Source organism: Culex quinquefasciatus, chromosome 2 (genome assembly GCF_015732765.1).
Source record: "Culex quinquefasciatus strain JHB chromosome 2, VPISU_Cqui_1.0_pri_paternal, whole genome shotgun sequence".
In the NCBI taxonomy this organism is placed as follows: Eukaryota; Metazoa; Arthropoda; class Insecta; order Diptera; family Culicidae; genus Culex; species Culex quinquefasciatus.
In genome coordinates, this window is record NC_051862.1 from 11,987,721 (window position 1) to 12,052,768 (window position 65,048).

General features: G+C 39.0%; 2 protein-coding genes across 4 annotated transcripts; both read right to left on the bottom strand.

The window, feature by feature from the left end:
* Positions 1-10,269: 10,269 nt before the first annotated feature.
* On the bottom strand, positions 10,270-13,007 carry LOC119767757. The gene is made up of 2 exons (XM_038257184.1): positions 11,975-13,007; positions 10,270-10,280 (listed from the first exon to the last, which is right to left on the bottom strand). The coding sequence occupies exons 1-2, from the start codon at positions 13,005-13,007 to the stop codon at positions 10,270-10,272; spliced, it is 1,044 nt and encodes a 347-aa protein (XP_038113112.1).
* Positions 13,008-20,497: 7,490 nt separating this feature from the next.
* LOC6038361 (DNA-binding protein D-ETS-4) lies at positions 20,498-59,872 on the bottom strand. 3 transcript variants are annotated; one of them, XM_038253291.1, is made up of 5 exons: positions 59,138-59,872; positions 33,739-34,570; positions 33,509-33,669; positions 32,954-33,146; positions 20,498-22,586 (listed from the first exon to the last, which is right to left on the bottom strand). In XM_038253291.1, exons 1-5 carry the CDS (start codon positions 59,171-59,173, stop codon positions 22,198-22,200), a joined length of 1,611 nt encoding a protein of 536 aa, XP_038109219.1. In that variant the 5' UTR covers positions 59,174-59,872; the 3' UTR covers positions 20,498-22,197. The 3 variants fall into 3 exon arrangements, with proteins under 3 accessions (XP_038109219.1, XP_038109218.1, XP_038109220.1); XM_038253290.1 differs by lacking the exon at positions 59,138-59,872 and adding an exon at positions 35,355-35,696; XM_038253292.1 differs by lacking the exons at positions 20,498-22,586; positions 59,138-59,872 and adding exons at positions 27,975-28,200; positions 35,355-35,700.
* Positions 59,873-65,048: the final 5,176 nt, after the last annotated feature.

A 65,048-nucleotide genomic window follows, 5' to 3' on the forward strand; every position in this document is an offset into this window, starting at 1 on the left:
TACATTGCGATGCAAAATGAATTATTCGGCAGTACAGTCGGTTTCAATCATGAGATTCAAATTATATTTTTTTCTTGCAGAAATTTTTGTTTTGCGGTATTGTACAACAAAAAATGAATAATATCAAAATATTTATGAAATAAATATTACAAACATTTTTTTTTTTCAAAGTTTGTGTATCCCTTGTCAAAAACGGTCCAAAAATCAGGAGGCAACAAATATTTTCTCAGAAAATTTAAATATTTTTAAGTTATAAGTGCAATCAGCTAAAAACAATGTAAAGTGCATTTAGAATAAAAATATTAAAAGCTTTGAATATTTTTCAAAGAAATAAAATTTATTTCCTGACAGAATTACTACACCCAAAGTAAAAGAACGAGAGGATAGTCCTCAAGAAAAGAAACGTGAGGAAAGTTCTATTTTGCGAGAGTATAGTCCTCTCGCGTATTCATTCGTTCATTGGAACTGTTCATCCTATTGAGTGGCTTATATGGACACATGACCGCCACTTTGTCACCGAACCGCGGTGGCCCAGTACTCTCGGTAATTTCGGGATTTATCCTCTCAGTCCGCACACAGTACCATTTTACTACCGAATCGTGCTCTTTATTCTCTCGTATGCCGATGCCCAGTTCTGGGTGTACTTAATAATGAATAAAATGCCAAAAATGCATAGTACAAAACTAAGGCTTTGGTAATTAAATTTATTCCATTTTCCGTTTTTAATGTTGAACATAAAACATAGCCCATACATTTTTTATGTAAAAAAATCGTGTTGAATATTTCTTATTAAAATTAAAGCCCAATTAAATAAAAGCAAAAAGTATCTTTTTTGCTTTTTACAGCATAACAGTATTACCTCTGTCACTGATTTGCAAAATATCAATAAATACTTGAAAAAATTCCTATTTGAGACGTGAAGTTAGACGTGAATCAGCAGTCCCAAAAATCAAAATTCGTGAAAAGCTTTAAAGTGCTCTATTTGATAAAAAAAATATGCAGAATTATTCGTTATTAAATTATCTTACATAGTTTACAACTAGAGTGTCTAATTTCCCGTCCCAGGGAAAAAAATCCCGGGATTTTCCGAAAAAATATATTTCCCGTTTCGCGAGAAATTTGTAAATTTCCCGGGAATCCCAAAATTCAATCGGAAATATACATTTTGAAAACTTTTTGGAACCATTTTTTAAAATGCTTGGAAAATAATTATAATTGGAGAGACTCAACATGATTTTTTCAATTAAATTTGATGTTTAGTTCATAAAGAATTAGTCAGATGTTCAGAAGTTTTGGTATCACGTTTTATTTCTGATAATATTAGATTCTGAATCAACTGGAAACAGATCTTGCTCAATGAAAAAAAAACTATTACAATTTAGGTAAGCTTTTTAAAGAATGATTGATGTTATTTCAGTAAAAAAATATTACCCTCTTACCGCCATTGAGGTTTTTTTACGCTTTTATTTAGCATGATCAGATGAGATGGTATCGTTAAATATTTCAAACAGGTTTGAATCAAAAGAATTATGGAGCACTGGTGCAAAAATTGATTTTACATAATTAAATAGAAAAAAATGCAAAACTGATTGTGCAATGCCCAAAAATGCAAAAATATTTTAAAACTTTCTCCAAATGTTGAAAAACATTGAGAAACAATAAAGAGAAGTCAAAAGTAAGAAACTTTGTCGTTTTGTTCAAGAGCTGAAACCAGTGTGACTTGTTGCAAAATATTAACATTTTTCCCGGGATTTCCAAGAAAATTGGATGAAAATTTCCCGTTTCCCGGGAAATTTGTATCCGCGGGAAATTGAACGCACTATTTACAACTGATTGTTCAAGGTTTTTTCAACGTGAATTTAAATTTTATGTATCATTTGCCCCTGAAAAAAAAATAAAGAAGGAACGTCAAAATTTTGCGATCTAAAAGATTTTTATCAAATCTTGATAGAATGCAGCGTTTTCGATTGAGAACATTTTTTGGTGAAATAATGCCCATTTCAAACTCTAAATCTGAAAGTCCCTCTCTGATAAACGTATTTTGGGCAACTTCATAGATATCACAAAGATATAAATTTTTACAATGTTGCAGAAAGCAATTAAAAAAAAAGTTTTTTTGAAGGATTTTTCTCTCTTTTAATCAAAGATATTTTGAAACCAACAAACGAGTTTTAATAAAAAAAAATGTCGTTACTTTTTTATTATATATTTTAACTGATTTAAAAATATCAACAATCAAGAAGTGTTACCCTTCCAAAATATAGGGCAGTACTTTGAATTCTGAAATATATTTATTAATATTTTTGCTTGCAGCACATTCAAATTGTTGATGCATGTCTAAAAGAATCAAATTTGCATTGAATACAACAATTTGCATTAAATGCAACAATTAATTATAAATCGAATATCTGAAAACAAATGATAAATAATAAAACTAAAATATATTTTTAAAAGATTAAAAATGTTGACTAAAACGTCGATTTCCGTGATCGAGAAGTGTCATGATGTTCACCTAGCATAGATTTTCAACCTTTGAAAATATATAGCATTTTTTTTAAATTTATTGATATTGGAATCGATTTTTTTTTAAATAATTCGTTATTTGAAAATGATTATTTGACGAAACATCTATCGACTTTCCAAAAATAAGGTCCTATTTTAAGACACTAAAATCATCATTTTGAAAGATATTGAAATTTTATTAGAACTAATTATTTTATTTTGTCCATCCGCTTTTGTCGACGAGAGAGGGAAGGAGCAAAAAAACTAAATTTCCAATTTCATACATGATTTTTTGGTTTTTTAACAATCTGTGGTACAACATTTGTAAAAAGATTTAAAATGCATAAATAAGAGTTATACGATTAAACATGTATTCCAATATTAACGAAAAAAAAAGTCAATTTTTTCTGAAATCTGATGGGCAAGGAGGGGAGGAGAGTGTGGCAAAATCTTGAAATGAAATTTGTAATGGCCTTTTTGAGATGGTTAACAGTAAAAGAAGCAGAAAGATACATTTTCTTCTAACATAAACTGCTTTGAAAAGCGATGTTTTTTTTGCTAATTTCCAATGGTCTTTATTGAAAAATTGGTGAAATATTCTTAGATTATTGAAAAGCCACAAACAAATAATTACAATAATAATAACATAAGTATTGCAGCGATTCCCAGGACTCGTGGTGTAGGGGTAAGCGTGGTTGCCTCTCACCCAGTCGGCCTGGGTTCGATCCCAGAAGGTCCCGGTGGCAATTTTCGAGACGAGATTTGTCTGATCACGCCTTCCGTCGAACAGGGAAGTAAATGTTGGCCCCGTTAGGTCGTTAGCTCAATTCAGGTGTAGGAGTCGTCTCCTTGGGTCCTGCCTCGGTGGAGTCGCTGGTAGGCAGTTGGACTAACAATCCAATTATCGTCAGTTCGAATCCTGGAGTGAATGGAAACTAAGGTGTAAACAGAGGTTTGCAATTGCCTCAACAATCAAGCCTTCGGACACTTAGTTTCGAGTAGGAATCTCGCAATCTAGAACGCCATGGCAATGCTGTACAGCGAATAATTTGATTTTTTTTTTCAATATTGCAGCGATTGGAAACTTTTTAGAAAATATATGTATTTTTTTCTTTCCTAAGTTTCATAAAACTAGTAATAAAAGCTATATTTTGATGATAGAAAAAAATAACTAAGTAACGAAAGCTTGTTAAAACTTCGATCTTACAACAACAAGTTTACCACAAAATACAGTCAGAAACTGATCCTTCCAGCAATAAAACCAAATTGAATTTTCCATATCACGCAACACAACTTCGTTCTCCACCCTCAAAAGTTTGCATACAACACGCCACAAATACAAAGGCTCGTGCGCTATTTTCCCTTTTGAAAATAAGAATTAACTAGCTCGCAACCAACTTAAGGAAATTCCCTTCCCTTTCCACCACCACACGCTCATCTCATCACAAAACTCAGCAAAAGCTCACGCGGAAACGTAAAAAACTTCTTCCTTCTCAAATGCTCATTCCGACTGACTGCAGCAGCAGCTTATCCTTTTTTTTCGTGATGTAGCTATCTTCATATTTCGCATTTTTTCTTCTTTTTTTCCACCCAGCCACAGCCACAATCACATTCCAGTGGTTTTTCATCTTCTGAAAGAACCTTTTTCCGCCACAGCACTCACGCACAAGCACAATACAAAATTTATGAAAAATTTACTCCTCCACCCCTTAAGTGATGTGCCAGCGAGATGAGCCGCGACGACGCACTCAGCAACTCCTCACTCCCCGTTGGACGGCGTTTCCGGCATCCGGTTCCGGCCACTTTGACGCCGCCACACACACACACACACGCGCCTAACGAATCATTCAAAACATTCGCGCCAACTTTACCCGCGACTTCGCGGGGAAGAGAACTCTTTTCGAGAATTCTGTACACAAATCGTGTCACCCACCCCTCACGAACCTCCTCAGAGCTTTTCCACCGAGCTTTTCCACTGTGATTTTCCAGCAAACGAATGTTGCGAAAGCGACTCACGCGACCGACGTGTAATCACGGAATGCCAGGCCACCGAAAGAGAGAGGCTGCGTTAAGGGGTTTCCACTTCCAAGGCAGTGTTGCCAGAGAAAAGCCGAAGAGATGGTGCCGAAGAGCTGAGCGATGATTGTGGTGATGATGGCGATGATGTTTATGTGGATGATGGAGAATGCCGGCTTTTTCCGATTCGCTTGGGAAAGGAGTTTGTGTTAGGGTAGGTTTTTCATGGAAAATGGGCACCAGTTGCTTGCCGGTGTGTGGGGAAGTTTATTGATGAGACCAAGGTTAGTTTTTCTAGTCATTCTATTCTTTTATATATATAAATCTCATGTTCTAAGCATGCAGATATCTCTTGAAGTTTTTTGTCCTTCTGGTCCAAGTGATGAGTTTTAATAATTATTTGCAACGACATAAATTTAACTCATTTTAAATGATTTCCTTTTTATTCAGATTATTACCAACTTGCCAACCTTACAAAACCAGTAAGTTGAGTGTATTCAATTTTCCCCCAACCTTTGAAGAAAAAATAAAAAAAGACTTGATGTAAAAAACTGTTGTTTTGTTAAAAATATTAATTTTGCAAAAAGTAACAAAATGATGATTTTTTCAACACAAGTCGCACATACACAAATAAATACGCCAAGTGCTCAAAAAATACTTTTTTTATTATTTTCGCTCAAACTTTTCCATACAACGGAACTTGAAGGAATTTTTTGATCGGTTTGATAAATTCGGCAAAATTTTAGCAATGGATAAGGACTGCACTAAAAAATAATAATACACGGAAAAGTATGTTTGTTGAATTTTAAAGTTGCTTAAAATTAATTTGAAAAAAAAATATTTTTTTAATCCTTTTAAGCCTTATGGGTCATACACGGAGAAAAAAGAGTTCCTAAAATCTTGAACAAGCGTTCATGAAAATGGGAACCTTGTTCGTGGCTCAAATTTAAATTTCATGGTACGTTTTTCAAAATCGTACCATGGGATTTGAACACTTTGTTCGAGGTTCCCATTTTCATGAACGCTTGTTCAAGATTTTGGAATCTCTTTTTTCACCGTGTATAGACCCAAAAATCAAAATTTTCGTCAGCAGCCTGTAATTTTCGGGATCATTTTCACATCGTAAATTAAAAAAATAAAAAATATTTTTTTGAATTCAAGCCTAAAACAAATAACATATTTTCATAAAACTCCAGAAAGTGCAAAAAAATCCTTGACCAAGCTATGATTTAAAAAAAACCTGACTTAATCCACCCTTTTTTTTTGTTGGCGCCTTCCTCACATTTAAAAGGTGCTATCCAATATCCAAAAAGTGCGTAAATAACACTTAAGTGCTTATAACTTTTGATAGGGTTGTCAGATCTTCAATGTCTTGGACGTCTTTTAAATACTTTTCTGAAAATGTATAGCATGACAGGTTTTCTTACAAAAACCACCCTTTTTACAATCTTCCGGTCTTTTGCAAAAATCGTTTTTTTTAGCATAACTTTTGAAGTACTTAACTAAACTACATAATTTTTAATAGCGACTTATGAGGCCTCAAGGCAGATCGAATGACGCCAAAACGGACAAAATCGGTTTAGCCAATGTCGAGATAGTCGAGTGACAATTTTTTGATCAACATCCCAACACACACACAGACATTTACTCAGAATTTGATTCTGAGTCGATAGGTATACATGAAGGTGGGTGTAGGAGGTCTAATTGAGAAGTTCATTTTTCGAGTGATTTTATAGCCTTCCTCAGTAACGTGAGGAAGGCAAAACGTTACTTAATCCACCTTTAGGTGGTTGGTGCCTTCCTCTCATTTATGAGTGATGAGTAAAAAAACAGACTACCTACAGACTTTTTGTCAAGATCATACAGACACCGCCTTTGAGGAAAATGGCATATGCCTCTCTCTTCGTGGCGATCAGACCCGACCATTTGAGGTTATGTAAATTCAGACCATTTTTTTAAACTGCTTGTAAGTTTTGATAGGTAAGTCAGATCTTGAAAACTCTTAATCCATAAGAAAGGTCATATCAGAACCATTCTAAAAACTAACTTAATCCACCTATGTGGTTGGAGCCTTCCTCACAACAATGGCTGTACACAAGTTTCATCTATTTTTTATATCCGGCTTCCAAAAAGTACATCGCTATCACTTAAGTGGCCATGTCTCGAGACAGGGTTGCCAGATCTTCGATGTTTTGCACTCGTTGGAAAGGTCTTTTGATAACCTAACCAACAATAGGTCGGATAGTGGATCCGGACATAGTTTACATACATTTAAGTGAGATCCGGCTTAAAAAAAGTACATCAATATCACTTAAGGGGCCATATCTCGAGACAGGGTTGCCAGATCTTCAATGTTTTAGACTCGTTGGAATGGTCTTTTGATAACCTAACCAACGATGGGTCGGATGATGGACCCGGACATAGTTTACATACAGTTAAGTGAGATCCAAATATGTGTGAAAACACATTTTTATACATAACTTTTGAACTACTTATCGAAACTTCAATCTGTATAAAACTCGATCTATGGTACCCTAAACCAAGTCGAATGCATCAAGTTCGGGTCAAATCGGTTCAGCCAGTGCCGAGAAACATGAGCTAGTTTGTTGGTCACATACATACATACACACACACATACACACACACATACACACACACATACACACAGACATTTGTTCAGTTTTCGATTCTGAGTCGATATGTATACATGAAGGTGGGTCTACGACGTTTTTATACGAAGTTCATTTTTAGAGCAGGATTATAGCCTTACCTCAGTGAGGAAGGCAAAATATATAATATGACAGGTTTTCATGCAAAAACCACCCTTTTTGCGAATTGTGAAATTTATATGCAGCAGTTTTTTAAGCATAACTTTTGATGTACTTTACGAAATCTTATAAATTTCAATAGGGGCTTATGGGACCCCAAAACGAATCGAATGAGGCCAATTCGGTCAAAATCGGCTCATTCAGTGACGAGTTGTTCCAGTGACATTGATTCGGTACACATGTCTACATACAGCCAAACACACAGACATTTGCTCAGCTGGTGATTCTGAGTCGATATGTAAAAATGACGGTAGGTCTAGGAGGTCTAATTAAAAAGTTCATTTTTCGAGCAATTTTATAGCCTTTCCTCAGTAAGGTAAGGAAGGCAAAAAAGGTGAAAATCTAAAAAAAAATATAATATAAATTTGTGACTTCATTAAAATATCTTGAGAACTACTAATCCAATTTTAAACTTGAAAAAATGAAACCTAAAAGAAATTTTCTGCTACGTGAACTCTCTGGCTGTCGATCTTCTCGATATTGCTCCAGTTATCAATACATTTTTCAATCCCTTCAAAAGATTGCTTGGATTTTTTTTCTATTTGATAACGAGAACAGGAGAGTCCATTGATAATAAAATAAAAAAATATTTGGAAATTTTAGCATGTAGAATATTTTTTTTAAAGAGCTACACGCAGTTTTGAAATTGTCAAATGTTGGGCTGGATTTCAAAAGTTTGAACAAATATGGAAAAAGAAGAAAATATAATAAAACTATATTTTCCATGAATTAAAAAAATCGAACCATGAATTCCCGAGATATCGGTGATCAAAAAACAAGAACGAATTGGGCAACAATGAAAAAATCCTTTTATCCTGTTTTTTTGTTTAAAAACAAAATGTAGGGAATTTTCTCAGCTCCAGTCTCTTTTTTTTTTGAAGAATGGGCATACATGAATTTTGAAAACATTTTTAGTGTTTTTTTCGATGAAAAATACGTTTTTTCGGAATTCTGAGTACGCCATGAAATCGGGCGTCTAATTTTACATAAAAGTCCCTTTGACACCAAATTTCTATCTCATCACCGTTTCAGATGTTGAAAAACATCTCTTTTTTGGCATGTTCAAAAATGGAAGGGGTCGTACCGCCCCTCCGTCACGAGATATCACAAAACAGACCTCGGATTCGTGATCAGGGACAAAAGTAACCCCTTAGGACAAAGTTTCACGCAAATCGAAGAGGGGTCGGGGCAACTGCTGTGATAGTGAATAATAGTGATTTAAAGATGGTTATGTGAGCTTAAACAATATTTTCCAAACCGAAATATTGAATTCAATGAAATCACTTAAATAACTATTTTGAACTTTGAAATTCAAAATTGTTTCACAATTCAACCATTTTTTACAGTAAAATTACAAAAAAAGCTGACAAAAATTTTAAAATCGAAATAAAACTCTTTAATATGGAATTTTTGAAAAAAAAAAAAAAACAAATTTCTTTAAGTTTTAATTTTAAGAGAAAACGAACCAAATAACGCTTGACAAATAAATGAAAACGAAAAAAATCATTTTCCGAAAAGCGTACTTTATCATCAAAATCATTCATGTAAGTATAAATAGTAGTTTAAAATGTTTGATTTGAATACAAACACTTTCTCTTGCAAGATTAGAATCAAAATTAAAAACAAAGTCCTTGCTTTAAAATTCTATTTCAGGGAAATCCTTTGAATTCCAGAGAAAAAGAATGCTCTCTGATTGATTCAATAATGTAGCTTTAAAATATTTTTTGATGAAGGTTGATTTTCGTCAAAAATATAATTATGTTCTAATTCTAGAAATATCAAACCATTAAAGGAAAAAATAAAAAAAACGTCTTAATTCTAATCGATATCTTTGGAAGGTATTTCAAATTTTCCTTTTTAATTTGAAGCACTCTTTAAGGACATAACATAATTCATAGCAAAGACTTGATTTCTTAAATTTTATTTCAGGTTGCTTATTTCACTACACACAATTAGTTATGAAAAACAGGGATCGCGGCCTTTCTTGACAGAAATTAACATGCTTGGGCAACTAGTTCCAAGGGGACTATTTTATTTTCATTTCAAAATGTCGACTATTTTAATTTTAGAGCAAGATCCGAAATGGTTCTCTGGCATGCCTTTTATCGTTGAATGTTTAAAGTAACAAACCTTTATGTTGTTAATACACCTGCCCGGCATATTAATATTATTCTGTATTCTCAAAAACTATATTCTCAACTGAGAATAATTCTAATATTTGGTATCTGGAAATATTAAAATATAATACAAACTTCATATGATTGACTTAAAGAGATAACAATGAAATTATGTAAGACTTGAATACACACTCAAATTGATAACCATTTTCTCGTTAAAAACCATTCAACCATGAAAACTCATAACATCCCTATATTTGCATACAAATAGTGAGAACAAGTGAACACATCCCCATAATCGCAAATCTTCAGAAGAGAAGATTACTTGGAAGCAGAACACGCGGGAAAACGAATCCCGCCTCATCAGTATTCCGAACACGTGCTCCCAAAACAGCACTAAATGGTGCACATTTTCCCAGAATGATTATCGCTATTAAAATTCCTTAAAAGCCTGCCTTTTGAAGAGAGCTAGAAAGCCATCGCCCGGAGGAGGAAGAATAAGGCAAAAGCTCCAATGATTTTCTAATATATGCCGCCATGGGACCACTTCTTTTCCGGTGCTAATAATGATGATTGCTTGCGATGACGACTACTGAACACAGTTCGGGAAATTCGCGAAAAGCTCTCGCGCATGAGCCCGCTTTTCGGTGCTTCGTGACTGATAACATGAGAGTGGAGAGAAGTTGGAAAATGAGAGAATTTCCCGACGTGCTTTTGTTGTTATTATGTTCGGGGGTGCTGTCTGCGTGATGCTGCCTGCCGCTGACGGGTCCGTTTCTCTGTTGTTGACATTTTTTCCCCCTTCTTCATGCGGCGTCTGGGAGGCAAGGGGAGGGGGAGGGAAATGGGCCGGTTTTTCGTTTAGAAGCCGGTAGCCGGAATTGTTGCGCCTTTATTTTGGCGCCGGGAAATGGAAACATTGGGCCGGTGGGAGGGGATGGCATAAGATTTTCATGACCGTAACCATTACAGGATGGGATTTGTTAGGGGGTGGGTGGAAATGGGCAATTTCAAGATGATTTTAATTAAGATAATTTAATAATCAGGAAATATTCTGTCGAATTTAAAATGAGATCAGCAAAACCAATTAACTGCCGGACGGATCAAAATATGTTCTCAGGTTTGTTATCCAGACATCAATTTAACAAGGGAATTTAATTTAATTTTCTCAGGCAGTTTTGGCAAACAACGTAGATGAATCATCATGTTTTTCTGTGTAGTTATAATTGGTAATATGGTTTGCATTTATAAGATTTATTTTTGAACTGATTTGGTAGTAAAACGCTGGAAAAAAAATTGTACCAAACATTCAAGAAAGAAATTGAACAATTCTTTAAGACGTTAATAAAATGAAAATTTTACAGGTATACCAAACATGGTATTAATTGTATCTGTTCATTAAAGACCTAAATGAAACTTTAAATTCGCGGGACAAAATTCCCGGGATTTTTCCAAAACCGGTGAATTCCGGGTTTTTTATAATTTGTCCCGAGAATTCAGATTTGATTGTGGAAATAGATGACTAGTTTAATACTAAATCAATAAGGATTTAAAGCATTAACATTTGCATTCGGCATATATTAGCATTAATTTGGTTTATTAGGAAAATATTTATGATTTTAAATTATCTTTCAAATTTAAAATATATTATTAAATTATTATTTAAAATTAAAAAAATATCATACTTACTTACTTTATCAGCAACAGGTCTATCGACCCAACGCTGAACTAATCGAAGATTTCCAGGATGCTCGATCTTGGGCCGCTCGTCTCCAGTCGCCCACAATGTTGGCCGCTCTTGCATCTTCGTCGACTGCACACAGCCAACGTGTACGAGGCCTTCCACGAAGCCGACGACCCCGTCCAGGTTCGCTGCTGAATATCGTTTTAGCCGCCCGCTCGTCCGACATTCTGGCTACATGTCCAGCCCACTTTAGCCTGTCGTGCTTGATGACTTTTACGATATCAGCATGTTTGTAGTCTTGGTACAGCTCGAAGTTCATGCGCCTGCGCCACCGGTCTCCTACTTGCTTGCCGCCGAAGATAGAACGCAGGATTCTCCGCTCGAAGACCCCAAGTGCTCTCTGCACGGAGAAAAAAGAGTTCCCAAAATCGTGAACAAGCGTTCATGAAAATGGGAACCTCGAACAAAGTGTTCAAATCTCATGGTACGATTTTGAAAAACGTACCATGAAATTTGAACACTTTGTTCGTGGTTCCCATTTTCATGAACGCTTGTTCATGATTTTAGGAACTCTTTTTTCTCCGTGTGGTCAGCCTCCTTTAGCGTCCACGACTCGTGACCGTAAAGAGCTACAGGGAGTATCAAGGTCCTGTACAGCGTGATTTTCGTAGGCGTCCTTAGGCTGCGGGACCTTAGCTGGCTACGAAGACCGTAGAAGGCCCTGTTTGCAGCACTAATCCGCCGTTTCACTTCGCAGCTCGCAGCTACAATTTCATCCACCACCTCATATCTTTCTCCATCTATTTCCACCTCCGAAACACCATCACCTGCACTGCCACGCGCTCTGCCAGCGACCAGATACTTGGTCTTGGCAGTGTTGATGGTCAGTCCGATCTTCGCAGCTTCCCGCTTGAAAGGGGCGAACGCCTCCTCCACTGAACGACGGTCGATACCAATGATGTCGATGTCGTCAGCGTATCCAAGCAGCATGTGCGATTTAGTGATGAGTGTTCCGTTTCTTTGCACGCCTGCCCTTCGCGCAGCACCCTCCAACGCTATGATGAACAGTAAGTTCGAGAGAGCATCGCCCTGCTTCAATCCATCCAACGTAACGAAAGCTTCAGATGTCTCGTTGGCTATTCGCACGCTTGATTTTGCTCCGTCGAGCGTTGCACGAATCAGTCTTATAAGCTTCGCCGGAAAGCCGTGTTCTACCATAATCTTCCAAAGTTCGTTTCTTTTGACCGAATCGTACGCCGCCTTGAAGTCGATGAACAAATGGTGTGTTTGCAGGTTGTACTCCCGGAACTTGTCGAGGATTTGTCGCAGAGTGAACATCTGATCCGTCGTTGACCGACCCGCTCGAAAACCGCACTGGTATTCGCCGACAAAGGTCTCGGTCATCGGTCTCAGCTTGCTCCACAGGATGCGGGAGAGTACTTTGTACGTTGCGTTGAGGATTGTGATGCCTCGATAGTTGGCACAATCGAGTCTTTGCCCTTTCTTGTAGATTGGGGTGACGAGCCCGTCTAACCAGTCGGTCGGAAGCTGTTCTTCGCACCAAATGCGTAGGATGATTTGGTGCAGAATCTCGGTCATCCGCGTACCCCCGTGCTTGAAAAGTTCGGCCGGAAGTCCGTCCTTTCCCGCGGATTTCCCGTTCTTGAGCTCTTTAACAGCCTTAGCTACTTCCTCCAACGTAGGCGGGTCCACAGCTTTTCCATCTTCCTCAACGTGTATCCTGTCCTCGACGATTCCCTCTCGTGCCTCACCGTTCAACAGCTGCTGGAAGTGCTCCTTCCACCTAGCCGCCACCGCAGTCTTGTCTGTCAACAGGTTGCCTTCCGTGTCGTTGCACATCACAGGGAAGGCGTGGTTTTCCTTCTTACACCGTTGACAGTCGCGTAAAACCTCCGCTTATCGTTCGCGTTGTACTGTGCTTCCGCTTCGGCAAGTACCGTTTCGTCGTACTCCCGTTCTTTTCGGCGGTGGATTCGTTTCTCTGCTCTTCGCAACTCACTGTATCGCTCACAGTTTCGGCGCGTACCCTTAACGAGCATACGCTTCCTGGCCTCGTTCTTCTCGTCCGTCACTCGCTGGCACTCCGCATCGAACCACCCTTTGGGTTTGCGTCCTCTGGTCGTGCCGATCACTTCGGTAGCCGTTGTGTTGACGATGCTCTGGAGGGCTCCCCATTGCTCGTCCAGGTTACCCGTAGGCGCGTCCTCGTTGATCCGCTCGTCGAGCTTCCGACTGTACTCTGCAGCAACGTCGCTGCTCGCGAGGCGCTGGACGTTCAACCGCGCTATCCTCGCAGTCCGCGGGGTCAGCACGTTCGACAGCCTAGCTCGGATTTTACACGCTACCAGGAAGTGATCAGAGTCGATGTTCGGTCCTCTGTACGATCGGACGTCCATCACGTCCGAGAAGTGTCGACCATCCACCAAAACGTGATCGATTTGTGTGCACGATTCGCCATTCGGGTGTCGCCAGGTGTGCTTCCGAATGTTCATGCGCGCAAAGAAGGTGCTACAGATAGCCATTCCTCTGGCTGCGGCGAAATTGACCAAACGTAGGCCGTTGTCATTCGTGCGAGGATAAAGGCTCTCCTTGCCGGTGACAGGATGGAAGAAGGCTTCCCTTCCGACCTGCGCGTTTGCGTCTCCGATGACTATCTTCACGTCGTGTCTTGGGCACTCTCCATAGGTCTTGTCAAGACACTCGTAGAAAGCGTCTTTCTCGTCTAAATAATTTTTCATCAATCATCGGAATCTAGGGCAAATCACGATAAATGTTACGATTTAAGACAGCTGATTAACAGTCTGGACCCGACTTACTGATTTTCCCCAGTTCGCGGTAGTAACTTAAAGATAAGGTGCACAATGCACAATAAAGAACACAAAAAAACATATTTAATTTCTTTTCAGCTGTTTAAAACCAGTCGTCCATGTTTAGATTGAAGTGTAGATTATCCTCAATTAATATTATTGAGCTAATTCTATGCTTCAAAGTTTAAACAGCTTAACCAATTGAATGAAAACATAGATTTTTGGACTGTTTCAAAAAAAATCTGGAATCCCGGGAATTCCCGGGATTTTAAAAATATGTTTCCCGTTTCCCGGGAAATTCAAAATCCAAAAAACATGACGCCCTGCAAATTTCCATTTTTTTCCTAAATTTTAAGAGTTCTTTTTTCTAATGCTAATTGAAGATCGTAAATTGGTAAAAACATATTTTTTTACCATTCTTCAAAATTCAAAGGAAGGTGTTAAGTAAAATTTCCCACCCAATTCTATAAATTCTAGACTCGAAGACTATTTTATCCAGAGCAGCAAAACACTGCCTCCAAATTTCCTGTTCCATGATTGTGGGATGGTATTGTGCCTCCCTCATTTGTGGAACACCTGAATATAACTGTAATTTTCACAAAAAACTGTATCAGCCAATGTTTTAAACATCGCTAAGCTTGAGTTTCACTAGTTGCAGTGTGTGAAGTTATTATTTTGTTACAGATATGTACTCCTGGGGAGTTCCAAAGTTTGTTTACATCCGTAAGAAAAAAGTGTTCCGAATTTGTGGATTTCAAGGGTCAAAGTTTTTCTTCAAAAACTTGATATAAAAGTTAAAATTTGCAGTTGTTCGATACAGCATTTGAAAGATCACATGAAAAGCTTTCAAATGAAGGTAAAAGCGAATCATTAAGTTCAATAACCGATTTGCTATGATTTTTTGAACATTTGCCGATCTGTAAACTGTTCCGAATATGAGGGATGACTGTATTTAGAATATTTTTTACAGCGTTTATTTCTGCATGTATAAAAAAAGGCTTTTGAAGCTTTTAGAATTAAAAATTTCGAAAAAAAGGTTCAGAAACGAGACGCAATCCTCGATTCAAATATGATTTCAAAAAGTTTTTTTTTTTTGACATGTTGGAAATAAATAAATGAATTTCCAGTTCAAGAAAGCAGAGCCGTAATTTTTTATTATAATTTTAAAAAAGTAAAGTTTTTTTTTATTGAATGGATGCCATAAGAAAACGTGATGTAAAATCAACATAAAACAGCAAAGGCAATGCAAATTTTATTTTTGATGTTGTCTCCTCTCTGCAATTTGCTTTAGAAATGGGGCTCGCAAAATATAATTCAACGTTTTTGTTCTTCATCTCTGCTCAAAATCGAAAAAACTTCCATTGTTAAGCCTTATTTTTGAAATTATCAAATATTTTACTAGTGTCACAAACTTGCAAAATTTTAATAAATTTATGAAAATATTGTTTTCCTTAAAATTTAAAGTTAAAATGTAAAGTGGGATTACAAGCCTTTATATGATTTCAAATGAATTGATAAACATTATACAATTCATTCTAAATAATGCACAATTTATAGGGAATCATACAAATTTCTAAATTTGTTTTATAATAAGAAGTGTCCCACGAGGTTTGTATAGTTTTAATCACTATAATATCAATTCGAATTGCCCTTGATTAATTCTCCACCAAAACCGGAAATGTATTTTATTTTATTTCTTTTATTAGTTAAAACTTTGTGGGGTCATTCCATATGACATTTGAAGCCATTTTGTGTCATTGGTACAACCTATACATGGCTCCATACAATTACACCTTTTTTTTTTGAATATAAATCAATACCTACAACATTGTCGAAGACACCAAATTCATCAGAAAACTCCTTCAAATTTACGTACTATTTTTAAATGCACAGTTGCCAAAATTGTATGGAGACTTGTATGGGTGAACCAAATGGCTCACAAAGTTTGAACTAAATAAAAAATACAAAAAAAATGTTCGAAGAACCTTGATTCTTTTTCAATAGAGCGTAGGCATTGCATGTTTTTATTCTACTTGCTATTGCTAAATTTCATAAACTTTTTTCGTGTATGGAACCTTGCTTTTTATCTTTAACAGTCTGGGCACGAAGCCTGATTTTTCTGTTAAATTCTTATTGGAATTCCATATAAACTGTAACGGGGATTGCAGGCACCGGGTCCTGACTATTAAAAAAATCATTTGAATAGAATAAAAATAGCAGATCTCAGAAATTCCAATTAGAATGCTTCACCATCTATTCTTCCCTGTCGTCAATCGCAGTATGACTGTGTCAAACATTTCCACTAAATTTGCTAAACAACACTTCAAGCTTTTATCAGCACTGATATCAAGCATTTATCTTCGCAGATAAAGTAAATAAAAGCAGCAGAAAACATGACTCAAATTCGCCGATAAGCCATCAAGCTTCGCGGTTGAAATTCAACAAAAATCAACACAATCAAACCCCCTCGTTAGACTGACCAGACGGTGACCACCGTCTCCAGTCAGCCAGTCCGAGCTATCGATCGATCGACCCCAAGACGAAGTTACACAACACCGCAGCCACTATTTTGACCGCTTGCCAGCGCTAAACAAACTATTCGCCGTCCGCCCATACACAGCAGCACTGTTGACCTCAATCCGTGTTTGTGTCTATGAATTCGAACTTACCGAGAATGATTCCGTCCATCTGCTTCAGAACCGCTTCCAGCAGATCGCTGGCATCCGTGTCGGACGGTACTTGACCGCCACCGCCGCGTCCCAGCGACATGATCGAACACTCGATGCTCAACGGAGGCAAGGCACTTGAAGTTCCAGAAAAAAAAACAAGGCACAACACTTCACAGCGCACTGTATTCACTTGTACGGTGGTTACGAAACCGTCTTTCTCGCGGAAAAAGGCACACTACTTGCACAATAGACCGACACCCAGAGAGATATATAGGGGAGGCACTTTCTTACATGAACCACACCGAATGCATTCCAAAACACTGCCCAACTTTGCACCTACAACAATCCATCACACACTACCCACTGGAGACACACGGCACACATTAACGGCCACATTCAATGCTCGTCGACGATTCAGCACAGTCCGGACACGACTTCACACCTGTGGAATTCAGCGCACCACGAGTGACGTCATGCCGTTGTCGCTTTTTGGCCGCGCACTAAACCCCGAAGCCCTGAACGGCAACTCCAGGCAATTGGCGCTGATTAGTTCGCCAGACGCAGCAACACAGAATTAATTAAGCTGAACAAACGATCAAGCCGACGAGATGATCGTCAACGGCACAGAACACCGAACCAGCGAAACCAAGGCGACACAGAGATAAAGCACAGCAACACCACTAACCTAGTAGGCCGCCGCCTGAAAGGTTTTCGGAACGCGTCCGCGCGGGCACTTCCGCCTACTTTTCTTCTGAATGGGGGGCGGAATACGCGTAATCGCTCGATAGCGGGATAAACCGAACTCAGGTCGAAATTAAGGGAAAACTCGCGAAATCAAACACACTGCCAAAGCCAAACTAAAGTGCAGCCGCGGCGCGATTGACTGGCTGGCTGTGCAAGAGAGAGAAGAAAAAAACAAAAACACTCGTGCGTCGTGCGACGATGTGCGTGTGTGTACACACAAATCCACAACACACTAGTAAACACGGCATTCATAATGTTGACGCGGGCTGTACGTACATCTGTACACAACAAGCCGCTTCAAAGGCCGCTTCGTATGGCGAACATGGTGGAACGGGTTTGACGTTTCATTTCCCTTTTATTTTGATGCAAGTACACAAAGTTTCGAGTGTGTGTTGGTGTGTGTGGTCATGTTTTCATGACGTTTAGTTTCAGTGTGTTGGGAGTCGAGTTTGTTTTGGTTGGTAGTTCTGAGTTTGGCGGCCCTCTGTGAGGGAGTAGCGCAAGCTTGGAAAATAAGAATCGCCAATATTTTTTCAAGCCAGTGTAGTGTAAGTATTGATTTGACAGTTATTTGTTGACATGGGCAATGAAAAGAAATTCTGGAGTATAAAATTTCCAGTTTTTGCTTTTTGTGTGTTTTTGTAACCGCGCTTGTATTAAAAAACACCCAGAAAGCAAAAACTGAAAATTTGGTTTATTGGACCATTAAAAAAAACTCCAGAATTGTTTTATATTTAGATCGTTGGTTTAGCTATTTCGACAATTAATATAAACATAATTAAGTATTTTGATATTTAAAACACTAACCATTTATTCACAGTGTCAGGACCCTCGCTTTGATACATTATAAAATCAAAAATTATTCAATCCTAGAGTTTTTTTTTGTTTTCGAGAGGTTCTATCCAGGTTTTTAAGCAAAGATGTCGTTCGAATGGTGAACGTCCGAAATGTCAAAATCACGCAGTAGCACCAACATTAGAAAAAAAATGCGGTGATCATGCCATGGCACACTTTTTTCGCAATGTTGGTACCACTGTGCGATTTTGACATTTCGGGCGTTCACCATTCGAAAGCTATCTTCGCTTAAAAACCTGGATAAACTATTGTTTTTTTATATGTTTAACGAACCCATTCAAAAAAAATCCAGAATTAATTCATTTCAATGTAATCATTCTGAAATCTAGATTGCTTTTTCAAAACAACCAATGCGCCAATATCAAGTTTGATGGGTTTTTACTTCGACACCGTCTTTACACAGAGCTCACACTTACACCTTTTACCTGAAAAATTCCAGTTTTTTTAAAATTAATAATAAGTTTAAAAAAGTTGAAAAAAAATTCAACAAAATTACCTAAGAGACATTATTAATTTGAGCTCTGTTTGCCCCAAAAAAATAGTTTTTTTTAGTCTTATCCAAATAGCTTTTTATTTTCTAATATAAATATCTTAGGGAACTAATGGTCTTATTTTCAATGCTAAAAAATAAATCATTTGTAAAATTTCGTTATCTCCTCGAAAAAAATATGTTGAGAATTTTATATCGAGGCTAACCCTTTAAAAGTTGCTCATAATTAAACCATAGTAAAAAACAAAAAAAAAATATATTGAAAGTTTATGAAATGAAAATTTGTATATAACGGAGAATATTTTGTCAACATTCAAGCACTTTTTTCAGTTCACTTAAAATGCATTTGAAACATTTAAAAAAAATCAGTAATAATCACAGACAAACAGACGGAAATCTCTTTCAAAAGCCATACTTAAGCAATTTAACGGTCAACGGTCAATTTAAAGATTGAAAATCATCACGGCCATTTAAAGTTATCCTTCTCTCATTTGACACTAGTGAGAAGTAACGAATCACTTCTCACTAGTGTCAACTTTTGATACAATGAACCAAAAAATTACGATTGTTTTTTTCGGTGTAACAATGAAAAATTATTGATGCAACATTTAAATGGAAAATTTAAAAAGTTTTTATGGAAACATATTTTTTCTGTCCCTAATTTTTCTAATCGATTTTAAAGGGAAGGACAAAATCAGCATTTAAAATTGGATGAACTTTCAAAACCAAAAAAATCATAATTTGGAAAAATACTTGTACAAGTATTTTTGAAGTTAAGGCGGTGATTGTTAAGTTCTCAAAACCTACTTTCTGGTAAAATCATAAAATTTCCCAAAAAACAACTTGTTTTTGTCAGTCAAAATCAGTTTAATAGTTAATGAGCACAAAGACATTTTTAAATTATGTTCAACACTAAATGTAATATGAACTTGTTCTCTAAAATTCACTTAATAATTATTGGGTTTTAAAGCTCAAAGTTGTAAGTTTTAGTCATTTAAAAAGGTAAATGTGGTATTCTGCACGGAAAAAGTTAATTCCCATAATCGTGAATTGTGTTCATGAATTTGAGAACCGTGAAGGAATATATTCCGGGAACCATGGTGTAGGGAAAATCGTGATTGCCTGTCACCCATTCGGCCTGTGTTCGATCCCAGGCGATCACGGTGGCAATTTCGAGACGAGATTGGTCTAATCACGCCTTCCGTCGGACGGAGAAGTAAATGTTGGCCCCGTTCTAACCTAGAAGTTAGGTCGATAGCTCAGTCCAGGTGTACAGGAGTCGTCTCCCTGGGTATTGTCTCAGTGGAGTCGCTGGTAGGCAGTCATAATCCAAACGTCGTCAGTTCGAAACCCTAGTTTCGAGTAGGAATCTCGCATTCGAGAACGCCAAGGCAGTGCGCTAGAGCCAATAATTTGATTTGATTTTTTTATTTTAAAGGAATATATTCACGTTTATAGTGCAAATGCACCATATTCATGAATTTATTCCATCGTGGTTCCCAAATTCAGGAACACAATTTAAGATTACGGAAATTTATTCTTTTCTGTATGTTGGTAGCTCAAAGCCTCTTCTCTTTGTAGAAATAAGTGGCTTGCGAGGGATGTCAACTGAATAAGTTGAATAAGAATCGAAACTTGGATTCAAATCAATCATACATGTTAGGGATTGTAAAATGTTTCGAAGAAATATCAGCAAAATATTTATATTTGCTTTTTTAAGGGATAGACCCTGACTTTCTTTCAAATAACACCACAAAACGGGACTGCTTTTTCGTTAGACTTTATTTATTAAATAAACATTAAAATTTACAATATCGGTGAAAATGACCCTTAACTTCTAAGCACTGTCTAAACCTAAACATTTACATTTGATAAAATACATTTGTGTACTTTGCAAGTAGATTTCGGGGGGAGAAACCATAAATTAAAATTGCTCACACAAAGGGGGTGGGCAAAAGCAAAAAGGTAGATCATATTACGCGTAATAAAAAACAATTGCAAAATGTAGTACAAAAGTTGTGGGTTTTTTGTGTGTTGTTTGTGGTTATCAATATCGTTAAGGCACTTAGATCACAATCGGTTAATGTTTTTAACTTCTTTTTTGGGAAGGGGGCTAAGACTTACATACTAACTAGCTTAAGACACTAAGGTTTGGGGGTGAAAATCATGTGTTTTTTTTTTGTAAAATTCCTAACGTACCCTGCCACCACTGTTACAACAACGCTAACTATTGCTTAAAGCTGACTACATTTTAAGTGAGTAATACAAAACGTAAAGAAAATCATGCGTTAGACGATGTGGTACATCAAATTAACTCGAGAAGCCTTCGTTGAGAAAGTGAGCTCTTGTTTCTCAGCGAAGGCTGCTTGCCATTTACTGATAACATTGAACCGGGAGTGTGATCCTTGGCACCCTGCAGAGGTGTCAAGGTTCCCGGAGTTCCTAACTATATTGCAACGATAGCCTAGTAATTTCATATTTACACTTAGTTTGGTAGCTTATCTTAGGGGGTAAGGCTAGAAATCGATGTATTTTATTTCCGGAAAAAAATATATCATCCTAATTGTATCGTTCATAGAACTTACAATAAAAATATATCATAGATATATGGGACCAAAATTACCGACGCCCTTCGTTTCTGGGCTGGGACGCGCGACACGCCCACGGCCAGAGTTGCGGGGTCCTTCGGTAAACAATACAGATCGAAACAATAACGGGAGTAATCGTAAATAGTTCAGATCTTTCGCGACACATTCGAGTTCGTTCCCTACGGGAGTGCTGGTGAGATTCTTTTGGGCAAAACGAGTCCAACTCGCAGAAGCGTGTCACTCGACGACAAAGTTCACAACTCTCAGCCTTGGCAGGGAAATTACCTTCCCCAGGCTGTTTCTGTGTACTTTCAAGTCTACGAGATAAGCTGCCCGCGAGGGTGCTCGTGTTTGTTCCGGAATCTCGCCCGTAAGCGGATTGAACGTTAAGTTTGAGATTCTCGTGGCAGATGGCAGAATCCCTCTGCGGACCTCCTAAGCTCATCCGTCATACTAACGGAGTTTGTTTGCTCTGGAAGTCAACTTCTATTTTTTGCGAATCACATCATTTTACGAATATTATCATCCACGTGGGCACCGTCCGAGGTTAATACCACCTGAAGCCGGCGCTCACGCCACGTGGACCTGGGTGCGATAATACAAAAGAGTGATTCTACTAAGCCTAAGGTTGGTGCGAAAATTCTTCGCGGAAAATTCAAACCATTTCTTGGCGCTGACGTCTAGCGGGTGATAAATCTTCCTCGAAAGAGATTTTCGCACTTATCATCCATCACACACAAACACACACGCTCTCTCACTGGTAAATAACTTAAAATAGCCTAGAATCAACAATAAACAGTCATAAAATCGCTCGCTCGCTGGTACCTGGCGCACACGCTCGAAAAATCTCTTGCACTCTCAACTTAAAATACTCATTTACAGCGAATACGGATGGCAAAACTGGTACACCAACCGCTGGGATCGTTCCGTCTTTTGCATGATGCCCTTTTTGTAGTACTGCCGAATCGACCGCGACAGCTTGTCGTAGTTCATGGCGGGGCGATTCTTGCGACGGCCCCACAGTCGGGCTACCCGCACCGAGTCTTCGATCTTGAAGACACCCTTGGTGCGGTCGATCCAGCGGATCGCCGACTGGTGCTGGTCGGGTGCGGCTAGCAGTTCCTTCAGGAACTGCCACAGGTGGATGTGGGAACCGCCCTGGCGGGGTTTGGACGGGGTGGTGGTGCTGGTGGTGGACGGTGCGGTTCCGGTGGAAGTTGAAGGTCCGGTTGGGAGGCCTTCCAGGGGCATTTCTTCGTCATCGTCTGGAAAGAGAAGGGAAATTGAGTTAAATGTTTGTGGTATTTCCTTGATATTAATAATCCTCTAAGACTCCGGCCAAAAATCTAGTTTGAATCTTGAAAAAGCATTGGGAAGAAAAACTATCAAATTTACAGAAAAAATAAGTTCGATGATTTAACATGTAAATTTAAAAAAAATGGTTTTTTTTAGTTTTTTTTAATATTTTTTCTGTTTTTCGTATAAAAATAAGTACCGTCATCAGGGGTGACATTGAGTCTGGGGTGAGATTGGGTCATACAAAAATGCTGAAATTTGTGAAATTTGTGACCCATTCTCACTCCCCAGACCCAATGTCACCCCTGATGACGGTATGCAATAATTTTTGTTTAGTCCCAAACTATTCTTTAACGTTTGTTTGTTGAAAATTTTTTTGTCAAAAAAGTAAAAAATAAAAAAATGATAAAACAAATTTTTAAAATCCAATGATCCAATGAAATTTAATGATTGAAGATTTTAGAACAGGCCTTACTTTTTCAAATTCAAAATCAAAACATAAATGCATATAAAAATATTTTAAAAAGAATGAAGAAAAACATAAAACAAGTGTTTTTGGCAGAACAAAATTGACTTTAAACGACCTCCAGAACACAGGGAAAATAAAAAAATAGGAAAAATAAGGCTTCGGAGGTAATAAATTTAATCAAAATAATAATCTAAAAGCACAAGTTCCGAAAATTCTGAAAATTCTCGTGATGCCCAGTTGTTATTTCAACAATTTTCCCTCAGCCAAATTTCAAGCATATCCTACAAAATTGTTTAACCAAAATAAAGCTCGAAAAATTTCAAACTTTGATGAGTTTCTCGCATTTTTTCTTTTTTGATCTGTACAAACAGGCTTTAAACCTTTTTACAAACTTTGAATTTAGCGAGCTCAGATCGTTACTGATGAAAAAAATATGTTCATTAATTTATCGATATTTTGCTAAATCGGCTTATCGAAGACAGCTCCAAAATTTCATATTAAAAATTTATGTTGCTGTTTCATTGCTTTCAAAAAATAATTTTAATTGTTGTGTGTTATAAAATCAGTGAATTTGCTACCATTTTTTAAATATTTTTTTCTTGATTTTTATGTTTGTCAGTAAGAGTACAGTGTGATAAGAATAAAGTGGTTTTCGGAATGGCAGCGGAAAAACGAAATTAAAACGAATTTAAGTTCGACTATAAAATTTCCGCGTGTTTATTCGAGAACGTTTTTTTTGAGAATGATGTTTGACAGCTACACTCGCGCCGTCAGGTTGGTACTACTTCCGGGGTACAGGGTTGGTTTAGTTGGCAGAGGTTGCCTTCCTAACACCCCTGCTCAACCGCTGCAACGCTCCAGTCCGATAGCGGAACACTGCTTGCGAAAAGCTGCTACAGGTAGCCCCTTCGTCATCATGTCCGCTTGCTGGTTCGCCGACGGTATGAACTCCAGCTTGATCCGCTTCTGCTTGATGAGGTCACGGATGAAGTGAATCTTGACATCAACGTGCTTGAGACGCCCGAAGTCTTTTGCTTCCTCCGCAACCCGGATCGTTGATTGGTTGTCTTCGTGAACTCGGACCGGTTCTTCTGGCTTGAATCCGAGATCTTGCAGGAGACGTCCCAGCCACAACTCGTGACACACCGCAGCACAAAGCGCAGTGAGCTCAGCTTCAGTCGAAGATAGCGAGACCGTCTGTTGCTTCCGTGTGATCCAGGCCACCGTCGATCCGAACACCTTGAAAATCCCACCGCTTACCGACCTTCTGTCTAGCACGTCGTTCGCCCAGTCTGCATCGGCGAAGACTTCCACGGTTGGCGCTTCCAAGTTCTTCCGGTACACAAGGCCAACGTCGAGAGTTCCTTTGATGTAGCGCAGAATCCGTTTGAGGTGTTTCCAGTGCGCTTCATTCGGGCAACTCTGATACTGGCTCAAGAAGTTTACCGCTGCTGCCAGATCCGGCCTTGTGGTGAGGCAGGCGTAAGTCAGGCACCCGATGAGCTCTCGGTAGGGCTGACTCGTCCGTTCCTCCTCCGTGCCCTTGTGCAGCTTCAGGCGACTTTCGATGGGAGTGGAAACAGGTTTGCAGTCATCCATCCCAAATCGCCGCAGCAAACTCTCCATGTACTGCTTCTGGCTGATCCGCATCACGCCTTCCTCCCGGTTCCGTTCGACTTGCATCCCGAGAAAGCACTTTATCTCTCCGACGTCGGTCATGTCGAACTCGTTGAAGAAGCAGCGTTTGATCGTCTCCACAGCCTTCAGCGTCGTGCCGGCAATAACGATGTCATCGACGTAGAGCACGATGATCAAAGTCTGCCGTTCGTCCTTTCGTGTGTAAAGGCACTGATCGTTCAGGCTCCGCTCGAACTTCAAACGATCCACGACGAAGTTGTTGAACCGCTCGTTCCAGGCGCGCGACGCTTGCTTCAGGCCATACAGCGACTTCTTCAGGCGACAAACGAGATCTGTCCCTTCCTCGAAGCCCTCAGGCTGAGTCATGAAGATCTCCTCTTCCAGGGTCCCGTTCAGGAACGCCGTGCGCACGTCCATTTGGTGCACGACGAGCTTCTCACGATTGGCAACGGCAAGAACCGTCCGCAGGGTGTCCAGCTTGGCGACGGGCGAATAGGTTTCCCCGTAATCGAATCCCTTGCGTTGGCTGAAACCTCGTGCCACGAGGCGCGCCTTGTACCGAACTCGATCTCCATCCAATCCGCGCTTGACTGCAAACACCCACTTGCAGCTCACGGGGGCTCGGCCGTCCGGGAGTTTGACCAGAGTCCACGTGCCGTTCTTCGTAAGCGATTTCATCTCGTCGTCCACCGCCGCCTTCCAGTTCAGCCAGTCACTTCTCTTGCGCGCCTCAGCCAGCGAACTCGGGACATCGTCCACGTAGCTGGTTGCGTTCAGCGCGAAAGCTGCGTACTCGACCTGGTAGTCCTTGTGCCAGTCCGGTGGATTACGCGGACGCTGCGGCCTGCCGCCGCTCGGTCCTGGTTCTGGCGGATTCTCGACGTTCGGCTCTTCCTCGTGTGGTTCACCTTCGGATTCCTCCTGGAAACTTTCGTATTCTTCGTCTGTCTCCACCTGGCTTTCTTCCGGTTCTTGCTCGTCATCGGCCGCAATCGAGATTTCGTCGACCTCAGGTGACGGCAACAGAGCCACGTCTGCGTCGTTCCACTTCGCCTTGTGTTCGGGCTTCTCCAGTTCCAGGAAGTCCACGTCTCGTGTGTGCACAATGCGCTGCAGTTCTGGGTTGTAGATCCGGTAGCCGCCGCGGGTGTAACCGAGGAAGATCCCCTTCCAAGCTTTGGGATCCAACTTCTTCCGCAACTCCTTCGGCACGTGCGCGTACACGGGACAGCCGAAGGCACGCAACTTGGAGACGTCAGGCTTCTTACCTTCCCACTGCTCGTACGGCGTCACATCCGGAGGAAGCGCACTCGACGGACTGCGGTTCGTCAGATACGCCGCTGTCTGGATCGCTTGACCCCAGAACTTCTTGTCAACACGACTGTCCTCGAGCATAGCTCGAGACTTCTCGACGAGGGTGCGGTTGAACCGCTCGCTTGTGCCGTTCATCTCGGGTGTGTATGGCGCCGTCCATTCCACCTGGATGCCCTTCTCCTGACAGAACTGCTCGAAATCGTTGCTTCTGTACTCCCCGCCGTTGTCGCAGCGGAGCCGACACACTTTCTTCCCGAACTTGGCGGTCGCCATGGCCTCGTACATCTTGAAGTACCGGAAGACCTCGCTCTTCGCCTCCACCAGGTAAACCACGACGAAGTGGCTCCAGTCGTCGATGAAGGTCACGAAGTACTTCGCTCCGTCCAAGCCGTCCGGCGAAATGGGTCCGCACACATCCGAGTGTATCAACTCGAGCACTCGCGACGAACGTTTGCCTTCGCGCACTGCAAACGGCTTCCGGGTTTGTTTGCCGAGCACACAAGCTTCGCACGTAACGAGTTCTTTGCCATTCTGCCCACCGTTGAGCTTCAAACCCGAGACCATGTCCCGGCGAATCAGCTGGTCGAGCGACTTCGCGTTCAAGTGGCCGAACCGACGGTGCCACAGCTGGACGTTCTTCGGCACGAGTCCGCACGTCAACATCGACTTGTTTTCGCCAACGCGCGCGCGCGAAGTTCAAACGGTACAGCTTCCCGTCTCGTTTTCCACTCGCGACGAGCTCCGACCCACGGTAGATCGCGACTTCACCCTCGGCGTAGGTCACACGCATTCCCGCATCGTCAACACGCATGACCGAGAAGAGATTGCAACGCAATTCGGGCACAAACAGAACGTTTTCAATCGTGCAGAGAATGTCCTTGTCGTTCACTTTGGAGATCACTTTCACCTTGCCAGAATGCTTGGCCACGATACACTCGTCGTTCTTCGCGATTGCAATCTCCACCGGACACTTCAGTGGTTCGAGTTCCACGAACAAGGACTTGTCGTTCGCGAGATGGTCTGAGCAGCCCGAATCGATGTACCAGGTCACTGGTTGCTCCGGAACACTTTCCCCCCTGCTCAACCCAGCGAAACACACTGCACTTTGTTCTTCCGCCATGTTTGCACTTGCTTTCACTTCCTTCTTCTTCTTCTGCGGGCAGTCGGACATCTTGTGTCCTTCTTCTTTGCAGTTGTAGCACCGCAGCTTCTTCTTCTGCTTCGGCTTCTGCTGCTGCGCCTTCGCCCCGACGAACGCCGTCTCCTCCTTCTTCGGGATCACGATCTGGACGCTCTTCTGCTTCGTCTCCTCGTCAAGTAGTCTGCACTTCACAAACTCGAGCGAGAGCTGCTCTTCCGGTTGCGTCTCCAGACTCGTCACGACGGCAGCGTACTTGGGGCTCGCATTCAGCGTCAGAAGAAGATGGCAGATAGCGTCGAGCTCGTCCATGTCCGCTCCAGTCGCACGGTACTGCCGGACCAGTTTGTCGAAGGTCAGGAAGTGCTGCTGCAGCGACGTGTTCCCCAACGCGAGCGTCAAGATCTCCTTCTTCAGGTACATCCGGCGCGCCAAACTTTTCCGTTGAAAAATGTGCTCCAACGCGTCCCAGATGTCCTTGGGGGTGGTCTTGTCCTGGACATGCTCCAACTGATCGTCGTTAATCCGGGAGATGATCAGGTTCTTGCACGAACGATCCCGCTTCGTCCTCCTCTCCCGCAGCCGCGCCTTTTCCAGCTGCTTGGCCGCGTCATCACCTTCCTCGTCCTTCAGCGCCGGAACATCTGCCACGTTCGCTTCGATGCACTCCAGGAACTCGCGTTCCTCCAGGAGGGACAGCATCCGATACCGCCAGGCATTGTAGTTGGTGCCGTCAAAGAACGGAAGGAACAACTTTTCCGACTTGTCCCCGTCCATCGCCGAAAACACTTTGACCGCGATAACCGGTAGATCCGAAACGTTACCCGGGCCCAAAACCTAAAGTGGTTTTCGGAATGGCAGCGGAAAAACGAAATTAAAACGAATTTAAGTTCGACTATAAAATTTCCGCGTGTTTATTCGAGAACGTTTTTTTTGAGAATGATGTTTGACAGCTACACTCGCGCCGTCAGGTTGGTACTACTTCCGGGGTACAGGGTTGGTTTAGTTGGCAGAGGTTGCCTTCCTAACAAAGAAAAATGTTTAATTTCATTTATGTTTACTAGAACAAAAACGTTACTTAATCCACCTTTAGGTGGTTGGTGCCTTCCTCACATTCATAAAGTCAATACATTCAGTAAAAATAGCAACATTCCCTTAACATGTTTAACAAATCAATTTTATTACTGATTTCTTTTGATAGGGTTCGCATACCTTCAATTTTCTGGCTCATCGGCAAGGTCTGATAAAAAAACCTATCCAACGAAAGTTCATATGGAAGATTCAGACAAAATTTTTATCACAATATATCAGATCCGGCCTCCAAAAAGTGTATAAATAACACTTAAGTGCTAATAACTTTTGATAGGGTTGTCAGATCCTTGAGGTTTTATGCTCATTTGAAAGGTCTTTCAATTATCTAACTAACGATGGGTTGCATGATGGACCCGGACATCATTTTTACTGAAATATCTGAGATCCGACCTCCAGAAAGTGTATAAATAACACTTAAGTGCTAATAACTTTTGATAGGGTTTTCAGATTCTTGATGTTTTAGGCTCATTTGAAAGGTCTTTCAATTATCTAACTAACGATGGGTCGCATGATGGACCCGGACATCATTTATACTGAAATATCTGAGATCCGGCCTCCAAAAAGTGTATAAATAACACTTAAGTGCTAATAACTTTTGATAGGGTTGTAAAATCCTTGAAGTTTTAGGCTCATTTGAAAGGTCTTTCAATTATCTAACTAACGATGGGTCGCATGATGGACCCGGACATCATTTTTACTAAAATATCTGAGATCCGACCTCCAGAAAGTGTATAAATAACACTTAAGTGCTAATAACTTTTGATAGGGTTTTCAGATTCTTGATGTTTTAGGCTCATTTGAAAGGTCTTTCAATTATCTAACTAACGATGGGTCGCATGATGGACCCGGACATAATTTTTACTGAAATATCTGAGATCCGGCCTCCAAAAAGTGTATAAATAACACTTAAGTGCTAATAACTTTTGATAGGGTTGTCAGATCTTCAATGTTTTGGGCTCATTGGAAAGGTCTTTTTAATACCTTTCTAAAAATGTATAACATGATAGGGTTTCTTGCAAAAACCACCCTTTTTACAATCTTCCGGACATACGCCAAAATCGTTTTTTTAGCATAACTTTTGAAGTACTTAACTGAACTTGCTGATTTTAAATAGAGACCTATGGGACCCCAAGACGGATCGAATGAGACCAATACAGTCAAAATCCGTTCATCCAGTCCGGAGATAATCGAGTGACAATTTTTTGTCCACCCACCTACACACATCCACACAGACATTTGCTCAGAACATGATTCTGAGTCGATAGGTATACGTGAAGGTGGGTCTACGAGGTCGAATTTAGAAGTTCATTTTTCGAGTGATTTTATAGCCTTTCCTCAGTAAGGTGAGGAAGGCAAAAACAACCGATTCTATTCGAAAGCAACACTATCGCTTCGACACCTTGTACCATTTCACAGGTCAACCGCTGATAATCCCTGATAACCGTGTGTATATGTGAATCACAATTTTTTGTGCCGTTGACATTTCCACCTCTCTCCGTCGTCGCGATCGCGATCTTCCAAAGAGACCTCGTTTCGCGCGATCCAAGCTGTTAGATCATCAACCACCAACACACACACACAAATGCGGTCGAACCCATGTGTGTGGTGTAAACAATGATTTGATAATTGTTTGATTGCCCTCGGGTGGCGTCGGCCTTATCACGCTCGGACGAACCATCTTCGGCGTCCGATCGCCGAAAAAAAGAAAAGCGCGAGCTTAAAGCGGTCGCGTCCGAACCAAGCGCGCAAGAAACCAAAAGGTTGGCCCCAGCTTCGGTGGAACCAGTTTTTTTTTCGAGATTTTGCGCCGAATGGAATCTACCAACACACCCGAAGCGGTTGATTCGATCGTCGTTTGGAAGAAAGCAATTTCGCTCGCACCAACACAGTTTTAGTAAGGGGATTTTTCTGCCGCACAAAAAAAGGGAGGAATCAACCGAGTAGGAGAGGGCATAAAACCAGCTATTAAGAGGGGGAGCCCACAAAGTCATGGGACGGTGGGCAGCGAAACCAGCGCGAACGTCCTTGAGATTTTACCTTTGGCGTTACGACAACTCCGAGATGCAGACAAACAAGCATGACAACTTAACAACAACCCTCCACACGACGACGACGGTGGAAAGAGTTGGTGGTCGTTCGAGGCCGTTCGAGGCTTTCTCCCCGACGACGACGACGAATCATGAATACCTTTGAGTCGTCAGGTTGGGGTCTGTCCAAGTGGACATGTAACACTACTGGGGGACTTCATGGGTTCGCGCATGGCATAATAAAAAACGATGCAAGATCACCTTTTACTTTGATTACGATAATTACTTTGTCGAGCTGTTTGGCTTGTCTTGGGACATGAACCATTGTTGTTGTTGTTTTTGTTGTTGTTGCTTAAGCGATTTAAATATTTTTTGCGCTTGCACTTAAAATAAGGCAATATTTACGGCATCTTGAGCACAAAATCGGCCACGGCTTGGGCCAGTTCCTTTCACTTTAAAGCCTCCGCAAACGACGTTAAGTGCCTTGTGCGATCTGGATCTCTTGCCGCAAACGACCAATTAGGGTTGTCACTTTTGGGGAAGAAGAAAATGTTTGCTTGTCGAGGGTTTTTGCGAGCAAACTTAAACTATTTGTTAGCAGGTTTGCTCAAGGTGAGTTTGTTTTTAAATTGTGCACACTTCTGTTGGCTTGGTGTTAATGGGCAGCTCAAACAATTGCAATCAAACAAAATTGATGCATTGTAACCTGCGGTTGAAATGAACTGTCATGGTCAAATATTGAAATTTGCCTTGTTTTTTTTTATATGAGAGGTTTATTGCTGCAAAAATTGCAAACTCATTTGAGTTTATCTTTTTATTTCACATAAAGACTAAGTTTTTTTTTAATGTAAATTGTTTTCTTAATAAAACCCAAAACATACTCGACAAATATTTTTTTCTGATTTTTCGAAGCATTTTTTTTTGAGTAAAGCCATAACAATTAGCATTCGATATTTTGTTCCTTGGCTTCAGTCGAAGAACTTCAAGGTGGAATCTTGTATGTTTTTAATACGTGTTTTTATGAGTGTAATAAACATGAATTTGTTTTGCGGTCGATAGTAATTTTGAAAAAGTTCTTATTTTTTAAATAAATTAGCCCTAATAAAGCTACAACATTTCAAAAACGACTAAGTCAAGCAAAAATCCATTGTTGAGGTTTTTAATATTTTGAAAGCATTTGTATGTACACAGCAAACAAAAAGTTGAATTTTGGAATGTTGAAAATTTGGTATGTTGAATATTACATCTTTTAAAGTAAAATTACCTCAAAAATGTGTAAAAATGAGAAACTGATAAATATTCACCAGAAACTGATGAAAATACATCATTTTCTGATGTAAAATTAAACATTTTTTGACACAACATCTGTCACCATTTCCTGATTAATATTACCATTTTTTACGTTTTACACCTGCGTGCCCAAAAAATGATCTCCTACCCCACAAACATCCAACTTTTTCTTTGTTATTTCAAGCATATGTGCCAATTTTGAGCATACTTTGTGAAGATTAATCCTATAAAGTGACTTTCAAAGTTGTAGAGCATATTTCCTATGAGAATCAATGGATAAATATTGACCAATTTTGTTTAAATTTGACTCAGAGGCACAAAATAGACCAGAAAACAATATATTCTACTGAAGCATGTGGAGCAAGGTTTGGACACCACAACTGCCAAAATTTTGAAAAAAAAAATATTTGATCGAACTTATGATGCTAAATGGCTTCTAGGTCAAAGAGAAAAATTGACAAAGTTTCAAACAAATTAAAACCCAATTTTGTAAAAAGTGTTATTCTTAGAAGAGTTGCTCAATTAACGAAATTCAACCATATTTTTCGAAATACATTAAATCAAGCAAAACAATTTAAATAGACCAATGCAGAGTTGTAAACAAAAAGTCTATCCTGCTCACGTCAGTTGATGTTTACACTAGTAACGAGCAAAATAGATTCTTTGTTTACACTACGACATTGGCCCAATTACAATGCTTTGCTAGAAATCTAGATTTTTTTCAAATTTTGGTTAAACAGTTCAGACTCGATTATCCGAAGGCCTCGGAAAAAATCACTTCGGATAATCGAATCACATAAAAACATTTTTTTTATTGTCTTGTATTTGATTAATTAGCTTGAATTTGACCCCGAACATGCTCTATTATTTAAAAGAGATTTAGAATTTCTTGGCGGCAAAAATGGTGGAGTTGAAATACTGGAAAAAAAATTTGGCATGCTGAAAAGCAATCAACTACTCGAATTTGACCAAAATTGGTACAGAGAACTCGAATGTAATGTTTAAAATAAGAAAATAAAAATGAAGGATTTTTTTTGGTCATGATTCGATTATCCGAGGACCCTACAAACCTTCGAAAAATCGAGGCTTCGGATAATCAAGTCTGGACTGTATAATTTAAAATTATACAAATATTCTTATTATGAAAAATTAAATATTTGCTGAAGCTATTGAGCTAACTTTAACAACTGACTCAGATCTCACGCACGACCGCAAATGCAATCGCACAAATGTAATTACAACTCAAAGTCACGCACGCCAGCACCGATCGCACCCACGCGTGCCGCGAATCTAACCTCCAATTTCAAGAGAGAAAGTCCCACCGAAATATTGTGAAATTTTGATTCCAACTCATCAAAAACTACTCACCATCACTAATGTCCCCGTTGAGCGATTCCGCATCGAAGGAGTTGGAGTCCTGTCCGACGGCCGGCACAGAACCAAGCCCGCCGTCCAACTGTAGTCCATCAACGGTGCTGGCAGCAGTGTTGCCAGCAGCCCCATTCGTAGACCGGTACATCTGCTTCCACAGCTCCAGATGTCCGTGCAGTTTGTCACCACCCTGTAATCGAGATTTTGTAAGATTTTTTTTCTGCACAACACTCTATCATTTGAATGGAATGCCGGGGCATAAACAAACATGTTTATCGACGAAACGGCGAAGGAGTTTTTTTTTTTAAAGAGCATAATTTTATATACAGTCGGGGTGAAAGTGAAAACCTCAACGGCGGCGGTGTCTGCACCGCCGTCGTCGACGAGTTGTTTCGTAAACACAACTCGCCAGTGAAAGAGAGAGAGGGGGATAGCGAGCGTTCGCGCGACGCGCGAGAGAGAAGAAGAGCGGGGCATAATTCGAGCATGACGTCAGAGAATTAAGCAAGGCTTATGAAATCGGACGGCCTTGCTCTCTCGCTCGGTGCTTACCTGCGGTATACGCCGCACGAACTCGTCCATCGGCAGCTGGGCCAGCTCGCGGCCGCACTCCGGGAAGAGCTGGCCGATGTTGGCCGGCGGCGGCAGGCAGTACTTGTTCATCGCTAGCTCCAGCCACTGCTGGACCTGGCCGAACGACCAGGCGCGCGGGTCTGCGTGGGGGAAGGAGATGGTTGAGGTTAGGTTTGTTGAAGAAATCGATCAAAGTTGGCAACACTTACCGGCGGAGATCCCCAGCGTGTTGCAGGTCGCCTGGATGCCATCCTGGACGTCCTGCAGGGCGAGCTCAAAGACCGAGCCGATGTCGGCACGCGTCGTCAGGCCCCCGATCAACGACTCCAGCTCAACGGGTTTGGGCTTGCGGAAGTTGCCCTCCTGGAGCTGTTCCCGCAGAATGTTGAACTCCTGCTTGATCGTGGTGATGGTGGTCGGTAGCTGGGGTTCCTTCTTGGGTTCGCCCAGCAGCGAGTCGATGTCGATGGACGGTTCGGCGTCGAACTCCGTCTTGATCTCGCTGCAGTGAATCGGCGACGGGGCTCCGTTGGAGTCCGGCGGTGACGGTGGAAGCGACAGGTACTCCTGCTTGATCGTTACGAAACCGTGCTGGGGACCGCTGAGGCTTTGGAAGTCTGGGATTGAGGGCGTTGGTGACGGTGGGAATACGGCGTACTGCTCCTGCGGTGGACTTAGCAGCGTGCTGCTGTAGTACTGGTACTGGGGACCGGCCTGGAGTTGCTCCAGCAAAACCGACTTCAGCGAAGACTCCGCGAGGTTCTCCGTCCAAACTGCGGGTTTCTCCTGTTTCATTTGCTGCAGAGTCTGCTGCATCGACGCGGGAGCGTCGTGGAAGATCGTCGCCGGGATGTAGTCCTGACCGGAGCCTTGTTGAACCAGCTGTTGTTGCTGTAGCTGGAGTAGCTGCTGCTGCTGCTGTGACTGCGGACTCAACGGAACTTCTCCGTCGCTGGGCGTCAACAGCGACAGGTCAAACAGCTCGGCGTACGACGCGAAGAAGTCTGACGTGAGCTCACCGGCCGGAACGGTCTGTGGAGTCTGAAGAAACACAGAAATCAATTAGTTCAACGCGCGATACAAATCTGCTGTGGCACACACTCTGCTCGTCTCAACTAACCCCGCCGAAATCGAAAGAAGATCAACGCGAAACTACGTTCTAAGTCTTCCGCAACATATCTACGACTGACGCGACCGGTTCTAATCCCATTCCCAGTTCCCAGCCCGCGAGAGGCCTTCAAGTATTGGTGTTGCTGCTGACGTTCGAGCATTCCTAGCAAACTTATTAATCTGCTAAAAGGCCCCTTCCCCTTCCCACCTTACCCTAAGCTCAACTCCGTCGATGAATTAATTCATTTTATTGTTCTACACGGCGCGAGTTCCCGCGCCGACCTGTTCCAGGTGATGACGACTTTGGTCACATCATCCTCCTCCCCCTACCCAACCCGCGCTGATCTTCGCGCGAAAAAAACTACCCGAAGATGATTAGCATTCATCTCGCGCGTTCGGCTTGACTTGCTGCCGCTCTTCAAGAACTCGACGCTTGGAAATTCCGCACGTCCCTCTCTCGCAGAGTTTGGAGTGTGATCTCACTGCTACCTGATCAGCACACAGCACACACTAACGCGCAGATCAACTTCACACTAGGTTAAGGACTCGCTTAAAAATAGATCTTGCCTCAAACGCGGTGATTCATCCCGCCCGATTGCATCGGTTCGGACGTCCGGACGTCATCAACCTGCGCGACCACTTAATTACGGAATTGTTCTAACGCCGGTGAGAATTCTCGGAAATCGCGCGTTCGCGCCGGTCAAGATCCAATTACCTCCGCCAGCAGCTCGGTTAACAGCATGGCGTTACTGGGAATTGGTAGCACGTTGTCGTGTAGAACACTCCGTTTGTACTTGATGAAGTTCACAGGTTGACCGTTGAAGAGGTACTGAATCGGTGATAGCGCCCGTAAGTGGCTTTTTATCGCCGTGCGATAGCGCATGTTGGAAATTTCGGGGAAACGTGATGGACCCCCGGGAAGAGATAGCAAACTGATCGAGACCGATAGATGACATGCAATATCATTTGTGAATTGGCGACAACATATCGGCAACTTTGTTGCGTCGAGGGCACAGGCCCCACAGCCAAGCGGAGTTGGCAACAATGACCTTGAAGGTAAGATTGATGCTAAAGGGGGAAAAGTACAAGTGCTTAGAAAAACAAAAATCTCATTTAATAAGTATTACTTTTGGGCAGTATCTTCGATAGCAACTGTCTGTGTTGTCTGTCTGTGGCGGTTCTTATCATGTATGTCTTACATGACATTACTTAAGAGAACAGTCGCCACACCGTCTGATAAAATAACCGTAATTTGCAGGTATTGGTGATTATTGAGATTATTAGGAAGATCAATAACGTCTTGAGATTTACAACCTCTCAACCTTTTCCTACCAGGTGGTGGAAACGCTGGTCTAGAAGATCATCCGAGTAGGGGAAATATACCCATTCTAATCAAACACCTATCTTCGTCATATGGAGAGTTTGATGTTCCGTAATCTGGGGCGAATCGGGACTTCAGTCTGAATAGGGACACCAGTTTTTAGAGCACTTAAAGCTGTTAAATATGGAAATGGATGTACACATTTTGTTGGCCTGAGTCTGTTCTAACCGAAACCAACCAGAAAAATCAAAAGATTGTGCTCCAACATGGTTAAAACTGCTGTCCCAGTTCACCCCATGTGTCCCGATTGACCCCAGTTTACGGTTCTATTAAAGCTCCAAAAATAAACTTAGCAGAAGATATGAAATTACTTCCAACTACCGGCAACATGTTCTTTTGAACATTAGTTAGTCACTAACTTGAAAAATAATCCCGAAACATGTAAATAATTAGCAAGCGCCATCAAAAAAACAAACGCGCCAAGTCTTTTGACGTTTGAATTTTGACGACCCATTCCAGTCGAAGGCTGAAGAAAATCGAGCGAGAAGCGAAGGCAAATAAAGGGTGACCACCAACACCACCAGCTGCGCCTGTTGGGGTGAGCCAGTGATGCCAGGAAATTTTGTCTATAAATACTACTTTTCGTGAGTTTTCGCTTAAAATTTCATCAAATTTGGCAGCACTAAGCAGACCCAAAAGAGCGCTGGAAGAAAAAATAACTAAGCTTGGAAAATGGACGAGGCCCAATGCATTCGACTGATTAGAATACATTCGGGAAGTAGTTTTTTAAATTCTTTTAAAAGGAATAGAATAACTTTTCGTAAAAGTGAAAATAACTAGAAATTTTCATGAAAAGTTGCTCTACTCGTTGATGTACTTGCTTTTGAAATTTGGAACCACGAACAAAACGTGAAAACGTGAAAACGTATCATGAAATTTAAACACTTTTTTCATGGTTCCAAATTTCATGAGCACTTGTTCACGATTTCAGAAACTGATATTTCTCCGTGTGAGGCTGGTATGATCATCACGTTCCAATGGATGACCCCATTTGTTTGCGGTAGAGTTTCACGTTCAACATTCCAGAGGACTCCAAACATCTCTACAGACGTCATAACAATTACCAACCCCCTCGTTCAAACACATAAACATCAATTAAATGATGCGTGATACGCAAAAATATTCCATTAGAACCTCAAACAGCCCGTTTCGCTACCCAAGTCAACTCTCGTTCTAGCGGCTTGGCATCACAACAAACAAACCCGCTTCCCTCGTGTGAATCCCAGGGCATTTCTTCAACTCCCCACTTTTTTCACAACAACAATGTAACCGTTTACGTTTTCATTCATCGATCGCGACTAGGATCACTTACGACATCTCTCTCGCGATAATTATCGCGCAATCTTCGCGAGATCCACCCTGGAGCAACACCCCTGTCAGCCGCTGTGACGTCAATTCTCTCAATCGATCGTAAGTGGTGATGTCTGCGCTGTGTGTCGAACCTATTAAGAGGTATAATTAGCGTATCGCTGGAACTTCAGCCTCCCTCTCTCCCTCTGGAGAGAAGACGCTAACTTTCCGTGGAATTGCAGAACTCTTTTCGGTCTACCTTGGCGTGTCAACGCCGAAAATGGACTCCGTATCCTGGTCCACGCTGAGATTCCCGGATCAGCTCTAAAGAGAGATCTTGACGGGTCTTGAAGATTGATCAACAACCAATTCTTCCAAACAACCCGTTTAGTTGGCCCAATTCATTTCGCGCGCGTAATCCCATTCGTTCTGCTCGCCAAGATCACAATAGCAATAGTTCTAATGGCGTCGCGGGCCAACATTTACTTTCGCGCCGAACCTGTCAACCTTGACAAGCCGCGGCGACCCGTTTCAGCGAGAGAGAGAGACAATACAAAATGGCCGCCAGAACTAGAACCTGGTGTGCAGCCGATGATCGGGCAGAATCGAGTGAAGGGGCGCCTACAGGCACGGGCCAAGCCTTCTGAAAATTTATGAGGCTTGTGGGGGTCTCTCCGTAGTGGGTACAGCTTCCACACTGAATCCACAGTTGAAGGGGTTTGTCTTTCGCTTCCTTATTGCTCTTTGTGGCGACGACGACGGCGACCATAAATTCGAGCGAGCGGATAGTTGTTTGGTGTTTAAAGTTTGCCAAAGGAATTCGTTTGTCTGTTCATGTCTTGTTGTTGAAGAACCAAGCCTGTAGCACCAGGTCGTAGATGAAATACGAACTGGTTTAGGACGGCGCTGTTGGTGGTTGGATTCGTTATGACTTTTTGTAGTGTATAATAAATAGATTGTTTGCATGAGTTATTAAACAAGTTTCAACTAAAATAGTGACAATTCATGCTCAAATTTTATGATCGATAGGGTCCTAAAGCTGTATGTTAATTTTAACAATCATTAACAAAAAGGTATGCTAGAGAACTATTTGGATAACTTTTTTTAATTTTCAAGCGAAAAATTAAATCAACAAGTCGACATTTTGCGATGGTTCAATTATGGTCCTCTTGCAAAAAGCTGTTAAACAATATATTTTATGTCAAAAAAGACCGCAATCATTGTGCTCAGAAAAATTAGCTTAATCGTTGTGTGTAATGAAAAAAAGCAAATTAATCTCAATTTGAAAACTCAATTCATAAATTGCTTTCAAAGGTAAACAAGTTAAGATCGTTAATGAATCAGAATGATAAGCTATGTTTTTATTTATAGTTCAAAAAGTTATTTTTTTTTTGTGGTTAAACCTTTTTTTATGTAACAGTACCTCCATATTTGTGGACAATCTAAAATTAAAATATTAAAGATGTAAATTAACACGTTTCAAGATTTAATTGATTAAATGAGATTTAAGATTTCAATGTTATATTTAGTTATACCCATTTTTCCAACAGAAACTCTGTCAATTTCTCAGATGAAATCGTAAATTTCAACAAAAAATAATTTTCAGCTGAAATTTTAATATTCATTGATAAAACTTGTTAGACCTTTTGTAAATGAATACATTGTGTCACGCTTATTTATGTATTTCAAAAGAAATAGTGACTTTCTAAAATTTAAATCTATCTGAAAAAAATCTTGTTAATCCTTGACTGCTACAAACGTAAAGTTTAGGAAATAACAGTATTTCAATAAATTCATTTACAATGTGCAAATTGTTTAAAGTAGCATTCATAATGAAATGAAAATATTTTTGCAAATTAAATAAATTATATCTCAGCAAAATAAGAATAATTTAAAAGTGGATTCTGTTAAAAAATCTATAAAATTGCACAAAATTTAGCTAATGTTGAACATTTTTCAGAAACTTTCCTTTAAACAATTATTCAAAATTTACATATATTGCGTAAATTATTAGCAGATATTAGAGAACCGGGAAATTTCTGTAAATTTTTTTTTCAACTATAAAAAACTCACTAGTCTTAAAAAAATATAAATCACCAATGCCATCTACAATAAAAAAGTGCATGACAAATACAAGGATTTACACATTTAAAATCAAGTATTTTCAAGCCCTTTACTTTGATCTCCAAATAAAATTTTCTTATACAACAATTTTACCAAAAAAAATAAATTCAATTAAAATCATACAAATCGATCGGAAGACAAGTTATTTTAAAGCCAAAAGTTTAAAAAAACCCAAGAATTCAACTTAACAAATTATTATATCAATTAATTTGTGTTATAAAATTTAAAACATATATATGTTCAAAAACTAGCAAAAATCTGGTTTATTGATTGCAAACAAATTTAAAGGAAGAACTATGGGTTCATATTTTGCCATGACAGTGAATGTTAACATCTGTTAAAACAAAAAAATCTTTGGCAAATTTTCTAAAAATGTAAGAATTGAAAACAAAACTCTTATGATTTCAATCTCAAATCGAATTACCTAAACCCAAAGCAAATTTTATATCAAGTATGTGTCTCTGGCCGGGGTCGAGAAGGGGGGCAAAAAAATAAATAAATATAAATATTGAAATAAGAAGCCATAGATTCAACTTTATGGAAAAAGAGTTTAAAATGCAATTTACACTAGTACAGTTGTTTTGCAATCATTAGTTTTCAAAAAATGTAAGATTTGACGGAAACAAAAAACATTGACAATTTTCAAAAAATCAAAAGATTTTTTAATCAACCCAAACATGCTAAAATGATTCAAAACGCAGGGGAATGCATTTAAAATTGGTTTCAGCTGATTGAACTTAAATTTCCATTGACATTTTTAAGTGTTTTGAAAAAAATGATTCCTGATTTTTCGGGCCAATTTTAAAGACGGGGGAGGGAGGGGAAGAAAAAACTTTAAATAAAGTTTGTACCAGCCTTATTAATTCTAAAAAATCAAGAGCCAAAAACATTATGATGGATAAACACTTTAATTTTTAATTGAAAATACTGTAAACTATTTAAAATATATTTAATAGCGTTTATGTTTGTATTTCGAAACAAATAGGGCACTTTTAGGCTTTTTTCATTTTTTGGAATTTTGTAATAAAAGGTCGTAAAAAACATTTAAGTATTTTCATAAGTTTATTGATACTTCAAAACTTATTGGTAGATTCATACCTTTAACAATGTATAAAGTATTTTGTGATACTTTCTGTTTAAAATTTTGAAAGTTGGGCTTGAAATTTGAGAGGGATAAAAATGTCAAATAAAATTTGTATCAGCCTGATAAAAAAAAACTTATTCAGAAACAGCGATAATGTTAAAAAAAAGTTTCAAAAATGTATTTTTTGCAATTCCGTCGTGAAACTACTTACTTTTCCTGTCATTCTTGAACGACGAAAAAGCCTACTTTTCTGTACCAAAAATAACAGAATCGAATAGCAACACTTTTCAAAATAAATGCTGAAAAGTTCTACTTTTCAGCACTCAAACGGGTGCTGAAAAGTTGAACTTTTCAGCACTTGTTTCGAATAGTAACACTTTTCAACATTTTTTTTATTTAAACGATTTATTGACAAAAAAAAATGAAAATTTGACATAAAATTTCACTCAGTGTGTGTTTTTTGGAATTGCAAGAAATGTTGTATGGAACTCGTTGCAAAACTTGATTTTTTCAGCACTCTTGGTATTTATCCAACTCGGTGAACCTCGTTGGATAAATGTACGACTCGTGCTGAAAAAATCCTCTTTTTGCAACTTGTTGCATAAACTACTATTATAGTTTTCCAGGTCAGGTTTAAGGCTTTTCTCTGATTCTGGATTATGATCTTAAAAGAATTTTGGAGGATCCATGCAACTATTTCTAACAGTGAAGTATCATTACATGCAATTAATTTATGGTTCAAAAATTGTTTTTAACAGTAAAACACATCAAACGAAATCTATTATTTAGAGGTCGTTGAGAAATAAATCGCAAACTTGTTTTTTTTAATGTGTTTTTTTCTCCATTTTTAAACGTTCAAATAGTTTGACTGTGTACAAGTTTGCTTTATAATTAAATGATAATACTAAGAAACTCTTTTTAATATGTTTTCTAGCAATCGCATTTGTGTTATCCTTAGAAAAATCGAATTTTGGAAATAATTTGATAACTCCCAGAAAATCATTGAAAAATCTAACATGAATTCTTTTTTATGAATTCAAAAATTAAAATAAAGCAATAAAAAATGTCCAGTATAGTCCCACTGTGCCCAGATCTATTGTCTATTCCGGACCATTTCTACAAAATCGTGCAATTCTTCATCACCTCACGCCTCAAATCGAACCCCAACTTTATGTGTTCGCCGTGTCGGATGACCATTAATCAACTTCACCTGTTTTTAGCCATATAGCTCATCGTCAGAGTCGCCATCGGAGTACCATTTCTACCGCCGTTCATTGAGATTTCTACGTGGGTCTCGTCGTTACGCGCGCTCATAGCTCTTTCTTTGGGCGTTTTCAACGCAAGCCAGTACTGGCTTGCTCGCAGGAGAAATTTCTGCTCGTACAATTCCGCGGAACGCCAACCAACTCTAAGTCGCATTGTGACGAAGGTGTTTACTGCCTTTTTGCACTACTAAATCTTGCCAAACCACACGGCAATGAATATTTATGAGCGTATTTCTTTTGCTGCGTGGGGACACCGTTAGCAGGGCGTTGGACAATGACGCGGGGGTCTATTTTTGCGAATTTTAATTGCGATATTTCATGGAATTACGTTCTAAGACGTAAGAAGTGGTCAAGCAACAGCCGATCCCTCAAATCTGTCATGTTCTTACTAGAGCGCGATCGCTCTAGACCTCCTGATGTGTGATCTTGATCTCTCAGAACTGGTCACGATCTGCGATCGCGTCCTTTTTGCGCTTCAGCCCTCTCTGATTTATGTAGATTAACCGCTTCAATGACAACTGGTCTTACCGAGAGTTGCTCCACTTCCTGGATTCCAACGAAGTCGCAACATGACGCCGTAACTTTGCAAAAGGACCCTGGATGTTGGGTCCGTATCTTCAGGGAGGCGATCAATTTTGAGCGGGATTGATCCGCGTGGTACAAATTGGTCAAAGAACGTTGAATTGTGTCTAGCAGGATCTGTTTGACTCATGGGAACGTTGATCTGACGCGTACTTGTGGCGATCTACCCCAATGATCTTCAACGGTAGATCATCGCAGCAGGTCACTGTAAGTACCGATTGACGCGATATCCCCACAGATCCTACTAATCACCAGGAACTCAACTCAGCGTAATTTGATTTGGTTTGATCAATCTTTCCCGATGTTGATCGAGTTCATGAAAACACGATCATCTAGCTCCATTGCATAAGTTGTTGACTCCCCAGGTTGACAAGTTCTTCTCGCGCAAACGCACGCTGATTCAGATGACCCCGTTCCGAGAGGCCTTGGCCGGCACTTAAGAGAAGGTAACACACACTATCGCGATGACGCGATCGTCGCGATCGCGAAGGTGAAAGTGTGACTAGCCAAAGTGGAAAATTACCCCCCGACTCAGAAAGCACCTTCCACGTTAGTCAACGCTCCGTGACGGCATCGATTTGCATTTTCCACCGTGGCGTCACTAGAAGTTGTTCAAGGATGTCGGTAGATCACGCCTCAAATTAATCATCCAAGGCTGGTCAATAACTCCGTGATATGTTGGGTAATCGAATCGGTTTTGCCCACCGCTGGGTGATTGCAAAAGATCGGCGGTGACTCACAGAACGCCGGCGCAGGTTGAACGGATTTTTGAATTCCAACCGCGCGAAGAACATGCTTGAAGGAACTTGGTTGCGCACAAGCGACGAACCCCTCTTTGGCTCGGTTTTCTTCGGTGGTAGCTTGAACCTTACGTAACGACACATCGCCGACGTCAACGGAGGTTGCGGGCCGTGTTTGTGGCGCAGGCGTACGATTCATTCAGCCTTGCAAAATCTGCGCGAGGGGGTTGAGAAGGCAACATGAGCTGCAGAAAATGGAGTTCGGGGAAAAACCCAAAAGGTGAAGTAAACAACATCGAGAGCGGAGGCTATGGACCAGCTAGTTGTGAATTGAGTTGGAGGTTGTTAGTAGTTTCGGAGAAGTTTCAATTGTAGTTTGAGAGTGCTCATAATTTCAACTTGAATGTTTTGAGTCCTATTGAAAATCAAATTTCAATAGAATTTCAGAATATTGTTGAACAAGAATTTTCATCAGATGAAGTTTTTAATACGAATCTGAATGAAATAAAATCTATTATCAAAAAATTTAAAAATATGAAAGCCCCTGGTGAGGATGGCATTTTTTACATTTTAATTAAAAAATTACCAGAAGCAACTTTAAGTAGCTTGGTCAAAATTTTCAACAAATGTTTTGATTTGGCATATTTTCCCAGTAGTTGGAAAAATGCCAAAGTAATTCCGATTTTGAAACCGGATAAAAATCCTGCTGAAGCTTCAAGCTATCGGCCCATTAGTTTGCTTTCATCTATTAGTAAATTATTCGAAAGAATAATTCTTAATAGAATGATGACGCACATTAATGAAAATTCAATTTTCGCTGATGAGCAGTTTGGATTTCGCCTTGGGCATTCAACTACTCATCAGTTGTTGAGAGTTTCAAATTTAATTCGAAGCAACAAATCTGAGGGCTATTCTACTGGCGCTGCTCTTCTAGACATAGAAAAAGCATTTGACAGTGTTTGGCATAAAGGTTTGATTGCGAAATTGAAAAGGTTTAATTTTCCGATTTATATCGTGAAAATTATTCAAAATTATTTGACGGATCGTACTCTACAGGTATGTTATCAGAATAGCAAATCTGATCAGCTACCTGTACGTGCTGGCGTCCCTCAAGGAAGCATTTTGGGTCCAATTTTATACAATATTTTTACTTCTGACTTGCCTGATTTGCCCCCAGGATGTCAGAAATCACTTTTTGCTGATGATACAAGCATCTCCGCCAAGGGTAGAAGCCTTCGTGTCATCACAAGAAGATTACAAAAAAGCTTGGATATTTTCAATTCTTATTTGAAAGAATGGAAAATTACTCCAAATGCTGCAAAACTCAACTTATTATTTTCCTCACAAACCAAGGGCTGATTTTCTTAAACCAAAAAGTCATCACATTATAAAGATGAATGAGGTAAATTTAAAGTGGGAGGATCAAGTGAAATATCTTGGACTTGGTTTTGACAAAAACCTTACTTACAAGGATCACATTGAAAGTATCCAGGTTAAATGTAACAAATATATTAAATGTTTGTATCCACTTATAAACAGGAATTCTAGACTTTGTCTCAAGAATAAACTGTTAATTTATAAACAAATTTTCAGACCTGCCATGCTTTATGCTGTGCCGATCTGGACAAGCTGTTGCTTAACCAGGAAGAAAAAACTTTAGAGGATTCAGAACAAAATTCTGAAAATGATTCTGAAACTTCCTCCCTGGTTCAGCACCAGTGAACTTCATCAATTAGCCGAAGTTGACACTTTGGATGTTATGTCCAATAAGATAATTGATGCATTTCGACAAAAATCATTGCAGTCTTCAGCTGCATTGATCCGCTCTTTATATAGTTTATAAGTTAGTTTTAAGGTATCCCTTTTCCCTTTTGTACATGTAGGACCTCCTACATTTAAAATCACTGAATAGCGAAAGCTACAATATTTCATGAATAAATGAAAGTTGCTAGTATTTAAAATTGAGGTGAAAAGTCATCGTTTGTGATTGGACACTCAATAATATTTTAACTGAATGAATGTACATGGAAAAGAAATTGAAATAAATATAAATTTAAAAAAAAAAGAAGTTTCAATTGTACAGAAATGCTGAATCATTCCATGGAGGAGCTTTTAACTTCCTTTAAGCATGAATCAAAAGTTTCATCAAAAAATTCACTGTAGTTCAACATCTTTGATGAATAATTAAAGCAATCAGATTTTTCTTTCTTCATGAAGTTGCAAACAAGCTGCATTCACATTTAAAATGAAATTCCAAAATAATTTCAAACAATAAAAAAATGGCCAATTTGAAGATGTTGCAAATAGGTTTCAATTATGTTCCAATCAAGTTGCAAACCAGAAATTTTACAAGATACGTTTTGAAACAGTTTTTTAATCTTGAAATCGTAAAAACTGTATGAAATTTGTTGAACAGAAGTTGCACAACTGTTGCAGGCACCAAACATTGAAAATAAATATGTTTTGAAGCTCGAAAGATACGAAGAACTTGAAAACAAACTAAAAACAATTTGAGAATAATATCTTTTCGTGCAAATGTTTACATTTCCCCCCATCCAGCTGACCAACTCAAGCACGCACCCTGTGTAAAGTGGGTCAAAATTTATCCAAACAAAAGCCCCCTTTCTTGCAAAACGCACATGCTAACTCTCATTGTTATCCGAGCATTCGTTGGTGAAGGTTGTCTGAATCAACATGACTCGTCGCGTCCCGGCGCAGAACGCCGGTAATATTGCCCTACCTGCGGCTCAAGCAGGCAAAAAAGTGGGAATTTCCAAAAGGAAGGTTGAGGCCTCAACTGATGGCCAAAAACCGGGAATTTCCAAAAGGAAGGTGCTTTTGGAAGTGACATCGAACAGCAAAAAGACGAAAAAGAGCGACGGTACTGTACCGATGGATGAGGAGGAGGAGAACTCTTCATCGCACGAGGAGCAGCTTTTGAAGAACAACAAGTTTGCTGGACTGCCTGACGAGGACCAGGTAGCGGAAGCAAAGGAGAATGAAGTGAAACAGCGAAAGGAGAAACTGCCTCCTTTTTATGTGCGGCAATCAGCAGCAACGATCGACTTTCGAGCGGGGCTGGTTGAACTCATCAAGTCTGGGAAAGTCCAAGGCAACATTCGTCTGTGTCAGGACGGATTTAAGGTGCTGGTGCAATCCAGGCAGCACTATCAACTGGTCAAGGATTACTTGACCGAAAACGAGGCGGAGTACTTTACCCATGATGTCGTCATGGATAAGCCGTACAAAATCGTCGTCAGAGGTCTGTACGACATGCCAGTGGAGGAATTAGCTGCCGAGCTAAAAGTTTTGAAACTGGATGTGTTGGCCGTGCACAAAATGAGCCGACGCAACAAAGACATCAAGTACCGTGACCAGCTCTACCTGCTGCATTTGGCTAAGGGATCGACGACGCTTCCTGAGCTGAAGGCGATTCGAGCGGTTTTCAACATTATCGTGTCGTGGGAGCGATACCGACCAGTGCATCGTGACGTCACACAATGCTTCAACTGCCTGGGTTTCGGGCACGGAGGTAAGAACTGCCACCTGAAGCGTCGTTGCGCCAAATGTGGTACCGATGCGCACATCACATCCCAGTGCATCCAAGATTCGCTGGTGAAGTGCCTCAACTGCAACGGTGAGCACTCGTCAACCGACCGAAAGTGCCCCAAGAGAGCTGAGTTCGTGAAAATTCGGCAGCAAGCATCGACGAAGAATCAGCCTCAGCGTCGTAGAACTCCTCCAGCCCTGGTGGAGCAAAACTTTCCACCTCTTCAACCGCGACGCCAGGTCCCGAACTTGGCACCGTTGCCGTTGGATCCCAGGAAGAGAGCTGAGATGAATCATCCACGGCCGGGTTCCAGCCAGGAGCCGAGACCGCCACCACCGGGCTTCAGCCAGGAGCCAAGACCAACCCAAGAACCAGCAGTTGAGGAAAATGGTAATGATCTTTACACCTCAACCGAACTCCTCAATATTTTCAAACAGATGTCCGCTGCACTGCGTGGATGCAAAACCAAGACCCAGCAGATTGAAGTGCTGACCTCGTTCGTCATCCAGTATGGATCGTAGGTCCCTCAAGCTGCTGAATTGGAACGCTTGCTCCATTAGGAGGAAGAACTTAGAGCTGGTGGATTTTCTTCGCGAGAAGGAGATCGACGTAGCTGCCATCACGGAAACTCATCTGAAGCCCGGTGAAAAAGTTTATCTGCAAAACTACAAGATCGCGACGCAGCTCGATAGGACCACCTCTGGAGGAGGAGGTGTGCTTGTCGCTGTTCATCGTGATCTCAAGCCACGCCGGCTGCCACACTTTAAGCTGGACATCATCGAGGCCGTTGGAGTGGAAATTCCCACTTCGGTTGGCCCAGTACTCTTCATTGCTGCATACTGCCCACGTCAGGTGAATGCCAGAGATGGTTCAGCAGCAAAACTGAAGAGCGATATCCAGAAGCTGACACGGCGGAGCGCAAAGTACATCATCGCTGGTGACCTCAACGCGAAGCATGAAGTTTGGGGCAACAGCAGGAGGAATCGGAACGGAGTGATTCTGCACAACGATCTGCAAAACGGATACTACAACGTTGTGAGTCCGGATCGTCCAACGAGGGTGGCTCGGTCTGGGAATCACTCAATCATCGACTTCTTCATTACCAATATGGCTGAGAACGTGGCTCATCCTGAGGTGTTTGAAGAGTTGAGTTCTGATCACTATCCGGTGGTTGTGGAGGTTGGAGCTTCCGTTACTCCGCAGCGGCAACCAACCCGGAAAGATTACCACAACGTTGACTGGCAGCAGTTTCAGCAAGTGGTCGACAGCAACATCGACTATGATCAACACCCGGAAACTTCTGCCGATATTGATCGTTCGCTGGAGGTGATCCAGCAGGCTATCAACCAAGCAGAGGCTGCCAACGTTCGGGAGGTTCCTGTTAATTTTAAGGTAACTGATATTGACGTAGATACTAAACACTTGATTAGACTTAGGAATGTTTATAGGAGACAATATCAACGGACTGGGGACTATGACAAAAGATTTCAGTAAACAATTTGAACAAAATCATACAAGACCGACTTGACAATATCAGAAATCAAGAATTTTCAAAACATGTAAGCCAGCTTGGGAATTATTCAAAACCATTTTGGAAACTTTCAAAAGTTCTTAAAAACAAACCAAAGCCTATTCCTCCTCTTATTGTTGAGGATTCTCCTTTGATTACATCCGAGGAAAAGGCAAATGCACTTGGGCTTCATTTTGTTAGTTCACATAATCTTGGCGCTTCCATGACCAGCCGTAAAGAAACATCAGTTGCCAATAGTATTTCAACAATCAATGACTCTACCTTTGAATTTCCTGCAGATTCCCATGTTTCTGGTGAGGAAGTCAAAGTTGCAGTTAAACAAATGAAAATATGAAAGCTCCAGGCTTTGATAACATTTTAATCTAGTGTTGAAAAAACAGAGTGATCAGTTCTTTCAACATCTAGCCAATATTTTCAATAAATGTTTGCAACTTGGTTATTTCCCTTCCAATTGGAAACTGGGCAAAGTCATACCAATTTTGAAGCCTCACAAAGATCCAACATCGCCAACAAGTTATCGTCCCATTAGTCTTTTGAGTAGTCTGTCCAAACTCTTTGAGAAGATCATCTATTCAAGGCTTTTGGATTTTACCAACGATAATAATATAATTTTGAACGAGCAGTTTGGCTTTCGAAAGGGTCATAATACTGCTCATCAGCTTACGAGAGTAACCAAAATCATCAAGCAGAACAAGCTTGAGTCTAAATCAACTGCTATGGCTTTGTTGGATGTTGAGAAGGCTTTTGACAATGTTTGGCATGATGGTTTGATACATAAACTGTATTTATACGGTTTTCCAATGTATCTTATCAAAATTATCCAGCACTATCTTTCGGAGAGATCGTTCAGGTTTTTCTGAATGGGATTGCTTCTGGATTATTCAACATTGATGCTGGGGTTCCCAAGGAAGTATTCTTGGCCCACTTCTGTACAATATTTTTACATCTGATTTGCCTACTCTTCCTGGTAATGGTGTGTTGTCACTTTTTGCTGATGACACTGCCGTTATTTATAAGGGTAAAATAACCAGATATTTAGTTGGCCGTCTTCAGAAGGGTCTTGACGTTCTTTCCGAATACTTTGGCGACTGGAAAATTCGCATAAATGCAGCCAAAACTCAAACCATCATTTTTCCACTTTCCAAATCGGCCCGATTTGTCCCAAAGGATGATGTTTTGATTAAAATGAATGATGTTTCAATACCCTGGTCAAAGGAAGTTGTCTATTTAGGTCTCATACTTGACTCGAAACTATTGTTTCGGCAGCATGTAGATAAAATATTGAACAAGTGCAGCATTCTCATCAGGTGTTTGTATCCTTTAATTAACAGAAAATCAAAGCTATCTTTGAAAAATAAGCTAGCAGTTTACAAACAAATAATTTACCCCGTTATTGAGTATGCAGTACCTGTTTGGGAGTGTTGCGCTAGAACTCATAAATTGAAGCTCCAGCGTGTCCAAAACAAGGTACTCAAAATGGTTTTGAATGTTCCTGGCTGGACAAGATCAAGTGAGGTTCATGAATTAGCAGAAGTAAAAATGTTGGATCAGAAGATTCAAGAAAAGTGTTTGAAATTCAGGGAAAAATGTGCTATATCTGAATACCCCTTGATTCAAGGATTGGTTTAGTTTATGGTAAGATTAAGTTAGTTTTAGGTTAGGTTATGTTTTCTTAAATAATTTTTTTTTTCCTCATTGTACCTAGTGTTACAAAAATGATAAATCATATACTTTTAAAGTTAAGAAAATGAACAGTGTTTAAATCACGAAAAGCAAACTAAAGCTGAAGAGCCACAGCTGACCACTTATTATGTAAACCAAATGTAATTATTATAAGAAAGATTCAATAAAGTATATTTAATTCAAAAAAAAAAAAAAAAATTCACATGCTAACTCTATTACCGGCTCTAATTAGCATCGGTCAGAAAATGTAATCACCTGATTAGTGCTTGCAACTCGCACCCAGTTCCAAGTGGATTCAGCTGTTTTTCGCCAGAATCGATATTTTCAGCTTTACACACGCGAGAGCGAGGTGAAGGTGCGTGTTTTGGCGCGGCTAATAGGGTTTTCTCCACGCGCGTCGCGCGTGCAAATTGTCTTTTACTCTTTGCTTTTTTTTTTTCTTCAAGTTTGGCAAAGTTTGGTCGATCGTAAAAAAAACGTGTTTGCGATCGCGCGACTTAACTTTATGCAGGAATCTGGTAACATTATGCAAAATTTTTGTCGAGTTCGAAAGAGGGACATTTTGGGGGATTTTCAACTCTGTCTCGCTTCTTGTGTCATTAATAGTAAGATTTTGCTCTGCGAGGACCGGTTTTTTCGGTTATCGTTGAGAGACCCGCTGCGAGAGCCTGCGTGTGTCTATTGATGGTCGGGATTGATTTTTATTGGTTTTGCGCGAGCCATCTTTATTGGCCTATCTAATTGATGTGACCTTTCGGGACTAGTTTGCGCATATTTGAATAGTTGTATTTGACAAAGTTTGAGTTGCTTACTGAGGAAAAGTTTTGAACTTTTGGTAGAAGTTTTTGCTTGAACCTAACAAGCCAAGCTTCTAATAATTACAATTTTTAGATCACTTTGTAAAAAACACGATTTAAACAAAGTGTACTAGATATTGTGTGAGATTAACTCCTGCTCTTTTCAAATCATCAAATATCTTTGTTTACATTCGGCTGTTCCTTTACACTGTTTTACTTGAATTTTCTTATTTTCAAACCGTCATCAGCCTCAATGCTGACTTCAAGAAGAAAGTGTATGTACGAAAGATCGAATAGACAAAATGTCGAAAGTGGACAAAAAATCGGAAGCAAAAAAGATTGAAAGAATGCAAGGTCGATAAATAAACTACCGTCAGTGGGGGTGACTATGGGTCAAAAAACGATACACCTCTCGAAATTTCTTAATAACAAAAACAATTTAAATAACATCGAAAATCTTTCAACGTAGATTTGTTCTTTGATAGTTTACTAACATTTTCCAAAAATATGGTGGATTTTGATGAACACTACCTTAAATGCCAATAGTTTGAAAATTGACCCAATCTCACCCCTTAGATTGGGACATTGGGTCAAATGAAACTAAAATGATGCTCAAATACAACGATATGGTAAAAACAAGTCATCCGTCAGCATTTCTTGTTCGAGGGAATCGTATTGACACGCTACAATGTTTGAAGAGGAGATTTTCAAACATTTGGGTAGTTTTCGACCAATTCTAACAAAAATATTAGAAAAATGATTTTTCGAGAGGTCATTTTTGGCCAAAAACGTACCCCAACTTTAAACATCTGCCAAAATAACAGGATTTGTTCTAGGAACGAGATTTTTTCAGCGAAATCATCTTAAGATGTCCCCTACACAATCCTTTCAACAGAATTCAGTTTCAATGAGAAGAACCTGAGAAATGGTAAAATCCGTAAAAAATCACTTTGACCCAATCTCACCCCCCAGACCCAATGTCACCCCCACTGACGGTACTTAAGGTCGATTAAAAAAAGGTCTAAAGTGACAAAAAAAATCGATTAAAAAAAAGGTTAAAAGTGGTCTAAAGGTCGAATGGTCTAAGATCAAGTGGGCAAAAGGTCATTTAAACAAACAACTTATGTCGAAAGACTAAGGTCGAATGGTGAACGATGGAATGGAGTAAGGTCGATTGTACAAAAGGTCGAAAGTGACCAAAAAGTTGAACATATCAAAGGTTCAAAGAGGAGAAAAGGTCGCAAAACAAACTACTTTTGTCGTAAAATACAAAGAAAAATGGATAAAAGATTAAATGGTCGATTGTAAGTTCGAATGGACAAAATGTTGAGAGTTAAACCGCAACCAAAATTCGAATTTACTAAGGCTTCATCCATAAAGTACGTCACGCTAAAATCATCCAAAATTTACCTCCCCTCCTCAATCTTTTGCACAGCACGGACAAGAAGTTAAAAGTGTAAAAAAGGTCAAATGGAGAGTGATCTTATGTCAAGTGAGCAAGAGGTCGATGAAACAAAATATAAGTCGAAAGATATAAGGTCGAATCGAAAAATTGCTTAGTCCGTCTTATGTCCATTTTCTACCTATTATTTTCGACCTCATTTCTTTAGACCATTTGTCGCTCATCCCCTTTTTCAATACCAATTCCAATATTCCAGCAAATGTCAAGTGAACTAATGTACACAATCTTAATACTCAGGAAAGTTTGGCAGCAGCAAACTGTTGGTACGAAAATACATCCATTGGATTTCATTTGTAAACAAACTTTAAATAGCATTCTCTCAACAACTAAACACTATATTTTGATTAGTTTTTGCAAGTTAGTTGCAAATATCACTTGAAGTGACCCAAAAGTTAAACCCTAACCAAACTTTACCAGTTCGTTGAGGTGCTATTAACTTTAGAATGCTATTTTAACAATGATTAGCAAGGAATCCCTTGAAATCGAATGAATTCAGTTCTATTGCGTAGGTCGAAAATAGGTACTAGGCCCAGTAATGATGAATTGACTATTTTTAATTCAAATTTAAAGCAGACCTTGACAATAATCTCTATGATTACATCATCATTTTGAGCATTTTTCAATGAGGGATCTTCAGAGGCTCTTACTAAACCCTCGAAATATTTTGATTTCTTCAAGCAAGATCACTTGAAGCAGTCTCAATCACGATCGCAAAACCGCCCTGAACATGATCAATAGCCCAGCACCAATCACACCCCGTTCAGTTTGTTATTTAAATGTTTCAAGTGCCCTACCCCGGTTGGCCTTTCCCACTTTTTTTTTTCACACCCCAAGCCCTCTGGAGAATTCACTTTCGATTTTTACCCGTCACTACCGCTAATTAATTCGCCCTGTAGTGTGACAATGCCTCTTATTCCGCACGATCACGAAACGAAACCTGCCCGGTGACATTTCGAGAAGGAGAAAATCGACCTTGATCCAACACTGGACCTTAATTGGAGCGACCATTGAAAGAGCCCTGCATGCCCTTAACCAGGAAGAGAACCGTATGGGAAAACTGGTCGCATAGCTTTTCCACCAGCGATCGAAAGGGAAAATGGGATCAGACAATTGGCCATCGCGAGAGTCTGGTCATACTTGTCCCCCCTGATACGATCTCTAGTGGGCTGACAGACGGTGAAGAATTCGTTCAAAACGTCCGATAAGCAGTGCAATTACATTTTATTGTGCAAGGTTGTCCGTCCCGAAATTGAGGAGGCTATCAATCTTGATAAAGTCCTTGCGCGGCGATATCATTGTGACAGAAGTTGGCCCAACCTTATCGGTGAGTTTGCGGAAAAAGTAGGAGGAGTTTATTGTTTTTGCGTCTTACAATTTGGTACACCCAAACGAGAATTGGCTGACCGAAATTGTCGCAATCAAGCTTAAAGATTTCCAAGCAGCTCTCAACGAGAGCGCACGCACACCAACACGTGTTGCGCGTGAGATCTCCATCAGTGTGCGTAAGATCAACTGTCAAACGCCACACGCTCAACCAACTTAACCCAAATTTAGAGCATGAGCATGATCATGAGCATGAGAGATCACCCATGGTTGCCCCTCCGTTGCTGAACAGAACCGTAATATCCTTTCAGCACTACTGATTATAGGCTTCGACGATCTAGTGGTGTTTCCCTTATCAACAGCATGTATGAATGCGCTGAAAAGATAAAACACCATGATTGCCAAAACAAGATCAGTTGCGAATAGGTAGCAGTCATTGGCCACCAACGGCGCCCGCCATGTCAGTTTGTAGATCTCGATTTTTAGGGACGGGAATGTTAGTTAGCGCAGGTTGCTACTAGGGCAGCTGATTTACTCTGTGCTTACACCCCACAAGCGCCAGGAACCTGAAAAATTGGTTAGTAGGATAGGGTGTTTGGTCAGGATTCATCATAGAAGATGATGATGCGACCCAAAATCATAGTGTTTGTTGAAAGGTATTATATTTTATTCTCAAGGCAAACAATCGGTTGCTGCGGATGAGACATTTCCCGTTTAACTGTTGTTAAATTTTAAATGAAATGGTTTAATCTTAGACAGCCGGCTGTGGAAAGATAAAACCAAATAATATTTATTTATAAAATGAGGTGTTAAACGCAATGCTGCAATGATAGCGTAGTCTGATTTTTAATTATATAATCATTTAGTTCATGAATTTGCAACGGAATAGACGCGACGAACTCAATCATCAAGTGCCTTCCGATCTTCTTTCTGTTAGCTAGATAAGGTATTGATTTTCGTTGCCTCTCGAGCTACGATGCTATGGAGAGGGCTTAACACACAAACAACCGACGTCGAGCCCTCCGAGCTACGGAGCTATGGGAAGGTCTTTTCAACACAAAAAGACTCGCGCACCACACGACGTTCTTAATGAATCAAAATAATTTTGCTGCGCGATAAACCTAACGAACTTAGATCGTTTTTATCGAAAACTATATCACAATTCACGACAAAAATGCGAAACAAAAGGCACACACAAAAAAATCACTTTTCACTCCGAATATTTTTTATTACGACCACGCGCCCTTTGCCAATTATGCTCTGATGACGCTGCATTTTCGGAGGGTAATTTTCTCGCAGCGCACAATTCACGACAAAAATGCGAAACAAAAGGCACACACAAAACAAATCACTTTTCACTCCGAATATTTTTACGACCACGCGCTCCCTTTGCCAATTATGTACTGATGACGCTGCATTTTCGGAGGGTAATCTTCTCCTCGCAGCGCACAATTCACGACAAAAATGCGAAACAAAAGGCACACACAAAAAAAAATCACTTTTCACTCCGAATATTTTTTTACGACCACGCGCTCCCTTTGCCAATTATGCACTCAACCAACTTAACCCAAATTTAGAAGTTATTTACTCAAAGATTCGCATCCAAATGTCTGTGGAATTTGCAATTGTCCCCACAGACTAAGTGCCTCAGAGTGCAAAAAAGAAACGATTCCAGCAAAGTAAACGCCAACACTCTCGATGGAAAGTGAAAGCCAAAGTTGTTCACGACCACCACCAGGCGACAATCAGGTTGACACATTGTAGTGAGTTTGTACTTACTCACTCTCGAGCTCGACAGAGTGCGCAAATCAATCATCATCATGAAATGGCCCGCGCGATTGGATGTGAAGGTTCATTAGAGTGAGTGAACAATGTGTAGCTGTCAGTGATTGAAATCAGCTTTTTTATTTGTTAAAATATTTTTGAAAAAAAAAATCATCAAATTTAAAACAATTCTCAAACAAATAACCCTAAACTAAAGTGGGAGCAATCACGTGTGGTCACCTCACCCCAAACCCACCACTCATTCGGTGTGTTTGCATATGTGTGTTGGTGGTGAGTACAATAATTACGCGCGCCCGTTCGTACGTCGCCGTAAGCCATTTTGAAAGATGATGTCATCGAGTGCGCGGGCGCTGGATCAGCGCAAAACAAGATTTGTGATGCTGTGCAAAAGATGAAGTTAAAAAGTGGTGACGAAGGTGGTGGAGGTGTTGGTGGTGAGGTGGGTACAGCTCACAACTATTTGCAAGATCATTGCGGTTATCAACGGCCGGCCAGCAGTGTGGAGGAGCCTGCGGTTAATTGTGAGGTGAATAATTAAAAAAAAAACTGTATAAGAAAACAATATAATGATAATGGACGACAATGTTTGGATGCGAGAGGAGGAGAGGTTGAGCGTGAAATGGAATAGATTGAGGCAGCGAGTCGGAGGTTTTGATTATGTGGGTTGGTCTGGACGGGGATTTTATTGAACAAACATTGATTTGTTTTTTTATTGCTGTAGTGGTTGAATGGAATGAGTCTTTGTCTCAAAAGAAAATCTTATTTAAAGGTTTTTATCCCATTTAGGATAACAAAAAACGAAATAAAAATGTAAAGACTTAATATATAATTATTTTTGAAAACTAAAAAGTTGATTGAAATATTTTTCAACAAATTTAAAAAATAATGCTTAATTAAATCGCATTTCAAACTGAGATTTATTTTTTAGACTAAAAACTCGAACATTTTTGATAAAAAAAAACCATTTTAACATCTAAAAAATTGCATTGAACTTTAAAAATTGCATGTTATTTCACCGTGAACCTAATGTTGAGAAATAAGCACTTTGGTGTTTATAAAAAGCGATTTCAATGCATAACTAGCAATAATAAGCTTGATGGGATTACTTCCCAAGCAAGTTTCCACCAAAAATAACATAACCATTTATTTAAATAGTGAATACTTGTACATTGGACGGAATAAGGAAAAAAATGCAATCATTTGTTATACCTAGAGCCAAGATTTAAATGTTTGAAAAAATGTAGCTGACCAAAACCTACGACTATACTTGTCAAATGAAGTTTTGAAAATATTTATCTTGAATAATTTAATGTTCCAAAGGTGTTGAAAATAAAATAATTAAATAAAATTTAAAAAAAAAAACAAATCTAATTTCAAGCCAAGCTTTCAAATAAAAATATCACAAAATGTTTTATTTTTTCCCTTTCTTAATAAAGAATGGTATAGGTTTTTTACATTGTTTCTTTTATGACACTACTCATTTGCAAAATATCAATGAATTTATGATTTTTTTACCTGAAATTTCAAGTCTTTGCAAAAAGTCATAAAGTGTCTAACTTAATTAAAAATGAAAAATAACCGAACGGTTTTTTTCAACAGTTATTTATTTTTCAGCCATCATTTTTTTTTTGCTCCCTTATTTTTGACATGTTGAACAAAATTAGCAATGGCGTAAATAATGTTTTTAAAAATAGGCATAACATGTTTCAAAGAAAAAGTAAAAACCTGCAAATATTTGACATTAACGGATGCTTGAAAACTAGTTTTCAGATATTCAATATCTTATTTAAAGGTTTTTGTATCAAATAAGACCAAGCTGCCGGCGGGTATGACAATTATTCATTCTTTCATTCATTTAAAAAGAAACAAAACTATTGTTTTATTTTTTTGGCAAAAAACACAATATGCTTTTTTATTATTGCTGACATATACAAAAAAATAAAAAGTCAATTTATTCCTCAAACCAAGTTTTTCTTTAGGTCCCCAAATTCAAAAATTGTTAAATGATTTAATAAAATAAAAATATACGCTAGGAAATGTATTCAAAAAGTTTATATTTAGCAGCGAAAATTGAAAATTCAATAAATATTTTGCTAACCCCCTCATTTTTTTCGGTAAATTTTGGAGGTGATGGAGAAACTAAAATTAAAAAGCATTGGCCTAGTTTACTAACAAAATCAAAAACTTACTAAAATTTTGATTTATTTTTTTTGCATATACTTTGACTATTGAAGTCAGTTGAAATCTTAACAAAACTTATTACACAAAGCATTACTGAATCAATTTTCCTGTTTTTTTTCTAAGTTAATCAAACAGAAAATACTAAATTCGTGATCCGTATTTTCTCGTTTATCTAAGTATTTTTCTATCCACTTTTTAAAATTGGGAATGGAAAATGTTGATTTAATTTAATATTCAACAATATAAAATAATAACAGTTGGAATAGTAGATAAATGATTACAAATTAACAATCAAATGTATTAAAACATTTTAGGCATTCTTTTCAAGGTAGAGAAATTTTAATAATTAAATCTTGTTGATTTTTGTTGTGTTTATTTGGTTTTCAAGTCACGTTTTACATGGAAAAGTTCTATCATTTCAATACATAAATTTTGATGATTATTTGAATATAAACTACATAGCTACGCCAAATGCTTTTAACATTCATTCCCCTGCTTTGAATATCGAATTACTTATGTTATTGCTTGCATTTTTTTTAAATTTAATTCCATGGTTTATAAGGTTTTATATTTTGTATGATCTGTTTATAGATTTTATAGCACAGACCAACAGATTTTTTTTTAAATTCCATCAATAAGAATTTTAACAGTCAATTAGAAAGGTTGGTAACGAACCACTGCATTTTTCAATTCATCACCGCTTATTTGCACGATTTAAGTGAGTTTAGGTTAAATGGGTTGAACTGTTTTGTTCTGAAATTATTGGGAATTGTATGAAAAAGTTAGGGAGTAGAAAACAAGATTTGAATGTACCTTGGCGTTCAAAGAAATATGTGAACGTAGATTAAACTTTTTTTAAACAAAAATGTTCGATAACTTCTCACGAGAGCTTCGTAAGTCCATAGTTTATATGCATTACCTCTGTTTGTCTGTGCTACAGTTTTAAATTTGAAAAATAAATAAATTTAATATTTTGATGATTCGTTTTATCCTCACTCATCAAATACATCATTAATTTAGAGATTTTGTATGGAGTTCAACATCTCAAGTTGACATTTTTGGGCTGGTCAGTCGATTTATTGTCATTCATTAGTAAACTTATGATATAAAATTGAAGATAATTATTGAAAAATGTATAGAAATATTCTTCTCAATACAAAATAACTATAAGTTAAATTCCCACTTTCCCACCCTTCAACCACGATCACAATCACTCCCTCCTGGGATAGCTGTCAATACACATGTCCCCCAACACAATCTCAACACAATCCTCAACCCCCAAAACGAAACCTCCTCCTCTAGTACGTGTGTGCGCGCCATTAAGTAGCCTCACACCAACTTACGAGGAGCGCGCAACATCAAATTGCGAATACTAATGAATTTAATTATCATATAATAGCCCCCCGCACAAGCCCCAACGTTTCAACGTTTTAAAAAATCGACGACGACTCTTGTGGTGAGTTAGTGTGTGCGGAAAGGGACGCACGTAATTATTAGAAATCACCATTCGGAGGAAACCTGTTTTTGTTATTTTTTTCTGTTTCTCTCCTGTTCTGTCTGAGCTTTTGAAGTTCGAACGCCAATTTTTTTTTCCTGGGGTACGCATTACGTCATTAGCAAAAATCTTGAGGAGCTTTTTTTTTGGGAGGTTCAGGCGAGCAGTGTTGCCAGAATTGTTTTTGAGATTTTTTAAGAGAAAATTTGAAGAAATACGACTTACCGTCTCTTTCGGGTAGAACATCATTTCTTGTGCCATTTTGTTTGAATAACTTAGTTACACACTCGACGAAATAAATAGCGATAAATAAATAACTTAGTTTTTGTTTATAATTGCGCACTTTCGCTTGGGCATAAATTTGAATGCACTGCTGGGTTTACACTTTCAAACAGTTTCGTTTATCTTCTCCGGCTTGATTTCTTCATCGGCGCCGAGGTGTGTAATTTGCTCGTGTGCGATGTTTTTTTTATTTTGCTTCTTTTAATTTCACTGACTTAATCGCTCCAACTTAAAAGTCTGTTTATTTTTCGTGCTTTCAACTCTGAACACACACGCGCCTTCTTTCTCTCTCTTTCTCTCTCACTGTGATGATAACACTTATCTGCTGTGAAGTAAACTCATCTCAGTTCTGAGTGGTGCCCGTGATTTGTGTTAGAATAAATAAATAAATAAAGTACGTTTAGCTCTGACTTTTCACAGCTCATTCACTTTTGATTATATTTCGTTCACTTTTTGTAACCAGCTCTTTTTCCACAATTCTTCAACTTATTCTTCCAAGTCCAAACTCTTCATCCAGTCAGCCAGCGTTGATTATCTCTTGACTTTGCAGGTTTTAATTGTATTCTCTCTGTCTTGCTTGAATCCTTAATCAGCCGCTAGTCTGTAGTCTGTGGCGCGAAAGTAGCAATAATCAATCCGCTCGGTTCAGCTTTCGACTCGTGAATAAACGCCGAGCTGATCGCACAAAAGGCTCAAACCCGAACGCCGTCGACTTAAGCGTCTTCGTGTTCGTGCAAGAGCTTCGCTTGCTCTCACACTTGTTTGCGGTTCGTTGCTTGTTTATGGCCGCCGCAGCAGCTATTTCGCCAAATCACCTCCAAGCCCACCCCACCCCCGCCTCTCAACCCACAAATTGTGGAGGAGAGTCAAAACAAAACAAGTTTTTCCTTCCCCGCAAAACCCACGCAAACCAATACAAATACAAAAGTCACAATTTTTATTGTATTGGTGATTGAAATTTGCGCTCAGTCAGTGATGGTGGAGTCGCGTGGTCGTGGTTGATGGTCAGAGAGGCAGAAGGCAGAATGAGAGAGAAAGAGAGAGAGGGAGAGCAAATCGTAGTCACGTAACATTTTCGCCACTGCTGCTGCTCCACCTCTCCCAGCTCTTCCTTTGTCCCAAGTGGTTTGGCTCTCTTCAGGTGGTTTGGCCGATCGGATAATGGAGCGACCCGACGATGATCGCGCGAGCGAGTTAAGCGTAGTGAGCTTCATGCTAATCAATTTTAAGTTTTGGGGTGGAATGATTTTCGGATAACATATTTTCACCTGAAAATCCTTTACTTAGTTATCAATTTTTACAGTTATGTACACAGAAAAAAAACGCACTCTGAGCAGTTCTCTTAGATTTCGGTCATTCGTTTTTTTTTGTATTTTTCAATCCGACTGAAACTTTTCTGGTGCCTTCGGTATGCCCAAAGAAGCCATTTTGCATCATTAGTTTGTCCATATAATTTTCCATACAAATTTGGCAGCTGTCCATACAAAAATGCCCACCATTTTCTAATGTCGTTATCTCAGCAACTAATGGTCTGATTTTCAATGTTAAAATATGAAACATCCGTGAAAAAACTAACATTTGAAAAGGTCCAAACATTCAATATTACGCCCTTTTAAATTGTTAGTCTTGGTTTAAAATTTTTGAAAATATTTTTTTCGAAAAGATCGAAAAATTTCACGAATTTTTCATATTTTACCATTAATTGCAGAGATATCGACATTAGAAAATGGTGGGTTGTTTGTAGTGCGTCCATCCCGGGAATTCCCGGGACAAAAATCCCGGGATTTTTCCAAAACCGGGAATTCCCGAATCCCGGGATTTTTCATATTTTGTCCCGGGAATTCCCGAAATTGAAAACATATCAAATTTTGGTCTAGAAATTCAGATTTGGTTGTGGAAATTAGTAATCGATAAGCATTTTAAAGCATTAAAATTTATAATCGGCATATAACAGCATTAATTTGGCAGGGAAAATTGTTCAAATTTTTGTTTAAGAATTATTTAACTTTTCATCATAAACCGGCATCTGGAGCAAATCTGGACAAAAGTAACGAATTAAGACAGCTGTTGAGCTAATTTTTTTTTTTGAATAATGTTCTGATTGTTTTGATTGATTTCGATTACAGCAGGAACAGATCAAAACAATTAGTACACCGATTTCCAAATTTATTGCTCTAAAATCTCCTGTGCAGTCCCGATTATCCTCAGTTGGTAGTTGGTTGGTAGTGACTTAAAGATAATTTTTTAAATATGTTTTTGAATATAAAACATAAAATTCTAAACTTATCCAAAGTGTTACATTGTCTGGTATAATTTTATTTCTTGTTGTTTTAGACACTTTCAATGAAATTGTATAAGTTTTGTATGATATAAATGTTATATTATATGAATAAAAAAATAAAAGAAATATATTCAGAATTCCGGTTTAAATAAATTCCAAAGCACATCAAAGAACTCATTTTTTATGTGTTTTTAAATTATCTACTGCTGTCCTTGTTCAGATTAAAGTGTAGCTTATCACCATCAACAGTTTTGAGCTGATTGTATGATTCAAGCTAGAAAAACGTAACAAATATAATGAAAACATAGATTTTATGACTGCTGAGCAGTTCTCTAGGATTTCGGTCATTCGATTTTTTTTTTGTATTTTTTAATCCGACTGAAACTTTTTTGTTTCAGCTGTTACAAAAATGATGTATGAAAATTCAAAAATCTGTATCTTTTGAAGGAATTTTTGATCGATTTGGTGTCGGCAAAGTTGTGTATGGATACGGACTACACTGGATAATACACGGTAAAATTTGGTGATTTTATTTAACTTTTATCACTAAAACTTGATTTACAAAAAACACTATTTTTAATTTTTTTATTTTTGATATGTTTTAGAAGGCTTTGTTGTGCAAAATCACTGACCGAGTTATGAATTTTTAATCAATACTGATTTTTCAAAATCGAAATTTGGTCGTTCAACATTTTCGATGTAAAATCAAATTTGCAATCAAAAGTACTTTACTGAAATTTTGATAGTGCACCGTTTTCAAGTTATAGCCATATTTAAGTGACTTTTTGAAAATAGTCGCAGTTTTCATTTTTAAATTAGTGCACATGTTTGCCCAGTTTGAAAATATTTTTGAAAAGCTGAGAAAATTCTCTATATTTTGCTTATTTGGACTTTGTTGATACGACCTTTGTTGCTGAGATATTGCAATGCAAAGGTTTAAAAACAGGAAAATTGATGTTTTCCAAACAACCCACCATTTTCTATCGTCAATATCTCAGCAACTAATGGTCCGATTTTCAATGTTAATATATGAAACATTTGTGAAATTTTCCGATCTCTTCGAAAAATATTTTGGAATTTTCAAATCAAGACTAACATTTCACAAAGGCCAAACATTCAATATTACGCCCTTTTAAAATGTTTGTCTTGATTTGAAAATTCCAAAAATATTTTTTTCGAAAAGATCGGAAAATTTCACAATTGTTTCATATATTAACAATGAAAATCGGACCATTAGTTGCTGAGATATTGACGATAGAAAATGGTGGATTGTTTGGGTGAAACTTAGAAAACATCAATTTTCCTGTTTTTAAACCTTTGCATTGCAATATCTCAGCAACTAAAGGTCGTATCAACATAGTCCGAATAAGCAAAATATAGAGAATTTTCTCAGCTTTTCAAAAATATTTTTTTCAAAACTGGGCAAACATGTGCACTAATTTAAAAATGAAAAACTGCGACTATTTTCAAAAAGTCACTTAAATATGGCTATAACTTGAAAACGGTGCACTTTATCAAAATTTTAGTAAAGTACTTTTGATTGCAAATTTGATTTTACATCGAAAATGAAGTTGAAAATTTTACGACCAAAATTTCGATTTTTTGAAAAATCAGTATTGATTAAAAATTCATAACTCGGTCAGTGATTTTTGCACAACCTGGAAATTTCTGAAAAGTTGGCATTTTATGTCTTCTAAAACATATCAAAAATAAAAAAATTAAAAATAGTGTTTTTTGTAAATCAAGTTTTAGTGATAAAGTTAAATAAAAAATCACCAAATTTTTTTACCGTGTATTATTTTTCCAGTGTAGTCCGTATCCATACCTACAACTTTGCCGAAGACACCAAATCGATCAAAAATTCCTTCAAAAGATACAGATTTTTGAATTTTCATACATCATTTTTGTATGGACAGCTGCCGAATTTGTATGGAAAATTATATGGACAAACTAATGATGCAAAATGGCTTCTTTGGGCATACCGAAGGCACCAAAAAAGTTTCAGCCGGATTAAAAAATACAAAAATTAAAATTGAAGAAAAAAGACCGATTTCGTAGAGAATTGCTCTGCTGCAAAAATTTCCCGGGATCCCGGGAATTCCCGGGATTCAAAAAATATTTTTCCCGTTTCCCGGGAAATTCAAAACTCGGGAAAATTGGACGCCCTAGTTGTTTGGGTGAGACTTAGGAAACATCAATTTTCCTGTTTTTAAACCTTAGCAAGGCAACATCTCAGCAACTAAGGGCCGTATCAACAAAGTTTAAAAAAGCAAAATATTGAGAATTTTCTCAGCTTTTCAAAAATATTTTTTCAGAGATGGGCAAACATGTGCACAAATTTAAAAAAAATGAAAAACTGCGACTATTTTCAAAAAAGTTACCTAAAAATGGCTTTAACTTGAAAACGGTGCAATTTATAAACATTTCACTGGAGTACTTTTTTATTACAAATTTGATTTTACATCGAAAAATGATGTTGAAAATTTGTTGCGACCAAAGATTTTTAGCACAACCTGGAAATTTCTGAAAAGTTGGCATTTGATGTCCTCTCATAGTGTTTTTTGCAAATCAAGTTTTAGTGACAAAAAGTTTAATAAAAAATCACCAAATTTTGTTTACCGTGTATCCTTTTTTTCAAGTGCAGTCCGAATCCATACCAATCCTTCAAAAGATTCAGATTTTTGCATTTTTACACATCATTTTTGTTTGGACAGCTGCCAAATTTGTATGGAAAATTATATGGACAAACTAATTATGCAAAATGGCTTCTTTGGGCATACCGAAGGCACCAGAAAAGTTTCAGCCGGATTAAAAAAAAAAACAAAAAATAAAATTGAAGAAAAAAGACCGATTTCGTAGAGAATTGTTCATCTTTTATGTCAAAAAAAAAGTGTAATTTTACCACTATTCTGGTGTAATGACGCTTTTTCAGTCTGAATTGAGATGAAATTACATCATAAAAGAGTTAATATTTAAACTTCCAAAATTACAGCTTCCAAATTTACACAATTTTTTACTGTGAGAGAATAATATCGATCATCATAATACATTTATTTCAATAAATTTATAATATAATTTTTTGTTTTAATATAATATTTGCTTAATTTTTTTAAGTTTGGAAGGAGGAAATTAAATTACAAGCTTACATTTTTAAATGTAGTTTGCTTGATCAATTTGCTGAACAGAAATATTTTACTTTATTATCCAAAATACATTCAATTAATCGCTTTGGATAGTATCAGATTCCGATAATGACATTGCAAATGTTATTTCATTTTTTCGTCCCTCTCACTTAACTTTAACTAAAACTTCAATTTTCATTGAAAAAAAGTTGGAACGTTGATTTTAAGCTATTCAGAATACATTTTAGTTATTTATTTATTTTTAATTAAATAAAGATTTTTTTTTAATTTTTGGATTTTGGAACCACAGATCGTTGAAGAGGTACAAATTAAAAAAAAAATATTTCCAAATTTCAACGATATTTGCATTTTTTTTAGTACCGCCATTAGGGGTGACATTGGGTCTGGGGGATGAAATATGTTGTCCAACTAACTCTTATTTTTCAAATTC

What these genes read in the sequence shown, in the direction of transcription:
- LOC119767757 (XM_038257184.1), bottom strand. Translation starts at nt 13,007, where the DNA reads ATGTGCAACGACACGGAAGGCAACCTGTTGACAGACAAGACTGCGGTG.
- LOC6038361 (XM_038253290.1), bottom strand. Translation starts at nt 35,522, where the DNA reads ATGCGCTATCGCACGGCGATAAAAAGCCACTTACGGGCGCTATCACCG. An exon ending in TCGTGCGGCGTATACCGCAG is followed by an intron (nt 33,147 to 33,508) that starts GTAAGCACCGAG and finishes TCTCGATTACAG; the next exon opens with GGTGGTGACAAACTGCACGG. An exon ending in CAACGGGGACATTAGTGATG is followed by an intron (nt 22,587 to 32,953) that starts GTGAGTAGTTTT and finishes TTCTCTTTCCAG; the next exon opens with ACGATGACGAAGAAATGCCC.